The sequence below is a fragment of the Vidua macroura genome, unplaced genomic scaffold, assembly GCF_024509145.1.
Source record: "Vidua macroura isolate BioBank_ID:100142 unplaced genomic scaffold, ASM2450914v1 whyUn_scaffold_191, whole genome shotgun sequence".
Lineage (NCBI taxonomy): Eukaryota > Metazoa > Chordata > Aves > Passeriformes > Viduidae > Vidua > Vidua macroura.
Genome location: NW_026530575.1, coordinates 1 through 67213, shown reverse-complemented (window position 1 = coordinate 67213; position 67213 = coordinate 1). Strand labels below are relative to the sequence as shown.

General features: G+C 57.5%; 7 protein-coding genes and 1 long non-coding RNA gene across 12 annotated transcripts in view; 6 read left to right on the top strand and 2 right to left on the bottom strand.

The window, feature by feature from the left end:
• LOC128802824 (kallikrein-14-like) overlaps nucleotides 1–843 on the top strand; it is a 4875-nt gene extending 4032 nt beyond the window's left edge. The window contains exon 5 of the mRNA XM_053969396.1: nucleotides 612–843. Coding sequence (XP_053825371.1) covers nucleotides 612–764 — 153 coding nt within the window. The 3' untranslated portion in view covers nucleotides 765–843. The remainder of the gene's footprint in view (nucleotides 1–611) is intronic.
• Nucleotides 844–2591: 1748 nt separating this feature from the next.
• LOC128802823 (trypsin-like) lies at nucleotides 2592–9474 on the top strand. Its single transcript, XM_053969395.1, has 5 exons — nucleotides 2592–2634; nucleotides 3812–3965; nucleotides 5423–5748; nucleotides 6529–6713; nucleotides 9289–9474. Exons 1-5 carry the CDS (start codon nucleotides 2592–2594, stop codon nucleotides 9472–9474), a joined length of 894 nt encoding a protein of 297 aa, XP_053825370.1.
• Nucleotides 9475–13193: 3719 nt separating this feature from the next.
• On the bottom strand, nucleotides 13194–20235 carry LOC128802820 (trypsin-like). The gene is made up of 5 exons (XM_053969394.1): nucleotides 20054–20235; nucleotides 17617–17782; nucleotides 14962–15215; nucleotides 14034–14173; nucleotides 13194–13584 (listed from the first exon to the last, which is right to left on the bottom strand). The coding sequence occupies exons 1-5, from the start codon at nucleotides 20088–20090 to the stop codon at nucleotides 13423–13425; spliced, it is 759 nt and encodes a 252-aa protein (XP_053825369.1). The 5' UTR covers nucleotides 20091–20235; the 3' UTR covers nucleotides 13194–13422.
• A 12154-nt stretch (nucleotides 20236–32389) lies between these two features.
• Nucleotides 32390–40273, top strand: LOC128802817 (kielin/chordin-like protein). Of its 4 annotated transcripts, XM_053969390.1 has the most exons (9): nucleotides 32397–33388; nucleotides 33470–34036; nucleotides 34118–34198; nucleotides 34280–34706; nucleotides 35250–35457; nucleotides 36313–36599; nucleotides 38003–38324; nucleotides 39133–39192; nucleotides 40066–40273. In XM_053969390.1, exons 1-9 carry the CDS (start codon nucleotides 32397–32399, stop codon nucleotides 40242–40244), a joined length of 3123 nt encoding a protein of 1040 aa, XP_053825365.1. In that variant the 3' UTR covers nucleotides 40245–40273. The 4 variants fall into 4 exon arrangements, with proteins under 4 accessions (XP_053825363.1, XP_053825365.1, XP_053825364.1 ...); XM_053969388.1 differs by having other exon boundaries at nucleotides 32390–32416; nucleotides 32498–33388; nucleotides 33470–34706; XM_053969389.1 differs by having other exon boundaries at nucleotides 34118–34706.
• A 759-nt stretch (nucleotides 40274–41032) lies between these two features.
• On the bottom strand, nucleotides 41033–46574 carry LOC128802819 (cytochrome c oxidase subunit 6B1). Its single transcript, XM_053969393.1, has 5 exons — nucleotides 46509–46574; nucleotides 46175–46290; nucleotides 44223–44330; nucleotides 42532–42632; nucleotides 41033–41270 (listed from the first exon to the last, which is right to left on the bottom strand). The coding sequence occupies exons 3-5, from the start codon at nucleotides 44326–44328 to the stop codon at nucleotides 41217–41219; spliced, it is 261 nt and encodes an 86-aa protein (XP_053825368.1). The 5' UTR covers nucleotides 44329–44330; nucleotides 46175–46290; nucleotides 46509–46574; the 3' UTR covers nucleotides 41033–41216.
• Nucleotides 46575–46623: 49 nt separating this feature from the next.
• On the top strand, nucleotides 46624–56957 carry FBL (fibrillarin). 2 transcript variants are annotated; one of them, XM_053969391.1, is made up of 9 exons: nucleotides 46632–46687; nucleotides 47383–47424; nucleotides 47902–48102; nucleotides 49467–49561; nucleotides 50612–50782; nucleotides 52262–52394; nucleotides 53991–54103; nucleotides 55506–55651; nucleotides 56762–56957. In XM_053969391.1, exons 1-9 carry the CDS (start codon nucleotides 46678–46680, stop codon nucleotides 56781–56783), a joined length of 933 nt encoding a protein of 310 aa, XP_053825366.1. In that variant the 5' UTR covers nucleotides 46632–46677; the 3' UTR covers nucleotides 56784–56957. The 2 variants fall into 2 exon arrangements, with proteins under 2 accessions (XP_053825367.1, XP_053825366.1); XM_053969392.1 differs by lacking the exons at nucleotides 53991–54103; nucleotides 55506–55651; nucleotides 56762–56957 and adding an exon at nucleotides 53631–53753 and having other exon boundaries at nucleotides 46624–46687.
• A 3479-nt stretch (nucleotides 56958–60436) lies between these two features.
• LOC128802821 (uncharacterized) lies at nucleotides 60437–63868 on the top strand. Its single transcript, XR_008435580.1, has 3 exons — nucleotides 60437–60467; nucleotides 63047–63100; nucleotides 63815–63868. It is a non-coding gene; the product is annotated as an uncharacterized LOC128802821 (long non-coding RNA).
• Nucleotides 63869–63890: 22 nt separating this feature from the next.
• LOC128802816 (kallikrein-14-like) lies at nucleotides 63891–66277 on the top strand (the record flags this gene model as incomplete). The annotated part of the gene is made up of 3 exons (XM_053969385.1): nucleotides 63891–64033; nucleotides 64836–65170; nucleotides 66141–66277. Coding segments are annotated over 3 exons (615 nt in total), but the record flags the coding sequence as incomplete, so codon positions are not given.
• Between the last annotated feature and the right edge of the window lie 936 nt (nucleotides 66278–67213).

Here is a 67213-nt window from a genome sequence, read left to right as displayed (position 1 = left end):
CCAGCCCAAGAGTTTGGCCAACTCAAGGGATCACCAAACCCAATGAGATCCACCAAGAGTTTGGCCAAGCCAAGAGTTTGGCCAACCCAAGAGTTTGGCCAACTCAAGGGATCACCAAACCCAATGGGTTCCATCTCACCAAACCCGATGAGATCCACCATGAGTTCGGCCAACCCAAGAGTTCGGCCAACCCAAGAGTTTGACCAACCCTAGAGTTTGGCCAAGCCAAGAGTTTGGCCAACCCAAGAGTTTGGCCAACTCAAGGGATCACCAAAACCAATGGGTTCCATCTCGCCAAACCCAATGAGATCCACCATGAGTTCGGCCAACCCAAGAGTTTGGCCAAGCCAAGAGTTTGGCCAACTCAAGGGATCACCAAACCCAATGGGTTCCATCTCACCAAACCCAATGAGATCCACCATGAGTTTTGGCCAAGCCAAGAGTTTGGCCAAGCCAAGAGTTTTGACCAACCCAAGAGTTTGACCAACCCAAGAGTTCGGCCAACCCAAGAGTTCAGCCAACCCAAGAGTTCGGCCAACCCAAGGAGGTCTCGGCAGACCCCCAAGTCCTGCCCCGGCCCGGCGGTGACGGCGCGCGCGCTGTCCCCTCAGGGCGACTCCGGCGGCCCCCTGGTGTGCGAGGGCACCTTGCAGGGCATCGTCTCGTGGGGGATGGAGCGCTGCGGGCAGCCGCGGCGCCCCGGCGTCTACACCAAGGTGTGCCGCTACGCCCGCTGGATCCACGAGACCATGGAGGACACCTGAGGCGGCGCCGGCCGCGGCGCCGCGCTCCCAGGGGACATTAAAGACGTGCCGGGAACGCCGGGCTCCGCGTGGCTTCCTACGCGCCGGGGTTTGGGTGGGATTTTTGGGTGGAATTTTGGGGGGATTTCGGGAGATTTTGGGTGGAATTTTGGGGGGATTTCGGGAGATTTTGGGTGGAATTTTGGGTGGAATTTTTGGGGGGATTTCGGGAGATTATGGGTGGAATTTTGGGTGGAATTTTTGGGGGGATTTCGGGAGATTATGGGTGGGATTTTGGGTGGAATTTTTGGGGGGATTTCGGGAGATTATGGGTGGGATTTTGGGTGGAATTTTGGGGGGATTTCGGGAGATTATGGGTGGGATTTTGGGTGGAATTTTGGGGGGATTTCGGGAGATTATGGGTGGAATTTTGGGTGGAATTTTGGGGAGATTTCCGGAGATTATGGGTGGAATTTTGGGTGGAATTTTGGGGGGATTTCGGGAGATTTTGGGTGGAATTTTGGGTGGAATTTTTGGGGGGATTTCGGGAGATTATGGGTGGAATTTTGGGTGGAATTTTGGGGGGATTTCCGGAGATTATGGGTGGGATTTTGGGTGGAATTTTGGGGGGATTTCCGGAGATTATGGGTGGGATTTTGGGTGGAATTTTTGGGGGATTTCGGGAGATTATGGGTGGAATTTTGGGTGGAATTTTGGGGGGATTTCGGGAGATTATGGGTGGAATTTTGGGTGGAATTTTGGGGGGATTTCCGGAGATTATGGGTGGAATTTTGGGTGGAATTTTGGGGGGATTTCGGGAGATTATGGGTGGAATTTTGGGTGGAATTTTGGGGAGATTTCCGGAGATTATGGGTGGGATTTTGGGTGGAATTTTGGGGGGATTTCCCGAGATTATGGGTGGAATTTTGGGTGGAATTTTGGGGGGATTTCGGGAGATTATGGGTGGAATTTTGGGTGGAATTTTTGGGGGGATTTCGGGAGATTATGGGTGGAATTTTGGGGGGATTTCGGGAGATTATGGGTGGAATTTTGGGTGGAATTTTGGGGGGATTTCGGGAGATTATGGGTGGGATTTTGGGTGGAATTTTTGGGGAGATTTCGAGGGGGTTTTTGGGGAAATTCGGGGGGAATTTGAGGGGATTGAGAGGGAATTTTGGGGAAATTCGGGGGGAATTTGAGGGTATTTTGGGGAGATTTTGAGGGAATTTTTGGGGAGATTCCGAGGGAATTTTTGGGGAAATTCGGGGGGAATTTGAGGGGATTTTGGGGAGATTCCGAGGGAATTTCGGGGAAATTTGGAGGGAATTTGAGGGTGTTTTGGGGAGATTTTGATGGAATTTTGGGCGGATTTTTGGGGGGAATTTGAGGAGATTGAGAGGGGATTTTGGGGAGATTTCGAGGGAATTTTGGGGAAATTTGGGGGGAATTTGAGGGGATTTGGGGGGGAATTTGAGGGAATTTTGGGGAGACCCCAAGGGAATTTTGAGAGGGATTTTTGGGGGGAATTTGAGGGGATTTTTGGGGGGAATTTGAGGGGATTTTGAGGAGGTTCTGAAGGAATCTGGGGGGGATTTTGGTGGCAATTTGAGGGGATCCCCCAAAAATCCCCTCAAAATACCCCAAAATGCCCCAAACCCCCCCCAAAATTCCTCCCGAATCCTCTTTTCCCGGGGTGGGGGAGGGGTGGGAAGGCTCCACCTGCGCCGGCACCGCCCGCGGGGGGTGGGGGAGGGGCCGATTAATTAATTAATCATTAACGAGGCCCCCTTTAATAATGGGGGTCACGCGGCGCCCCCCAAAAAGCCCCAGCTGCGCCCCTCCCCCACCATGGAGCCCCTCGTCCTCCTCCTCCTCCTCCTGCTGCCCCCCGGTGAGGGGCACCCGGATTTGGGGGGAAATCGGGGATTTTCGGGAAATTTGGGGGTTTTGGGGAAATCTGAGGGGAAATTTGAGGGATTTGGGGGGGAATTTGGGGGGATAATCTGAGGGATTTGGGGGTTTTGGGGGAAATTTTGGCGGGGTTTTAAGGAAAATTTGGGGGATTTTAAGGAAAATTTGGGGGATTTTAAGGAAAATTTGAGGGATTGGGGGGGTTTTAGGGAAAATTTGGGGGATTTTAGGGGAAATTTTGAGCGGTTTTAAGGAAAATTCGGGTGGTTTGGGGGAATTTGAGGGATTTAGGGAAAATTTGGGGGATTTGGGAGGAAAACGGAAGGATTTGGGGGGAATTTGGGGGGGTTTGGGGGGGGGTTTAAGGATTTTAGGGGACATTTTGAGGGGGTTTGGAGCAAATTTGGGAGGTTTTGGGAAAATCTGGGTGATTTGGGGGATTTTAGGGAGACTTCTGAGGGGTTCTGCAGGAAATTTGGGAGGTTTTGGGGAAACTTCGGGGGATTTGAGGGAAAATTGGGAGATTTTGGGGGATTTGAGGGAGTCTGGGGGGAAAAGTGAGGGATATGGGGGGAAATTTGGGGCATTTTCGGGAAAATTTGGGGCATTTTAGGGAAAATTTGAGGGATTTAGGAGGATTTGGGGAGGTTTAGGGGGGATTTGGGCGATTCTGGGGGGGAAATTTGGGGGAACTTCGGGAGATACGGGGGAAAATTGGGGGTCTTATGGAAAATTGGAGGGATTTTGAGGAAAATTTGGGGGATTAAAATTCCGTCATGGATGTTTCGGGAATTTGGGGAATTTGGGGAATTCTGACCCCCCCCCCCCCCCCCCGTCCCCCAGCCCGGGCGGATTTTGGGGGGCTCCGAGAGGGATTTTTGGGGGGGAGTCCGGGGGATTTTGGGGTGGAATTTTTGAAATTTTGGGGTGGAATTTTTGGGGAATTTCGGGAATTTTTGGAATTCTGGGAATTCTGAACCCCCCCCCGTCCCCCAGCCCGGCCCCACCCCGGGCGGATTTTGGGGGGCTCCGAGAGGGATTTTTGGGGGGGTCCCGCGCGGGATTTTTCGGGGGAATTTGGGGGATTTTGGGGTGGAATTTTTGGGGAATTTCGGGCATTTTTGGAATTTTGGGAATTCTGACCCCCCGTCCCCCAGCCCGGCCCCACCCCGGGCGGATTTTGGGGGGCTCCGAGTGCCCCCCGGGGGCGCACGCGGGGCTCGTGCGGCTCTTCCAGTTTGACCAGTTCGTGTGCGGGGGGGCGCTGCTGAGCCCCCAGTGGGTGCTGAGCGCCGCCCACTGCCGGGCCAGGTCCGTACTGGGCAAACTGGGAGCGCTGGGAGCCACTGGGACGGGATCTGGGGGGACTGGGAGGGACTGGGAGCGACTGGGAGGGAACTGGGAGGGACTGGGAGGGACTGGGAGCGACTGGGAGGGAACTGGGAGGGGTAAAAAGGGAATTTGGAGTTACTGGTTTGTACTGGTTTGGGGTTTGGGGTTACTGGGAGGGAACTGGGAGGGGACTGGGAAGGATAAAAAGGGGGTTTGGGGTTACTGGTTTATACTGGGAGGGACTGGGAGGATCTGGGAGGGACTGGGAGGGGATTGGGAGGGCACTGGGAGGGACTGGGAAGGGTAAAAAGGGGGTTTGGTGTTACTGGTTTGTACTGGTTTGGGGTTTGGGGTTACTGGGAGGGAACTGGGATGAACTGGGAGGGAACTGGGAGGGGATTGGGAGGGGTAAAAAGGGGATTTGAGGTTACTGGTTTATACTGGTTTGGGGTTACTGGGAGGGGACTGGGGGGGGACTGGTCTGGACTGGGAACAGCCACCTGCAGGTGCGCGCAGGTGAGCACAGGTGAGCACAGGTGAGCTCAGGTGAGCTCAGGTGAGCTCAGGTGAGCGGCCACGAGCAGGGATGGGGGTTGATGGGAGTGCTGGCGTTACTGGTTTGAACTGGGATTTACTGGGATGAACTGGTGTGAACTGGTCTGGACTGGGAACAGCCACCTGCAGGTGCGCGCAGGTGAGCACAGGTGAGCACAGGTGGGCACAGGTGAGCACAGGTGAGCACAGGTGGGCACAGGTGAGCTCAGGTGAGCACAGGTGAGCACAGCCTGGCGCAGGTGAGCGGCCACGAGCAGTGACAGGGGTTGATGGGAGTGCTGGGGTTGCTGGTTTGAACTGGGATGGACTGGTCCGGACTGGTGTGAACTGGTGTGGACTGGGAACAGCCACCTGCAGGTGAGCACAGGTGAGCACAGGTGAGCACAGGTGAGCTCAGGTGAGCACAGGTGAGCACAGGTGAGCTCAGGTGAGCACAGGTGAGCTCAGGTGAGCACAGGTGAGCGGCCACGAGCAGCGACGGGGGTTGATGGGAGTGCTGGGGTTACTGGTTTGAACTGGGATTTACTGGGATGAACTGGTGTGAACTGGTGTGGACTGGGAACAGCCACCTGCAGGTGCGCGCAGGTGAGCACAGGTGAGCACAGGTGAGCACAGGTGAGCACAGGTGAGCGGCCACGAGCAGCGATGGGGGTTGATGGGAGTGCTGGGGTTACTGGTTTGAACTGGGATTTACTGGGATGAACTGGTCTGAACTGGTGTGGACTGGGAACAGCCACCTGCAGGTGCGCGCAGGTGAGCACAGCCTGGCGCAGGTGAGCGGCCACGAGCAGGGACGGGGATTGATGGGAGTGCTGGGGTTACTGGTTTGAACTGGGATTTACTGGGATGAACTGGTGTGAACTGGTGTGGACTGGGAACAGCCACCTGCAGGTGCGCGCAGGTGAGCACAGCCTGGCGCAGGTGAGCGGCCACGAGCAGTTCGCCGCCGCCGTGGAGCTCGTGGTGCACCCGGACTTCGGCAAGGCCGCGGAAAACTCCCGAAATCCCCAAAATCCCGGGAATTCTTCCGGGGATCCCCCCGGGGATCCCCGCGACTCCGGCCGCTCCCACGACCTGATGCTGCTCAGGGTGGAGCCGCCCTTCACCTGCGGGCCGCAGGTGAGGCCCCTCCCCCTGCCCCAGGCCACGCCCACCCCCGGCTCCACCTGCACCGTGATGGGCTGGGGGAGCACCAGCAGCCCCGAGGGTACGGACTGGTTCGGACTGGTTTATACTGGGAGGGGCTGGGAGGGGATTGGGGGGGACTGGGAGGGGATTGGGGGGGACTGGGAGGGACTGGGAGGGACTGGGAGGGACTGGGAGGGACTGGGAAGGGATTGGGGGGGACTGGGAGTTACTGGTTTATACTGGTTTGGGGGTTTGGAGGGACTGGGAGGGCCCCAGGTGTGTCCCTGTCCCGGTGCCACCTGTCCCAGGTGTCCCCAGGTGTGTCCCAGGTGTGTCCCAGGTGTGTCCCAGGCAGTGCCACCTGTCCCAGGTGTGTCCCAGGTGTCCCCAGGTGTGTCCCAGGTGTGTCCCAGGCAGTGCCACCTGTGTCAGGTGTGTCCCAGGTGTGTCCCAGGTGTGTCCCAGGCAGTGCCACCTGTCCCAGGTATCCCCAGGTGTCCCCAGGTGTGTCCCAGGTGTGTCCCAGGTGTGTCCCCAGGTAGTGCCACCTGCGCCAGGTGTGTCCCCAGGTATGTTCCCAGGTATGTCCCAGGCAGTGCCACCTGCGCCAGGTGCGTCCCGGGCGGTGCCACCTGCGCCAGGTGTGTCCCAGGTGTGTCCCCAGGTGTGTCCCAGGTAGTGCCACCTGTGCCAGGTGCGTCCCGGGCGGTGCCACCTGTGCCAGGTGTGTCCCAGGTGTGTCCCCAGGTAGTGCCACCTGTGCCAGGTGCGTCCCGGGCGGTGCCACCTGTGCCAGGTGTGTCCCCAGATGTCCCCAGGTATGTCCCAGGCAGTGCCACCTGTGCCAGGTGTGTCCCAGGTGCGTCCCGGGCGGTGCCACCTGTGCCAGGTGCGTGCGTGTCCCCAGAGTCGTACCCGGCCGTGCCGCAGTGCCTCAACGTCACCGTGCTCGGGGACAGCGCCTGCGGCGACGCCTACGGCGCGCAGGTGACGCCGGACATGCTGTGCGCAGGTGTGCCCGAGGGCGGCAAGGACTCCTGCCAGGTGCGGCGCTGGCACCACGGTCACCTGGGTCACCTGTGTCACCTGTGTCACCTGTGTGTCACCTGTGTGTCACCTGTGTCACCTTGTTACCTGTGTGTCACCTGTGTCACCTGTGTGTCACCTGTGTGTCACCTGTGTGTTACCTGTGTCACCTTGTTACCTGTGTGTCACCTGTGTGTTACCTGTGTGTCATCTGTCACCTGTGTCACCTGTGTGTCACCTGTGTCACCTGGGTCACCTTGTTACCTGTGTGTCACCTGTGTGTTACCTGTGTGTCATCTGTCACCTGTGTCACCTGTGTGTCACCTGTGTCACCTGGGTCACCTTGTTACCTGTGTGTCACCTGTGTGTTACCTGTGTGTCATCTGTCACCTGTGTCACCTGTGTGTCACCTGTGTCACCTGGGTCACCTTGTTACCTGTGTGTCACCTGTGTCACCTGTGTCACCTGTGTCACCTGTGTGTCACCTGTGTCACCTTGTTACCTGTGTGTCACCTGTGTCACCTGGGTCACCTGTGTCACCTGTGTGTCACCTGTGTCACCTGTGTCACCTTGTTACCTGTGTGTCACCTGTGTCACCTGTGTGTCACCTGTGTCACCTGTGTCACCTGGGTCACCTGTGTCACCTGTGTGTCACCTGTGTCACCTGTGTCACCTGTGTGGCACCTGTGTCACCTTGTTACCTGTGTGTCACCTGTGTCACCTGGGTCACCTTGTTACCTGTGTGTCACCTGTGTGTTACCTGTGTGTCATCTGTCACCTGTGTCACCTGTGTGTCACCTGTGTCACCTGTGTCACCTTGTTACCTGTGTGTCACCTGTGTCACCTGTGTCACCTGTGTCACCTGTGTGTCACCTGTGTCACCTTGTTACCTGTGTGTCACCTGTGTCACCTGGGTCACCTGTGTCACCTGTGTCACCTTGTTACCTGTGTGTCACCTGTGTCACCTGGGTCACCTGTGTCACCTGTGTGTCACCTGTGTCACCTGTGTCACCTGGGTCACCTGTGTCACCTGTGTGTCACCTGTGTCACCTGTGTCACCTGTGTGGCACCTGTGTCACCTTGTTACCTGTGTGTCACCTTGTTACCTCTGTGTCACCTGTGTCACCTTGTTACCTGTGTGTCACCTTGTCACCTGTGTCACCTGTGTCACCTGTGTCACCTGTGTCACCTGTGTCACCTGTGTGTCACCTGTGTCACCTTGTTACCTGTGTGTCACCTTGTTACTTCTGTGTCACCTGTGTCACCTGTGTCACCTTGTTACCTGTGTGTCACCTTGTTACCTCTGTGTCACCTGTGTGTCACCTGGGTCACCTGTGTCACCTTGTTACACGTGTGTCACCTGTGTCACCTGTGTGTCACCTGTGTCACCTGAGTCACCTTGTTACCTGTGTGTCACCTGTGTGTTACCTGTGAGTCATCTGTCACCTGTGTCACCTGTGTGTCACCTGTGTCACCTGGGTCACCTTGTTACCTGTGTGTCACCTGTGTGTCACCTTGTTACCTGTGTGTCACCTGTGTCACCTGTGTCACCTGGGTCACCTGTGTGTCACCTGGGTCACCTTGTTACCTGTGTGTCACCTGTGTCACCTGTGTGTCACCTTTGTTACCTGTGTTACCTGTGTCACCTGTGTCACCTGTGTCACCTGTGTGTCACCTGTGTCACCTGTGTCACCTGTGTCACCTGAGTCACCTTGTTACCTGTGTGTCACCTGTGTCACCTGTGTGTCACCTGTGTCACCTGTGTCACCTGGGTCACCTGGGTCACCAGGGTCACCTGGGTCACCTTGTTACCTGTGTGTCACCTGTGTCACCTGGGTCACCTGGGTCAGCTGGCATCTGTGTTACATTTGTGTCACCTTTGCTACCTGTGTCACCTGTGTGTCACCTGTGTGTCCTCTGAGTGTCCCCTGTGTCCGCAGGGCGACTCCGGGGGTCCCCGATGTCCCCAATGTCCCCTCAATGTCCCCAGTGTCCCCTGATCTCCCCAATGTCCCTAATGTCCCCAGTGTCCCCTCACTGTCCCCAATGTCCCCTGAGTGTCCCCGATGTCCCCAATGTCCCCTCACTGTCCCCAATGTCCCCTCTGTCCCCTGATGTCCCCAATGTCCCCTCAATGTCCCCAATGTCCCCTGAGTGTCCCCAATGTCCCCAGATGTCCCCTCACTGTCCCCAATGTCCCCTCTGTCCCCACTGTCCCCTCACTGTCCCCAATGTCCCCAGTGTCCCCTCTGTCCCCTGATGTCCCCGATGTCCCCAATATCCCCAATGTCCCCTCTGTCCCCTCTGTCCCCAATATCCCCAATGTCCCCAATGTCCCCTCAATGTCCCCAATGTCCCCTCACTGTCCCCTCTGTCCCCTGATGTCCCCAATGTCCCCAATGTCCCCTCAATGTCCCCAATGTCCCCTCAGTGTCCCCAATGTCCCCAGATGTCCCCTCACTGTCCCCTCTGTCCCCTCTGTCCCCAATGTCCCCTGATGTCCCCTCTGTCCCCTGATGTCCCCTCTGTCCCCTCTGTCCCCTCACTGTCCCCTCACTGTCCCCTGATGTCCCCCGTGTCCCCGTGTCCGCAGGGCGACTCCGGGGGTCCCCTGCTGTGCCAGGGCCAGCTCCAGGCCGTGGTGTCCTGGGGCGAGCACCCCTGCGGTCAGCCCGGCCGCCCGGGCGTCTACGCCCGCGTCCGGCCCGCGCTGGCCTGGATCCGGGCGGTCATCGGCGCCTCCGCGGTGACCGCTGACCCCTCCTGCGGCCCGGAGTGACCGCTGGTAGCCGGAGTGACCGCTGATAGCCGGAGTGACCGCCGACCCCCCCCGAGTGACCACTGACCCTTTGTGTGACCCCTGACTCCCCCAAGTGACCACTGACCCCCCTAAGTGACCACTGACCCCTCGTGTGACCCCTGACCCCCCCCGAGTGACCACTGACCCCCCCAAGTGACCGCTGACCCCTCCTGCGGCCCAGAGTGACCGCTGATAGCCGGAGTGACCGCTGACCCCCCCCGAGTGACCACTGAACCCTCCTGTGACCCAGAGTGACCGCTGACAGCCCTGAGTGACCACCAACCTCCCCGAGTGACCACTGAACCCTCCTGTGACGACTGACCCCCCCAAATGACCACTGACCCCCTGAGTGACCACTGACCCCTCGTGTGACCACTGACCCCCCCAAATGACCACTCACCCCTCCTGTGACCCAGAGTGACCACTGACAGCCCTCAGTGACCGCTAACCCCTCGTGTGACCCCTGAGTCCCCCGAGTGACCCCTGACCCCCTAGACTGACCACTCACCCCTCGTGTGACCCCTGACCCCCCCGAGTGACCACTGACCCCCCCAAGTGACCACTGACCCCTTGTGTGACCCCTGACCCCCCTGAGTGACCACTGACCCCCTGACTGACCCCTGACCCCCCAGTCCCTCCTGTGAGCCCCAACCCCCCCCGCTCACCTGTGGTCACTCGGAGCTGGGCCTGGACCCCAGCGGTCACCGGGGCGGCCGGAGCGGCCGCTGACCCCTCCCTTTGCAATAAAGACCAATCAGAGCTCAGAGCGCATCTGGCTCCGCCCCCTTCACGTTGTCTGATTGGCTGGAGAGGGGGGTGAGGTCATTGGTGGCACTGGGGGGGGGGGGGCAGAGCTGCACTGGGAGCACTGGGAGCACTGGGAGCCAACCGGGAACCAACTGGGAGCACTGGGAACCAACTGGGAGCACTGGGAGCCAGCTGGGAACCAACTGGGAGCACTGGGAGCCAGCTGGGAACCAACTGGGAGCCAACTGGGAGCACTGGGAGCCAACTGGGAGCACTGGGAGCCAGCTGGGAACCAACTGGGAACCAACTGGGAGCACTGGGAACCAACTGGGAGCACTGGGAGCCAGCTGGGAACCAACTGGGAGCACTGGGAGCCAGCTGGGAACCAACTGGGAACCAACTGGGAACTAACTGGGAGCACTGGGAACCAACTGGGAACCAACTGGGAATCAACTGGGAGCACTGGGAGCCAACTGGGAACCAACTGGGAACCAACTGGGAGCACTGGGAGCACTGGGAACCAACGGAACCAACTGGGAACCAACTGGGAACCAACTGGGAACTAACTGGGAGCACTGGGAACCAACTGGGAACCAACTGGGAATCAACTGGGAGCACTGGGAGCCAACTGGGAACCAACTGGGAACCAACGGAACCAACTGAGAGCACTGGGAACACTGGGAGCCAGCTGGGAGCCAACTGGGAACCAACTGGGAGCATTGGGAGCCAACTGGGAGCCTTTTCCCCTCAGGTTTCGACCTTTTTTGTCCCCAAATTTCCCACCCTTTTCCCCTCAGATTCCCTCCTGTTTCCCCTTCACATTTCCCTCGTTTTCCCCCTCATTTCCCTCGTTTCCCCCTCATTTCTTCACAATTCCTTCCATTTCCTCCCTCACATTTGTCTCCATTTTCCCCTCACGTTTCCCTCCATTTCCCCCCTCACGTTTCTTTCATTTCCCCCTCATGTTTTCCTCACATTTCCCTCCATTTCCTCCTCGCATTTTCCCCTCGAGTTTGCCTCCATTTTCCTCCTCACATTTCCCTCCATTTTCCCCTCATGTTTCTCTCATTTTCCCCCTCATGTTTTCCTCACGTTTCCCTCCATTTTCTCCTCACATTTTCCCATCACATTTCCCTCCATTTTCCCCTCACGTTTCCCTCCGTTTTCCCCTCACGTTTCCTGCCCATTTTATCCTCAAATTTTCTGCTCTTTCCCCCTCACATTTCCCTCATGTTTCCCATCCTTTCCCCCTCACGTTTTCCTCACGTTTCCCTCCATTTTCCCCTCACGTTTCCCTCACGTTTCCCTCCATTTTCCCCTCACATTTCCCTCCATTTTCTCTTCACATTTCCCTCCATTTTCCCCTCACGTTTCCCTCCATTTTCCCCTCACGTTTTCCTCCATTTTCCCCTCACATTTCCCTCCATTTTCCCCTCATGTTTCCCTCCATTTTCTCTTCACATTTCCCTCCATTTTCCCCTCATGTTTCCCTCCATTTTCCCCTCACATTTCCCTCCATTTTCCCCTCACGTTTCCCTCCATTTTCCCCTCACAATTCCCATCCCTTGTCCCTTCACATCTTCCACCTTTTCCCCTCACATTTCCTGCCCATTTCATCCTCAAATTTTCCCCTCTTTCCCCCTCAAATTTCCCTCGTTTCCCCCCTCACATTTCCCTCATTTTTCCCATCCTTTCCCCCTCACGTTTTCCTCACGTTTCCCTCCATTTTCCCCTCACAATTCCCAACCCTTTTCCCTTCATATTTCCTGCCTTTTCTCCCCTCATTTTTTCCCCACCACTTTCCCCTCACGTTTCCCACCTTTCCCCCTTCACATTTCCCTCACTTTTCCCCTCCAAATTCCCATTTTCCCCCTCATGTTTCCCACTTTTCCCCCCTCACATTTCCTGCCCTTTTTATCCTCAAATTTTCCGCTCTTTTCCCCTCAAATTTCCCTCATTCCCTCTTCACATTTCCCTAGTTTTTCCCCTCATGTTTGTCTTCCTTTCCCCCTCATATTTCCCTCAAGTTTCCCATCCTTTCCTCCTCACGTTTTCCTCACGTTTCCCTCCAATTCCCCCCTCACGTTTCCCTCCATTTTCCCCTCACGTTTCCCTCCATTTTCCCCTCACAATTCCCACCATTTTTCCATCAAAATTCCCATTTTCCCCTCACATTTCCCACCCTTTCCCTTCAAAATTCCCATTTTCCCCTCACGTTTCCCACCATTTTCGCCTCAAAATTCCCATTTTCCCCTCACGTTTCCCCCTCAGAATTCCCATTTTCCCCTCATGTTTCCCACCATTTTCCCCTCAAAATTCCCATTTTCCCCTCACATTTCCCACCCTTTCCCCTCAAAATTCCCATTTTCCCCTCACGTTTCCCGCCATTTTTCCCTCAGAATTCCCATTTTCCCCTCGCATTTCCCACCCTTTCCCCTCAAATTCCCATTTTCCCCTCACGTTTCCCACCATTTTCCCCTCAAAATTCTCATTTTCCCCTCACGTTTCCCACCATTTTCCCCTCAAAATTCTCATTTTCCCCTCATGTTTCCCACCATTTTTCCCTCAAAATTCCCATTTTCCCCTCACGTTTCCCCCTCGAAATTCCCATTTCCCCTCACGTTTCCCGCCCTTTCCCCTCAAAATTCTCATTTTCCCCTCACGTTTCCTGCCATTTTTCTCTCAAAATTCCCATTTTCCCCTCATGTTTCCCACTGTTTTTCCCTCAAAATTCCCATTTCCTGCCTTTTTCCCTCACTTTTCCTCGCGGGGGAGGATTTGGGGGCTTTCACGTGACATCCAGCCCCAACCCAGGCGCACTCCAGGTGTGCTCAGGTGTGCCAGGTGATCCCCAGGTGCCCCCCAGGTGCTTCAGGTGACATCCAGGTGCCCCCAGGTGTTACAAGGAGCCCCCCAGGTGTTGCAGGTAAAGTCAAGAAACCACTCAGGTGTTAAAAGGAGCCATTCAGGTGTTACAGGTGAGGTCAGGGAGCCCCTCAGGTACCCCCCAGGTGCTCCAGGTGAGCCCCAGGTGTCACAAGGAGCCTCCCAGGTGTCACAGGTGAGGCCAAGCAGCCTCCCAGGTGTTACAGGACAGGTCAAGGAGCCCCCCAGGTGCATCCAGGTGCCCCCCAGGTGCCCCCCAGGTGCGCCCAGGTGTCTCAGGTGCGCCCAGGTGTCTCAGTCTCCGCCGTTGGCGCGGATGGTGCGGCGGATCCAGGTGGTGAAGGCGCACACCCGGCTGTACACACCTGGCTTGCCCTGCTGGCCGCACACCTGCAGCCCCCAGGAGACCACGCCCTGCAGGTACCCCTCGCACACCAGCGGGCCCCCGGAGTCACCCTAGGACAGGTGAGACAGGTGGGACAGGTAAGAGACAGGTGGGACAGGTGAGGCAGGTGGGACAGGTGAGGCAGGTGGGACAGGTAAGAGACAGGTGGGACAGGTGAGGCAGGTGGGACAGGTAAGAGACAGGTGGGACAGGTGAGGCAGGTGGGACAGGTAAGAGACAGGTGAGTTCCCCCAGGTGTTTCTCACCCATTACCCCCCATACAGGTGAGTCCCACCCCCTCCCTCCTTCCCCACACAGGTGAGTCCCCCCAGGTGTCCCCAATACAGGTGAGTCCCCCCAGGTGTTCCCCAGGTGCGTCCCACCTCCATTCCCCCCCCACACAGGTGAGTCCCCCCCTAGATGTTCCCATCTTTCCCCCCCCACACACACAGGTGAGTCCCCCCCACACCTGCCCCCTCCCCCACCCTCTCAGGTGTGCCTCCCCCACACCTGGCCGCACCTGGCAGGAGTCGGTGCTGTCACCGGCGCGGCCGCCGGCGCAAAGCATGTTGGGAGTGATGGCACCTGGGTACAGGTGAGCGCAGTCGGCGTTGGACCAGGTGAACACCTCCCCACACTGCAGCACGTCCGGGAACGCACCTGGCGCAGGTGAGAGCAGCCGGGGACAGGTGAGGACAGGTGGGGGTGGATGGGACAGGTGAGGACAGGTAGGGATGAAGGGGACAGGTGGGACAGGTGAGGGACAGGTGAGGCACAGGTGAGGGACAGGTAGGGATGAAGGGGACAGGTGCAGCACAGGTGTCACCTGCCCCCTCCCCTGTTCCTCATTTGTCCCTCCCCGTCGCCCCTCACCTGTCCCCACCCAGGTCTCACCTGTCGCTCACCTGTCCCCTCCCAACCCCTCCATACCTCACCTGTCCCCACCCATCCCCTCACCTGTCGCCCCCCAGGTGTCCCCTCCCCCACCTGTCCCGCTTTTCTGACCCTTCCAGGTGTCCCCTGACCCCCCACCCCCCTCACCTGTCCCCCAGGTGTGCCCCCACCCCCTCACCTGTCCCTCCCACACCCTCACCTGTCCCCCAGGTGTGCCCCCACCCCCCTCACCTGTCCCTCCCACACCCTCACCTGTCCCCCAGGTGTGTCCCCACCCCCCTCACCTGTCCCCCAGGTGTGCCCCCAGCCCCTCACCTGTCCCTCCCACCCCCTCACCTGTCCCCCAGGTGTGTCCCCACACCCTCACCTGTCCCCCAGGTGTGCCCCCACCCCCCTCACCTGTCCGGCCCACCCCTCACCTGTCCCCCAGGTGTGTCCCCACCCCCTCACCTGTCCCCCAGGTGTGCCCCCACCCCCCTCACCTGTCCCTCCCACCCCTCACCTGTCCCCCAGGTGTGCCCCCACCCCCCTCACCTGTCCCCCAGGTGTCTCACCTTGCGGGCTGCGGGTGCTGCCCCACCCGGACACCACGCACCTGTCCCCTACCTGGGGACACCTGCGGGGCAGCGCCACGGGCCGCACGCTGGGGCTCAGGTGGGCGGGGCTGCGCAGGCGCAGCAGCATGACGTCACTGTCATGGCGGCCGGGCTGGTACCGCGGGTGCACGAAGGCGCGCGCCCAGGTGAGGCATTGCTCCGCCCCCTCGCGCTCCTTCAGGTTGTGCTCGCCCAGCAGGACCCGCAGGGGGCTGGACAGGTAAAGGTGAGCACAGGTGAGCACAGGTGAGCACAGGTGAGCTCACCTGGGACAGGTAAATACACCTGAGGCAGGTAAATACACCTGGGACAGGTAAATGGGGGTTTATAGCGGGACAGGTGAGCACAGGTGAGCACAGGTGAGCTCACCTGGGACAGGTAAATACACCTGGGACAGGTAAATGGGGGTTTATAGTGGGACAGGTGAGCACAGGTGAGCTCACCTGGCACAGGTAAATGGGGGTTTATAGCGGGACAGGTGAGACTTGGTGTGCCCAGGTGTGCGCCCAGGTGTGTGCCCAGCTGTACCCAGGTGTGCCCAGGTGTCCCCAGGTGTGCCCAGCTGTACCTAGGTGTGCCCAGGTGTGTTCCCAGCTGTCCCTAGCTGTCCCCAGCTGTACCCAGGTGTGCCCAGGTGTGTGCACAGGTGTACCCAGGTGTACCCAGGTGTGCCCAGGTGTGTGCACAGGTGTACCCAGGTGTACCCAGGTGTGCCCAGGTGTGTTCCCAGCTGTCCCTAGCTGTCCCCAGCTGTCCCTATGTGTACCCAGCTGTGCCCAGGTGTGCCCAGGTGTACCCAGGTGTGTTCCCAGCTGTGCCCAGGTGTGCCCAGGTGTGTTCCCAGCTGTCCCTATGTGTACCCAGCTGTACCCAGGTGTGCCCAGGTGTGTGCCCAGGTGTGCCCAGGTGTGTGCCCAGGTGTGCCTCACCTGTCGCTGTGGCAGTGTGCCGCTGTCAGGACCCAGTTCCGGCCGATCAGGACCCCCCCGCAGTGGATAGCGCCCCCCAGGTGTGTGCCCAGGTGTACCCAGGTGTACCCAGGTGTGCCCAGGTGTGCCCAGCTGTACCCAGGTGTGCCCAGGTGTGTGCCCAGGTGTGCCCAGGTGTGCCCAGGTGTACCCAGGTGTGCCCAGGTGTGTTCCCAGCTGTCCCCAGGTGTGCCCAGGTGTGCCCAGGTGTGCCCAGGTGTGCCTCACCTGTCGCTGTGGCAGTGTGCCGCTGTCAGGACCCAGCTGCGGCCGATCAGGACCCCCCCGCAGTGGATGGCGCCCCCCAGGTGTGTGCCCAGGTGTGCCCAGGTGTACCCAGGTGTGCCCAGGTGTGCCCAGGTGTGTGCCCAGGTGTTCCCAGGTGTACCCAGGTGTGCCCAGGTGTGCCCAGGTGTGTGCCCAGGTGTGCCCAGGTGTGCCCAGGTGTACCCAGGTGTGCCCAGGTGTGTTCCCAGCTGTCCCCAGGTGTGCCCAGGTGTGCCCAGGTGTGCCCAGGTGTGCCTCACCTGTCGCTGTGGCAGTGTGCCGCTGTCAGGACCCAGTTCCGGCCGATCAGGACCCCCCCGCAGTGGATGGCGCCCCCCAGGTGTGTGCCCAGGTGTGCCCAGGTGTTCCCAGGTGTGTGCCCAGGTGTCCCCAGGTGTGCCCAGGTGTGTTCCCAGCTGTCCCCAGGTGTGCCCAGGTGTGCCCAGGTGTACCCAGCTGTACCCAGGTGTGCCCAGGTGTACCCAGGTGTGCCCAGGTGTGCCCAGGTGTGTGCCCAGGTGTGCCTCACCTGTCGCTGTGGCAGTGTGCCGCTGTCAGGACCCCCCTGCAGTGGATGGCGCCCCCCAGGTGTGCCCAGGTGTGTTCCCAGCTGTCCCTAGCTGTCCCCAGCTGTCCCCAGGTGTGTGCCCAGGTGTGCCCAGGTGTGCCCAGGTGTGCCTCACCTGTCGCTGTGGCAGTGTGCCGCTGTCAGGACCCAGTTCCGGCCGATCAGGACCCCCCCGCAGTGGATGGCGCCCCCCAGGTGTGTGCCCAGGTGTACCCAGGTGTGCCCAGGTGTGTTCCCAGCTGTCCCCAGCTGTGCCCAGGTGTGCCCAGGTGTGCCTCACCTGTCGCTGTGGCAGTGTGCCGCTGTCAGGACCCAGCTGCGGCCGATCAGGACCCCCCCGCAGTGGATGGCGCCCCCCAGGTGTGTGCCCAGGTGTACCCAGGTGTGCCCAGGTGTGTTCCCAGCTGTCCCCAGGTGTGCCCAGGTGTGTGCCCAGGTGTGCCCAGGTGTGCCTCACCTGTCGCTGTGGCAGTGTGCCGCTGTCAGGACCCAGTTCCGGCCGATCAGGACCCCCCCGCAGTGGATGGCGCCCCCCAGGTGTGTGCCCAGGTGTGTTCCCAGCTGTCCCTAGCTGTACCCAGGTGTGCCCAGGTGTGCCCAGGTGTGTGCCCAGGTGTGCCTCACCTGTCGCTGTGGCAGTGTGCCGCTGTCAGGACCCCCCTGCAGTGGATGGCGCCCCCCAGGTGTGTGTCCAGGTGTGCCCAGGTGTACCCAGGTGTGCCCAGGTTTGTTCCCAGCTATACCCAGGTGTGCCCAGGTGTACCCAGGTGTGCCCAGGTGTGTGCCCAGGTGTGCCCAGGTGTGCCTCACCTGTCGCTGTGGCAGTGTGCCGCTGTCAGGACCCAGTTCCGGCCGATCAGGACCCCCCCGCAGTGGATGGCGCCCCCCGGCTGCAGCAGCAGCACCTGGTACGGGTGGCGCCGCCGCTCGCACCTGGCCCCGCCCACGATGCGGTTCTCGTCCGCCCCCGCGGCCGCTGCGGACCAGTTAAAACCAGTACGGACCAGTTAGAACCAGTACGGACCAGTTAGAACCAGTAGAAACCAGTAGAAACCAATCTGGACCAGTATAAACCAGTACACACCAGTTTGGACTGGTGCTCTCCCAGTACCCCAAAGTGGTTCCCCAGTTCTCGTCCGCCCCCGCGGCCGCTGCGGACCAGTAGAAACCAGTATGGACCAGTTAGAACCAGTACGGACCAGTTAGAACCGGTACGGACCAGTTAGAACCAGTAGAAACCAATCTGGACCAGTATAAACCAGTACACACCAGTTTGGACTGGTGCTCTCCCAGTACCCCAAAGTGCCTCCCCAGTTCTCGTCCGCCCCCGCGGCTGCTGTGGACCAGTTAAAACCAGTATGGACCAGTTAGAACCAGTATGGACCAGTTAGAACCAGTACGGACCAGTTAGAACCAGTAGAAACCAGTATGGACTAATCTGGACCAGTATAAACCAGTACACACCAGTTTGGACTGGTGCTCTAAGTGTCTCCCCGGTTCTCGGCCGCCCCCGCGGCCGCTGCGGACCAGTTAAAACCAGTATGGACCAGTTAGAACCAGTACGGACCAGTTAGAACCAGTAGAAACCAGTATGGACTAATCTAGACCAGTATAAACCAGTACACACCAGTTTGGACTGGTGCTCTAAGTGTCTCCCCGGTTCTCGTCCGCCCCCGCGGCCGCTGCGGACCAGTTAAAACCAGTATGGACCAGTTAGAACCGGTACGGACCAGTTAGAACCAGTAGAAACCAATCTGGACCAGTAGAAACCAATCTGGACCAGTATAAACCAGTACACACCAGTTTGGACTGGTGCTCTCCCAGTACCCCAAAGTGCCTCCCCAGTTCTCGTCCGCCCCCGCGGCCGCTGCGGACCAGTTAAGACCAGTATGGACCAGTATGGACCAGTTAAAACCAGTACGGGCCAGTTAGAACCAGTAGAAACCAGTACAGACCTGTGACCTCCCAATGACCTCCCAGTTCCCTCCCAGTTCATCCCAGTAACCTCCCAGTCCCTCCCAGTTCATCCCAGTAACCTCCCAGACCCCTCCCAGTGCTCCCAGTTCAAACCAGTGTCCCCAGTTCCCTCCCAGTCCCTCCCAGTGCCCCCAGTTCACCCTCCCAGTACAAACCAGTTCACCCTCCCAGTACGAACCAGTTCACCCTGTCCATTGCCTCCCACTCACCCCAGTCCCTCCCAGTCCCTCCCAGTTCAAACCAGTTCACTCCCAGTGTCCCCAGTTCACCTCTGGCTCCATCCCAGTATGGCCCAGTGTCCTCCCAGTGCTCCCAGTTCACTCCCAGTGTCCTCCCAGTGCTCCCAGTTCACTCCCAGTTCGCTCCCAGTGTCCTCCCAGTGCTCCCAGTTCACTCCCAGTGCTCCCAGTTTGTTCCCAGTGCTCCCAGTGTCCTCCCAGTGCTCCCAGTTCACTCCCAGTTCACTCCCAGTGCTCCCAGTTTGTTCCCAGTGCTCCCAGTGTCCTCCCAGTGCTCCCAGTTCACCTCTGGCTCCATCCCAGTATGGCCCAGTGTCCTCCCAGTCCCTCCCAGTTCACCCCAGTTCAATTCCACTTCCCTCCCAGTGCTCCCAGTTCATTCCCAGTTTGTTCCCACTTCCCTCCCAGCGCCCTCCAGTCTCTCCCAGTACAAACCAGCAGCTCCCAGTGCCCCCCCCAGTTTGCTCCCAGTTTGCTCCCAGTGCCCCCAGTCCAAACCAGTCCAAACCAGTACACACCAGTCCACACCAGTACACACCAGTACACACCAGTACACACCAGTACACACCAGTCCACACCAGTGGCCGGCAGCAGCCCCCCAGTGCCCCCCAGTACAAACCAGTCCCTCCCAGCGCCCCCCAGTTTGCTCCCAGTGGCCTCCCAGTTCCTTCCCAGTTCAAACTAGTACAAACCAGTACACACCAGTATAAACCAGTACAAACCAGTGGCCAGCAGCGGCAGCCTCCCAGTGCCCCCCCAGCCCAAACCAGTACAAACCAGTATAAACCAGTACAAACCAGTGGCCAGCAGCAGCAGCCTCCCAGCGCCCCCCCAGCCCAAACCAGTACAAACCAGTATAAACCAGTACACACCAGTGGCCAGCAGCAGCAGCAGCAGCAGCCTCCCAGTGCCCCCCCAGCCCAAACCAGTACAAACCAGTATAAACCAGTACAAACCAGTGGCCAGCAGCAGCAGCCTCCCAGTGCCCCCCCAGCCCAAACCAGTACAAACCAGTATAAACCAGTACAAACCAGTGGCCAGCAGCAGCAGCGGCAGCAGCCGCTCCATCGGGAGGAGGAGGAGGGGGAGGAAGGAGCCGCGGCCTTTAAATCCCAGTTCAGACCAGTTCAGCCCAGTTCAGCCCAGTGCCTTTCCCAGTCCCTCCCAGTTAATTCCAGTCCCTCCCAGTTCAGCCCAGTCCCTCCCAGTTCCCCCTGCAGGGCCTCCCAGTTCAGCCCAGTTCCTCCCAGTTCAGCCCAGTTCCCCTTCCAGGGCCTCCCAGTCCCTCCCAGTCCCTCCCAGTTCATCCCAGTTCATCCCAGTTCCGCCCAGTGCCCCAAAGTGCCCTTTCCAGTTTAGCCCAGTTCCGCCCAGTGCCCTTCCCAGTTCCTCCCAGTTCCGCCCAGTTCAGCCCAGTTCATCCCAGCGCCCCTAAGCGCCCTTCCCAGCACAGCCCAGTGCCTCCCAGTGCCTCCCAGTTCATCCCAGTACCCTCCCAGTGCCTCCCAGTACCCTCCCAGGGCCTCCCAGTTCACCCCACTGTGGTCCCCGTGCCTCCCAGTTCATCCCAGTGTGGTCCCAGTTCATCCCAGTGCCTCCCAGTTCATCCCAGTACCCTCCCAGTTCATCCCACTGTGGTCCCAGTTCATCCCAGTGACCTCCCAGTTCATCCCAGTGCCTCCCAGTTCATCCCAGTATCTTCCCTGTGCCTCCCAGTTCATCCCAGTGTGGTCCCAGTTCACCCCAGTACCCTCCCAGTTCATCCCAGTACCCTCCCAGTGCCTCCCAGTTCATCCCAGTTCAAACCAGTGCCCTGAATGTAGGGTCAGGGCGAGAGGGGGCGCTGAGCAGCCACTTCCGGGACTACAACTCCCATCGTGCCCCACGACCCACAGAGACGTGTTGATTCCTGGACTACAACTCCCATCGTGCCCCACGACCCACAGAGACGTGTTGATTCCTGGACTACAACTCCCATCGTGCCCCGCGGCGGCTTTCCCGCGCTCCTTAAAATGACCCCAGTCCCTCCCAGTTCCCTCCCAGTGCTCCCAGTTTGACTCCAGCTCTGATCCCAGTGCTCCCAGTAACACCCAGTCCATCCCAGTTCAATCCCAGTCCATCCCAGTTCAATCCCAGTTCCCTCCCAGTGCTCCCAGTTTGACTCCAGCTCTGATCCCAGTAACCCCCAGTCTGTCCCAGTCCATCCCAGTCCATCCCAGTCCATCCCAGTTCAATCCCAGTTCAATCCCAGTTCAATCCCAGTGCTCCCAGTCCATCCCAGTCCACCCCAGTCCATCCCAGTTCAATCCCAGTTCCCTCCCAGTGCTCCCAGTTTGACTCCAGCTGTGATCCCAGTAACCCCCAGTCCATCCCAGTCCATCCCAGTCCATCCCAGTTCAATCCCAGTAACCCCCAGTCCATCCCAGTCCATCCCAGTCCATCCCAGTTCAATCCCAGTAACCCCCAGTCCATCCCAGTCCATCCCAGTCCATCCCAGTTCAATCCCAGTTCAATCCCAGTCCATCCCAGTTCAATCCCAGTCCATCCCAGTTCATCCCAGTTCATCCCAGTTCAATCCCAGTTCAATCCCAGTTCAATCCCAGTTCAATCCCAGTGCTCCCAGTCCAGCTCTGCCCCGAATTTGGGATTTTGGGAGGGAATTTTTGGGAATTTCGGGGGATTTTGGGGGGGGATTTTTGGGGTCCCAGGAATTTGGGGGATCCCCAATTTTTTGGGGTGCGCCCAGGTGATTTGGGAGCCTCCGGGTGCCCCAAATTTGGGGTTTTTTTTGAGGGAATTTTCCAGGATTTGGGGGGATTTTTTGGGGGATTTTGGGGGAAAATTTGGGATTTTGGGGGAATTTTCCAGGATTTTGGGGGGATTTTTTTGGGGGAATCTGAGGGGGGGGATTTTTTGGGGTCCCAGGAATTCGGGGGATCCCATTTTTTGGGGGAGGGGGGTCCCAGATTTTTTTGGGGCGCTCCAGGTGATTTAGGAACCTCCAGGTGCCCCAAATTTGGGATTTTGGGGGAATTTTCCAGGATTTTGGGGGATTTTTTTTGGTTTTTTTTTTGGGGGGGGGGAGCCCGGAATTTTCCGGGATTTTTGCGGTCCCAGGAATTTGGGGGATCCCATTTTTTTGGGGGGGGGTCCCAGATTTTTTTGGGGTGCTCCAGGTGCGCCCAGGTGAGGCCGCCCCGGCCCCGCCCATTCTTTGCTCAGCAATTACCGGGGGGGGGAACCGGAACCGGAACCGGAACCGGAACCGGAACCGGAACCGCCGCGGGGGGGGGGGGGGGGGCCCAAATCCGGGGGGGGGTCCCCAAAATTTCCAGGGGGGTCCCCAAAATTCCGGCAGTGACGGGGGGGAGGGGCCCGGCCTCATTTTTGGGGCTTTTTGGACGCCTCCCCCCCCCCCCCCGATTTTTTTGGTCCACTCCCCCCAAAATTTTGGGTTCCCCCCCCCCCAAATTTTGGGTCCCCACCCCAATTTTTTCCCCCTCTCCCCAATTTTTTGGGTTCCCCCCCCCGATTTTTTGGTCCCCCCCCCCCAGTTTTTTTTGGTCTCACCCACAATTTTGGGTGCCCCCCCCTAATTTTTTTGGGTCCCCCCCCCATTTTTGGGTACCCCCCCCCCATTTTTGGGTGCCCCCCCCCCAAATTTTGGGTCCCTACCCCAATTTTTTGGGTCCCCCCCCCAAATTTTTGGGTGCCCCCCCCTTCGATTTTTGGGTCCTCTGGGTGCCCCCCCCCCCCCAAATTTTGGGGTTCCCGAGCGCCCCCCCCCCAAATTTTTGGGTGTCCCCGCCCAATTTTGGGTCCCCCCCCCCCCAATTTTTGGGTTTCTCTCCCCATTTTTGGGCGCCCCCCGCTCCCAATTTTAAATTCCCCCCCCCCCCCCAAATTTTTGGGTGCCCCTCCCCCATTTTGGGTGCCCCTCCCCCCCCCCATTGTTCCCAGCGCGGGCGGGAGGGGGGGGGGGGGGGGAGGCGAAATTGGGGAGAAAAATGGGAAAATTGGGTTAAAAATGGGAAAATTGGGATAAAAATGGGAAAATTGGGATAAAAATGGGAATATTGGGATAAAAAATGGGGGGAAATGGGGAAAATTGGGATAAAAAATTGGAAAATTGGGATAAAAATGGGGGGAAATGGGGAAATTTGGGATAAAAAATTGGAAAATTGGGATAAAAATGGGAAAATTGGGATAAAAATTGGAATATTGGGATAAAAAATGGAAAAAAATGGAAAATTGGGATTAAAATGGGGGGAAATGGGGTAATTTGGGATAAAAAATTGGAAAATTGGGATAAAAATGGGGGGAAATGGGGAAATTGGGATAAAAATGGGAAAATTGGGATAAAAATGGGGGGAAATGGGGAAATTTGGGATAAAAAATTGGAAAATTGGGATAAAAATGGGGGGAAATGGGGAAATTTGGGATAAAAAATTGGAAAATTGGGATAAAAATGGGAAAATTGGGATAAAAATTGGAATATTGGGATAAAAAATGGAAAAAATGGAAAATTGGGATAAAAATGGGGGGAAATGGGGAAATTGGGATAAAAAATTGGGGAGATTGGGATAAAAATGGGAAAATTGGGATAAAAATGGGGGGAAATGGGGAAATTGGGGATAAAAAATTGGAAAATTGGATTAAAATTGGGAAATTTGGGATGAAAAATGGAAAAATTGGGGTAAAAATGGGAAAATTGGAATAAAAATGGGAAAATTGAGATAAAAATTGGAAAAAATTGAAAATTTGGATTAAAATGGGGGGAAATGGGGAAAATTGGGATAAAAAATTGGGGAGATTGGGACAAAAATGGGAAAATTGGGATAAAAATGGGGGGAAATGGGGAAATTTGGGGATAAAAAATTGGAAAATTGGGATAAAAAAGGGAAAATTGGGGGGAGAAATTGGGGGGAAAATGGGAAAAATGGGGAGAAAAATTCGGGGGGGAAATGGGGGGGATGGATGAGGATGAAGATGACGAAGATGAAGATGAAGATGAAGATGAAGACGAAGACGAAGATGAAGATGAAGATGAAGATGAAGGAAGGGCTGCACTGAGGATGAGGATGAAGATGAGGACAAGGATGAGGATGAGGATGGAGGTGAGGAAGGGCTGGGTGTGGGGTGGGGGCGGGGAAGGATCCCAGCTCCAACCAGTCCAATCCCAGTTCAAACCAGTTCAAACTGGTTCAATCCCAGTTCAAACCAGTCCAATCCCAGCTCATCCCAGTTCAAACCAGTCCAATCCCAGTCCAATCCCAGTTCAATCCCAGTCCAATCCCAGTCCAGTCCCAGTCCAATCCCAGTTCAAACCAAACCAATCCCAGTTCAAACCGGTTCAATCCCAGTCCAATCCCAGTCCAATCCCAGTTCAAACCAGTCCAATCCCAGCTCAAACCAGTCCAATCCCAGCTCAAACCAGTCCAATCCCAGTCCAATCCCAGTTCAATCCCAGTCCAATCCCAGTCCAATCCCAGTCCAATCCCAGTTCAAACCAGTCCAATCCCAGTTCAAACCAGTCCAATCCCAGTCCAATCCCAGCTCAAACCGGTTCAATCCCAGTCCAATCCCAGTTCAATCCCAGTTCAAACCAGTTCAAACCAGTCCCTCCCAGTCCCCCCATTGGCGCCCCTCCCCCTCCCCGATCTTATCTCTCTCCCCGGCCCCTCCCCCCCAGATCTTATCTCTGATATCCTGGAGGGGGCGTGGCCATGGGGGCGTGGCCACGGGGGCGTGGCCGGGAGGGGGCGTGGCCGAGATCCCATAAAAACCCGGGAACTGCGGAGCAGCCGGAGCGGAGCCGGGAAGGTGAGGCCGGGATTGGGGACCCCAAATTTGGGCATTTTTGGGGTTCCCTTGGATTTGGGAGGGATTTTGGGGGGATTTGGGAGGGATTTTGGGGGGATTTGGGGGGATTTGGGGGTTTTCCCCAGAATTTTTAGGGGTATTTTTTGGATTTTCACCCAAATTTTGGGGGGATTTTTGGGGTCCCCTTGGGTTTAGTGAGGATTTTTGGGGTTCCCCTTGGATTTTGGGGGGATTTTGGGGGTTTCCACCCAAATTTTGGGGGGATTTTTGGGGTTTCCTTTAGATTTGGGGGGATTTTTGGGGTCCCCTTGGGTTTAGGGAGGATTTTTGGGGTTCCCCTTGGATTTTGGGGTGATTTTGGGGGTTTCCACTCAAATTTTGGGGGGATTTTTGGGGTTCCCTTGGGTTTGGGGGGGGAGTTTTGGGGTTCCCTTGGGTTTAGGGAGGATTTTTGGGGTTCCCCTTGGATTTTGGGGGGATTTTGGGGGTTTCCACCCAAAATTTGGGGGGATTTTTGGGGTTTCCTTGAATTTTGGGGAGGGAATTTCTGGGGGTCTCCTTGAATCTGGGGGGGGGATTTTTGGGGGGGTTCCCCTTGAATTTGGGGTGGTTTATGGGATCCTCCCTGATTTGGGGGATTTTTGGGGGTCGGGAGGGTCCCAAATCCCGGGGTCCCCCCTTTTCTCACGCCCCTCCCCCCGCGGGCAGATGGGGCCCCCCCGGATTTTGCTGCTCTGGGCCTGGGTCCTGCTCGGCTGCCGTGAGTCCCAAACCCCAAATTTTCCCACCCCAAATCCCAAAATTCCCACTCCAATCCCAAATTTTCCCACTCGAGTCCCAATTTTTCCTCCCAACCCCCAGATTTTCCCACCCAAATCCCAAAATTCCCACCCCAAACCCCAATTTTCTCACCCCAAATCCCAAATCTCCTACCCCAAATCCCCAATTTCCCACCCCAATCCCAAATTTCCAACCCCAAATCCCAAAATTCCCACCCCAAATCCAGAATTTCCCACCCCAATCCCAAATTTCCCACACCGATCCCAATTTTCCAACCCCAAATCCCAAATTCCCCTCCCAAATCCCCAATTTTCCACTCAAATCCCAATTTTCCGACCCCAAATCCCAGTTTTAAGACCCCAAATCCCAATTTTCCCACTCAAATCCCAATTTTTCCCCCCCAAACCCCAAATTTCCCACCCCAATCCCAGATTTCCCTCCCAATCCCAATTTTCCCACTCAGCGCCCAAATTTTCCCTCCCAAACCCCAAATTTCCCCCCCAAATCCCGAATTTCCGTCCCAAATTCCCATTTCCAACCCCAAATCCCCCCAAATTCCCCCATTTTTCCCATTTCCCCTATTTCCAGACCCCTTTTCCACATTTTCCACCCCAAAATTCCCCATTTTCCCCCAAATTCCCCAATTTCCCCCCAATTTCCCCCCATTTCCTCCAAATTCCACCATTTTGAATCATTTCCCCCCATTATTTTTGCCGATTTCCCCATTTTTTTCCCATTTCCCCCATTATAATTTCCCAATTTTCCCAATTTCCCCCCATTATTTCCCCCATTATTTCCCCCATTTCCCCATTCTTTTCCCCCATTATTTCCACCATTATTTTGGCCTTTATTTCCTCATTATTTCCCCATTATTTCCCCCATTATTTCTCCCATTTCCCCCATTATTTCCCCATTATTTTCCCCATTTTCCCCCCATTATTTCCCATTTTCCTGCATCATTTCCCCAATTTTCCCATTTCCCCCCATTATTTTCCATTTCCCCATTATTTTTTCCCATTTTCCCCCCATTTTCCCATTTCCCCCATTTCCCCCATTTTCCCCATTTTCCCCATTTCCCCCATTTTTCCCATTTCCCCCATTTTTCCCATTTCCCCCCATTTTCCCATTCCCCCCATTTTCCCCATTTTTCTCCCCATTTTCCCCATTTCCCCCCATTTCCCATTTCCCCCATTTCCCCATTTCCCCATTTTCCCCATTTTCCCCATTTCCCCCCATTTTCCCATTTTTCCCATTTTCCCCCATTTTCCCCATTTTCCCCATTTCCCCATTTTCCCATTTTCCCCATTTTTCCCCATTTTCCCCCCCGTTTTTCCCCAGGTGCCCTCCCCCGTTCCCAGCCCGGCTGCTCCGGCGTCACCTGCGGCCCTGGTGGCACCTGCCAGGTGACAGACCTGGGACCCAAATGTGTCCCCGTCCCTTCGTGTGACAACGTCCGGTGCCGGGAGGGGACGCGGTGCCAGGTGGCCCAAGGGTGGCCCAAATGTGTCCCCAACCCTTCGTGTGACAACGTCCGGTGTGGGGAGGGGACGCGGTGTGAGGTGGCCCAAGGGTGGCCCCGCTGTGTCCCCGTCCCCTCGTGTGACAACGTCCGATGTGGGGAGGGGACACGGTGCGAGGTGGCCCAAGGGTGGCCCAAATGTGTCCCCAACCCTTCGTGTGACAACGTCCGGTGCCGGGAGGGGACGCGGTGCGAGGTGGCCCAAGGGTGGCCCAAATGTGTCCCCAACCCTTCGTGTGACAACGTCCGGTGTGGGGAGGGGACACGGTGCGAGGTGGCCCAAGGGTGGCCCAAATGTGTCCCCAACCCCTCGTGTGACAATGTCCGGTGTGGGGAGGGGACGCGGTGTGAGGTGGCCCAAGGGTGGCCCAAATGTGTCCCCAACCCCTCATGTGACAACGTCCGGTGTGGGGAGGGGACACGGTGCGAGGTGGCCCAAGGGTGGCCCAAATGTGTCCCCAACCCTTCGTGTGACAATGTCCGGTGTGGGGAGGGGACACGGTGTGAGGTGGCCCAAGGGTGGCCCAAATGTGTCCCCGTCCCCTCATGTCCCCTGGCCGGCTGTCCCCGGTGCGAGATGGCCGACGGGTGGCCCGTCTGCGTCCGGCGTCACGGCCGGAGCGTTCCGTGTCCCCGATGTCCCCGAGGCACCGCGTGCGACGTCAGCCAGGGGTGGCCCCGCTGCGTCCCCACCAAGGTGTCCCCAAGGCCACCGGCCTGCGGCGACCTCCGCTGTCCCCAGGGCACCTCGTGCCAGGTGGTGGACGGTGACCCCCGGTGCGTCCACCAGCCACCGTCGTGTGACAGCGTCCGGTGTCCCCAGGGCTCCTCGTGCCACCTGCTCCGAGGGTGGCCGCGCTGTGTCCACACCAAGGTGTCCATCAAGAGTCCATCTTGTGCTGACCTCCACTGCCCCAAGGACACCTCGTGCCAGATGACCGATGGTCACCCTGAGTGTGTCCACACCAAGGTGTCCATCAAGAGTCCATCTTGTGCTGACCTCCACTGCCCCAAGGACACCTCGTGCCAGATGACCAATGGTCACCCTCAGTGTGTCCATGACCGGCCGTCGTGTGACAGCGTCCGGTGCCAGAAGGGCACCTCGTGCCAGATGACCGATGGGTGGCCGCGCTGTGTCCACACCAAGGTGTCCCCAAGGCCACTGTCCTGCAGTGACCTCCACTGCCCCAAGGACACCTCGTGCCAGATGACCAATGGTCAGCCCCGCTGTGTCCACACCAAGGTGTCCATCAAGAGTCCATCTTGTGCTGACCTCCACTGCCCCAAGGACACCTCGTGCCAGATGACCGATGGTCAGCCCCGCTGTGTCCATCACCCGCCGTCCTGCCACGACGTCCATTGTCCCAAGGACACCTCGTGCCGGATGACCGATGGTCACCCTGAGTGTGTCCACACCAAGGTGTCCATCAAGAGTCCATCTTGTGCTGACCTCCACTGTCCCAAGGACACCTCGTGCCAGATGACCGATGGTCACCCTCAGTGTGTCCATGACCGGCCATCGTGTGACAACGTCCGGTGCCAGAAGGGCACCTCGTGCCAGATGACCGATGGGTGGCCACGCTGTGTCCACACCAAGGTGTCCCCAAGGCCACTGTCCTGCAGTGACCTCCACTGCCCCAAGGACACCTCGTGCCAGATGACCGATGGTCAGCCCCGCTGTGTCCACACCAAGGTGTCCATCAAGAGTCCATCTTGTGCTGACCTCCACTGCCCCAAGGACACCTCATGCCGGATGACCGATGGTCAGCCCCGCTGTGTCCATCACCCGCCGACCTGCCAGGATGTCCAGTGTCCCAAGGACACCTCGTGCCACATGGTGGATGACCAACCCCGCTGTGTCCATCACCCGCCGTCCTGCCAGGACATCCGGTGTCCCAAGGGCTCCTCGTGTCACACGGTCAGTGGTCACCCTCAATGTGTCCACGACCGGCCATCCTGCCGTGATGTCCACTGCCAGAAGGACACCTCGTGTCACATGATCAACGGGTGGCCACGGTGCGTCCAGGCCAAGACGTCCATCAGGAGAGCGTCCTGCAGTGATGTCCAGTGTCCCAAGGACACCTCGTGTCACATGGTCAGTGGTCACCCTCAGTGTGTCCAGGCCAAGACGTCCATCAGGAGAGCGTCCTGCAGTGATGTCCAGTGTCCCAAGGACACCTCGTGCCACATGGTCAGTGGTCATCCCCAGTGTGTCCAGGCCAAGACGTCCATCAGGAGAGTGTCCTGCAGTGACCTCCACTGTCCCCAAGGAACCCAATGCAAGATGACCGCTGGGTGGCCGCAGTGTGTCCATCACCCACCATCGTGTCAGGATGTCCAGTGCTCCAAGGACACCTCGTGCCAGATGGTCAGAGGGTGGCCACGGTGTGTCCAGACCAAAATGACCATCAGGAGACCGTCCTGCAGTGACCTCCACTGTCCCCAGGACACCTCGTGTCACATGGTCAGTGGTCATCCCCAGTGTGTCCAGACCAAGACGTCCATCAGGAGACCGTCCTGCAGTGACCTCCACTGTCCCCAGGACACCACGTGTAAGATGACCGCTGGGTGGCCGCAGTGTGTCCACCACTCTCCCTCCTGCCGGGATGTCCAGTGCCAGATGGACAGCAGGTGTCTCATGATTGACGGGTGGCCTCGGTGTGTCCCAACGCAGACGTCCATCAGGAGAGCGTCCTGCCGTGACGTCCACTGTCCCCAAGGAACCAGGTGTAAATTGAGCCGCGGTCACCCTCAGTGTGTCCATCCCCCCCCGTCCTGTCAGGATGTCCAGTGCTCCAAGGACACCTCGTGTCACATGGTCAGTGGGTGGCCACGGTGTGTCCAGGCCAAGACGTCCATCAGGAGAGCGTCCTGCAGTGATGTCCAGTGCTCCAAGGGCACCACCTGTAAGATGACCGCTGGGTGGCCGCAGTGTGTCCATCAGCAACCATCTTGTAGTGATGTCCAGTGCCAGAAGGGCTCCCTGTGCCAGATGGTCAGTGGGTGGCCACGGTGTGTCCAGACCACGATGACCATCAGGAGACCGTCCTGCAGTGACCTCCACTGTCTACAGGGAATGACGTGTAAAATGACCAATGGGTGGCCGCAGTGTGTCCACCACTCTCCATCCTGCCGGGATGTCCAGTGCCAGAAGGGCTCCACGTGTCACATGGTCAGCGGGTGGCCACAGTGTGTCCCCACCCAGACGTCCATCAGGAGACCGTCCTGCAGTGACCTCCACTGTCCCCAAGGAACCCAATGCAAGATGACCGCTGGGTGGCCGCAGTGTGTCCATCACCCACCATCGTGTCAGGATGTCCAGTGCTCCAAGGACACCTCGTGTCACATGGTCAGTGGGTGGCCACGGTGTGTCCAGACCAAACTGACCGCAAGGACACTGACCTGCAGTGACCTCCACTGTCCCCAGGACACCTCGTGTCACATGGTCAGTGGTCACCCTCAGTGTGTCCAGACCAAGACGTCCATCAGGAGACCGTCCTGCAGTGACCTCCACTGTCCACAGGGAATGACGTGCAAAATGACCAATGGGTGGCCGCAGTGTGTCCATCAGCGACCATCTTGTCGCGATGTCCAGTGCCAGAAGGGCTCCACGTGTCACATGGTCAGTGGGTGGCCACGGTGTGTCCCCACCCAGACGTCCATCAGGAGACCGTCCTGCAGTGACCTCCACTGTCCCCAAGGAACCCAATGCAAGATGACCGCTGGGTGGCCGCAGTGTGTCCATCGGCGACCATCTTGTAGTGATGTCCAGTGCCAGAAGGGCTCCACGTGCCAGATGGTCAGTGGGTGGCCACGGTGCGTCCAGACCACGATGACCATCAGGAGACCGTCCTGCAGTGACCTCCACTGTCCCCAGGGCACCCGGTGTAAGATGACCGCTGGGTGGCCGCAGTGTGTCCATCAGCGACCATCTTGTCGCGATGTCCAGTGCCATAAGGGCTCCACATGTCACATGGTCAGTGGGTGGCCACGGTGTGTCCCCACCCAGACGTCCATCAGGAGACCGTCCTGCAGTGACCTCCACTGTCCCCAAGGAACCCAATGCAAGATGACCGCTGGGTGGCCGCAGTGTGTCCATCACCCACCATCGTGTCTCGATGTCCAGTGCCAGAAGGGCTCCACATGTCACATGGTCAGAGGGTGGCCACGGTGCGTCCAGACCACGATGACCATCAGGAGACCGTCCTGCAGTGATGTCCAGTGTCCCCAGGACACCTGGTGTCACATGGTCAGTGGTCATCCCCAGTGTGTCCAGACCCAGACGTCCATCAGGAGACCGTCCTGCCGTGATGTCCAGTGCTCCAAGGACACCTCCTGCAAGATGACCGCTGGGTGGCCGCAGTGTGTCCATGACCCCCCCTCCTGTCACGATGTCCAGTGCTCCAAGGACACCTCGTGCCAGATGGTCAGAGGGTGGCCACGGTGTGTCCAGACCAAACTGACCGCAAGGACACTGACCTGCAGTGACCTCCACTGTCCCCAGGACACCTCGTGTCACATGGTCAGTGGTCACCCTCAGTGTGTCCAGGCCAAGACGTCCATCAGGAGACCGTCCTGCAGTGACCTCCACTGTCCCCAAGGAACCCAATGCAAGATGACCGCTGGGTGGCCGCAGTGTGTCCATCACCCACCATCGTGTCAGGATGTCCAGTGCTCCAAGGACACCTCGTGCCAGATGGTCAGTGGGTGGCCACGGTGTGTCCAGACCACGATGACCATCAGGAGACCGTCCTGCAGTGACCTCCACTGTCCCCAGGGCACCCGGTGTAAGATGACCGCTGGGTGGCCGCAGTGTGTCCATCGGCGACCATCTTGTCACGATGTCCAGTGCCAGAAGGGCTCCCTGTGCCAGATGGTCAGAGGGTGGCCACGGTGCGTCCAGACCACGATGACCATCAGGAGACCGTCCTGCCGGGATGTCCAGTGTCCCAAGGACACCTGGTGTCACATGGTCAGTGGTCACCCCCAGTGTGTCCGGACCACGACGTCCATGGTGGGTCCCTCGTGCCGCGATGTCCGGTGCCCCAAGGCCGGCCGGTGCCAGGTGACCGCCGGGTGGCCGCAGTGCGTCCATCCCCTGCGGAGCGTCCGCGCTGTCCCCCGCCCTGTCCTGCGCCGACGTCACCTGCGAGCCCGGCGCCACCTGCCAGGTGCTGCAGGGCTGGCCCAGGTGTGTCCCCAAGGCGGCCTCGTGTGACGGCGTCCCATGTCCACCTGGGTCCACCTGTCAGATGGACGGAGCCACGCCCAGGTGTGTTCCCATCAAATTGACCTGCCAGGACCTCACCTGCCCACCTGGAACTACCTGTCAGATGGAGAAATCAACCCCCAGGTGTGTCCCCAAAGCTCCATCCTGCCAGGACCTCACCTGTCCACCTGGATCCACCTGTCAGATGGACGGAGCCACGCCCAGGTGTGTCCCCTTGGCACTGACCTGCCAGGACCTCACCTGCCCACCCGGATCCACCTGTAGAATGGACGGAGCCACGCCCAGGTGTGTCCCCATCAAATTGACCTGCCAGGACCTCACCTGTCCACCTGGGTCCACCTGCAGAATGGACGGAGCCACGCCCAGGTGTGTCCCCAGAGCTCCATCCTGCCAGGACCTCACCTGCCCACCTGGAGCTACCTGTCAGATGGACGGAACCACGCCCAGGTGTGTCCCCATCAAATTGACCTGCCAGGACCTCACCTGTCCACCTGGGTCCACCTGTAGAATGGACGGAGCCACGCCCAGGTGTGTCCCCATCAAATTGACCTGCCAGGACCTCACCTGCCCACCCGGACCCGCCTGTCAGATGGACGGAGCCACGCCCAGGTGTGTCCCCTTGGCACTGACCTGCCAGGACCTCACCTGCCCACCCGGATCCACCTGCAGAATGGACGGAGCCACGCCCAGGTGTGTCCCCAAAGCTCCATCCTGCCAGGACCTCACCTGCCCACCTGGGTCCACCTGTCAGATGGATGGAGCCACGCCCAGGTGTGTTCCTATCAAATTGACCTGCCAGGACCTCACCTGCCCACCTGGAACTACCTGTCAGATGGATGGAGCCATCCCCAGGTGTGTCCCCAAAGCTCCATCCTGCCAGGACCTCACCTGCCCACCTGGAGCTACCTGTAGAATGGACGGAGCCACGCCCAGGTGTGTCCCCAAAGCTCCATCCTGCCAGGACCTCACCTGCCCACCTGGGTCCACCTGTCAGATGGACGGAGCCACGCCCAGGTGTGTCCCCATCAAATTGGCCTGCCAGGACCTCACCTGCCCACCTGGAACTACCTGTCAGATGGAGAAATCAATCCCCAGGTGTGTCCCCAGAGCTCCATCCTGCCAGGACCTCACCTGCCCACCTGGAGCTACCTGTAGAATGGAGAAATCAACCCCCAGGTGTGTGCCCATCAAATTGACCTGCCAGGACCTCACCTGCCCACCTGGATCCACCTGTCAGATGGACGGAGCCACACCCAGGTGTGTCCCCTTGGCACTGACCTGCCAGGACCTCACCTGCCCACCCGGATCCACCTGTAGAATGGACGGAGCCACGCCCAGGTGTGTCCCCAAAGCTCCGTCCTGCCAGGACCTCACCTGTCCACCTGGGTCCACCTGTCAGATGGATGGAGCCACGCCCAGGTGTGTTCCTATCAAATTGACCTGCCAGGACCTCACCTGCCCACCTGGAACTACCTGTCAGATGGATGGAGCCATCCCCAGGTGTGTCCCCAAAGCTCCATCCTGCCAGGACCTCACCTGCCTACCTGGGTCCACCTGCAGAATGGATGGAGCCACGCCCAGGTGTGTCCCTGTGGCACTGACCTGCCAGGACCTCACCTGCCCACCTGGAACTACCTGTCAGATGGAGAAATCAACCCCCAGGTGTGTCCCCAAAGCTCCATCCTGCCAGGACCTCACCTGCCCACCTGGATCCACCTGTCAGATGGACGGAACCACGCCCAGGTGTGTCCCCATCAAATTGACCTGCCAGGACCTCACCTGTCCACCTGGGTCCACCTGCAGAATGGACGGAGCCACGCCCAGGTGTGTCCCCATCAAATTGACCTGCCAGGACCTCACCTGCCCACCTGGAGCTACCTGTCAGATGGAGAAATCAATCCCCAGGTGTGTCCCCAAAGCTCCATCCTGCCAGGACCTCACCTGTCCACCTGGATCCACCTGTAGAATGGACGGAGCAACACCCAGGTGTGTCCCCGTGGCACTGACCTGCCAGGACCTCACCTGCCCACCCGGATCCACCTGCCAGGCCCCGCCCTGCCCACCTGGCCTCACCTGCCTCCCCACCTGCGCGCCGGCCCCGCCCCTCGTGTGCCACGTCCTGAGCCGGCGCCGCTTCCGCGCCTTCGACGGCCGCACCTGGCGGCTGCCGCTCACCTGTCCCCTGGTGGCCACCTGCGCGGGCTCACCTGCGCTGCAGGTGTGGCTCTCCGGCCAGGTGGGCTCCGGCCCCGGGGCCACCTTCGGGCGAGTGACGGTGGCCGCAGACGGGTTCCAGGTGGAGCTGCGGCACGGCGAGGGGACCGCGGCCAGGGTGAGTGCGGCACCTGGCCCAGGTGTGACACCTGCCCACAGGTGTGTGCCTGTCCCCGTCCCTGCTGTGTCCCTGTCCCAGGTGTGACACCTGCCCACAGGTGTGTGCCTGTCCCCGTCCCAGATGTCTCACCTGTCCCAGGAGTGTCCCAGGTGTGTCTCACCTGTCCGAGGTGTGTTTCACCTGTCCCAGGTGTGTCTCACCTATCCTAGTTGTGTCCCAGGTGTGTCTCACCTGTCTCAGGTTTCTCACCTGTCCCAGGTGTGTCTCACCTGTCCTAGATGTGTCTCACCTGTCCTAGGTGTGTCCCATGTGTGTCTCACCTGTCCCAGGTGTGTCTCACCTGTCCTAGTTGTGTCTCAGGTGTGTCTCACCTGTCTCAGGTTTCTCACCAGTCCCAGGTGTGTCTCACCTGTCCCAGGTGTGTCTCACCTGTCCTAGGTGTGTCTCAGGTGTGTCTCACCTGTCCCAGGTGTGTCTCAGGCGTGTCTCACCTGTCCCAGGTGTGTCTCACCTGACCAGGCGTGTCTCACCTGTCCGCAGGTGTCCGGCCGCCGCGTGCGCCTCCCGGTGTCGCTGGCCGGGGGCCGGGTGCAGGTGCGGCGCCGGGGGGGGCAGCGCCAGGTGCTGCTCACCTGGGCGGGGCTGCAGGTGAGCCTGGCAGGTGACGGCGCCGTCAGCGTGACGGGAACGGCGGCGGCCGCCGGGGGGCTCTGCGGGGCCTGCGCCGGGCAGCGCACCTGTGCCGCAGGTGAGGGGCTGGGGGGGGACAGGTGAGGGGCTGGGGGCACCTGTGCCGCAGGTGAGGGGCTGGGGGGGGACAGGTGAGGGGCTGGGGGCACCTGTGCCGCAGGTGAGGGGCTGGGGGGGGACAGGTGAGGGGCTGGGGGCACCTGTGCCGCAGGTGAGGGAATGGGGGAGGCAGCTGGGAAGGCTCAGGTGTGTCCCAGGTGTGGGTAGGAGGGTCCAGGTGTCCCCAGGTGTGTCCCGGGTGTATCCCCAGGTGTGTCCCACATGTCCCCAGGTGCCCCCAGGTGTGCCCAGGTGTGTCCCACATGTCCCCAGGTGTGTCCCAGGTGTGCCCAGGTGTGTCCCACATGTCCCCAAGTGTCCCCAGGTGTGTCACGAGTGTCCCCAGGTGTGTCCCACGTGTCCCCAGGTGCCCCCAGGTGTGCGCAGGTGTGTCACAGGTGTGCCCAGGTGTGTCCCACATGTCCCCAGGTGTGTCACAGGTGTGTCCAGGTGTGTCCCACATGTCCCCAGGTGTCCCCAGGTGCCCCCAGGTGTCCCCAGGTGCCCCCAGGTGTGTCACAGGTGTGCCCAGGTGTGTCCCAGGTGTCCCCAGGTGTGTCCCGAGTGTCCCCAGGTGTGTCCCACGTGTCCCCAGGTGTGCCCAGGTGTGCCCAGGTGTGTCCCACATGTCCCCAGGTGCCCCCAGGTGTTCCCAGGTGTGTCCCACATGTCCCCAAGTGTCCCCAGGTGTGTCACAGGTGTGCCCAGGTGTGCCCCCCCACCTGTGGGGGAGGGTCCCGGACACTCCCCTCCCCCCCCATATCCGTGTCCGGGCCCCTCCCCCAACCCCTCCCCCCTCTCTCTCTCTCCTCAGCCCCTCCCCCCTCGGCCCCTCCCCCTCCGCCCCGCCCCTCCCCCGCTACCTGCCGGCTCCAGGTGAGGCCGCGGCGCTTCCGGACCTTCGACGGCGCGCGGGGGGCGTGGGGGAGGGGCTGCCCCGCCCCCCTCCTGCTGGCCCGCACCTGCGCCCCGCCCCCTGCCCGCGGAGCCCCGCCCCCGGCCCGCGAGGCCCCGCCCCCGCTGGAGGTGGCGCTGGGGGGCGGGGCCGTGACGGTGACGCTGGCGGGCAGCAGGTGGCACCTGGAGAGGGGGCGTGTCCAGGTGAGCCCGGGGGAGGGGCCGGGAGGGGAGGGGGGCAGGAGGAGGAGGAGGAGGAGGAGGGGATGAAGGAGATGGAGATGAGGATGATGAGGATGATGAGGATGATGAGGATGGTGGATGAAGGATGGATGAAGGATGGATGGCAAAGGTTGGGTGAAGGATGATGATGACGATGATGATGGCGGACATGATGATGATGGATGGAGAAGGCTGGATGATGGATGATGAGGATGATGATGAAGAATGGCAATGATGATGGATGAAGGATGGATGAAGATTGGATGAAGGATGATGATGATGGATGGAGAAGATTGGATAAACGACGATGATGATGATGATGATGATGATGATGATGATGAAGAATGGCAATGACGATGGATGAAGGATGGATGGAGAAGGTTGGATGAAGGACGATGATGACGTTGGATGAACGATGGAGATGATGGATGGAGAAGGTTGGATGAAGGATGATGAGGATGGAGATGATGATGATGGATGAAGGATAGATGAAGAAGGTTGGATGAAGGACAGTGTTGATGATGGAGCTGATGATGATGATGGAGCTGATGATGATGATGGATGGAGAAGGTTGGATGAAGGACAATGATGATGACGATGATGAACGATGGTGACGATGGATGGAGAAGATTGGATAAAGGATGATGATGATGGAGATGATGACGATGGATGAAGGATGGATGAAGAAGGTTGGATGAAGGATGATGATGATGATGATGATGATAATGGCAATGATGATGGATGAAGGTTGGATGGAGAAGGTTGGATGATGATGATGTTGGAGATGATGATGGATGAAGGATGATGATGATGATGGACACGATGACAATGGATGAAGGATGGATGAAGAAGGTTGGATGAAGGACGGTGATGATGACGATGGATGAACGATGGAGATGATGGATGAAGGATGGATGAAGAAGGTTGGATGAAGGATGATGATGATGGAGATGATGGATGAAGGATGGATGAAGAAGGTTGGATGAAGGACGATGATGGTGGTGATGGATGAAGGATGGATGGAGAAGGTTGGATGAAGGATGATGATGATGGACACGATGACAATGGATGAAGGATGGATGAAGAAGGTTGGATGAAGGACGGTGATGATGACGATGGATGAAGGATGGATGAAGAAGGTTGGATGAAGGACAGTGTTGATGATGGAGCTGATGATGATGATGGATGAAGAAGGTTGGATGAAGGACGATGATGGTGGTGATGGTGGTGATGGATGAAGGATGGATGGAGAAGGCTGGATGAACGATGATGATGGTGGTGATGGATGAAGGATGGATGAAGAAGGTTGGACGATGATGATGATGATGATGATGATGATGATGGAGATGACGATGACGACGACGATGCCGCCGCCCCTCCCCCAGCTGGACGGCGCCGCGCTCCCGCTGCCCTTCTGCCTCCCGGACGGCTCCGTCTGCGTCGGCCCCGCCCCCGGCCACGCCCTGCTCCTGCTGACCCCCGACCTGCGCGTGGCCACCGGCCCCGGCGACGTCCTGGAGGTCACCGTGTCCCCCCGGCTCCGCAACCGCACCTGCGGCCTCTGCGGCGACTTCGACGGCGACGCCGGCAACGACCTCGGGAGTGACCACGAGGACCTCGGGAGTGACCGCGAGGACACCGGGAGTGACCACGAGGACACCGGGAGTGACCACGGGGACATCGGGAGGTGTCCCCAGGGCCGCTGCCGTGAGTGGGACACGGGACAGGGACGTGGGGTGGGGGCGGCGGGGCCTTCACGGGTCCTTGCAGGACCTCGACGTGTCCCTCGTGACCTTCTCGTGTCCACCCCTGACCTCTGTGTCCATCCAGTGTCCACCCCTGACCTCTGCGTCCATCCAGTGTCCACCCCTGACCTCTGCGTCCATCCGTGACCTCTCCACGTGTCCGTGACCTTCTCCATGACCATTATGGGTCCATCCAGAGCTTCTCCATCCTTGACCTCCGCGTCCACCCCAGTGTCCAGCCATGACCTTCTCGTGTCCATCCTTGTGTCCATCCATGACCTTCTCGTGTCCATCCTCGTGTCCATCCATGACCTTCTCGTGTCCATCCTTGTGTCCACCCATGACCTGCTTGTGTCCATCCTTGTGTCCACCCCTGGTCCATTTGTGACCTTCTCATGTCCACCCATGACCTGTGTCCACCCCAGTGTCCATCCTTGACCTCTGCGTCCACCCCAGTGTCCATCCATGACCTTCTCATGTCCATCCTCGTGTCCATCCATGACCTTCTCGTGTCCATCCTTGTGTCCACCCATGACCTGTGTCCATCCCAGTGTCCATCCTTGACCTTTGTGTCCATCCCTGTGTCCACCCTTGTGTCCACCCCGACCTTTGTGTCCACCCCTGATCTTTGTGTCCATCCATGACCTGTGTCCATCCCCATGCCCACCCTCGACCTTGTGTCCACCCCTGACCTTTGTGTCCATCCCCGTGTCCACCCCTGACCGGTGACCCTGCGGTGACCCCGCGGTGACGCCGGTGTCCCCCCGCAGCGTCCAGGTGTGCCCCGGCCGCCGGTGCCGCCCCCCGGCCCCGCCGCGACCTGCACACAGGTGAGGGGACGCGGGAGGAAGGTGATGATGATGATGGTGGCAGTGGTGGGATGAAGATGGTGATGATGATGGTGGTGGGATGAAGATGGTGATGATGGTGGTGGGATGATGATGATGGTGGTGGGGTGATGATGATGATGGTGGGATGATGATGATGGTGGTGGGATGAAGATGGTGGTGGTGGTGGGATGAAGATGACGATGATGATGGTGGCAGTGGTAGGACAATAACAAAGATGATGATGACGTTGGTGGTGGGATGAAGATGACGATGATGACGGTGTTGGTGGTGGGATGACGATGACGAAGAAGATGGTGGTGGTGGTGTGTGGGATGAAGATGACGATGACAACGATGATGATGGTGGTGGTGGGATGAAGATGATGGTGGTGGTGGGATGAAGATGACGTTGACGATGACAATGGTGTTGGTGACGGGATGAAGATGACGATGACAATGGTGTTGGTGATGGGACGAAGATGATGGTGGTGATGGGACGAAGATGACGATGACGATGATGATGGTGGTGGTGATGGGACGAAGATGATGGTGGTGGTGGGATGAAGATGATGATGGTGGTGACGGGATGAAGATGACGATGGTGGTGGTGGGACGACGATGGTGGGATGAAGATGAAGATGATGATGGCGGTGGTGGTGGGACGAAGACGACGACGATGATGATGATGGTGGTGGTGATGGGATGAAGATGATGGTGGTGGTGGGATGAAGATGATGATGGCGGTGGTGGGACAAAGATGATGATGGTGGTGGTGGGATGACGATGACGATGGCGTTGGTGGTGGGACGAAGACGACGACGACCGCGACGATGGCGGCCACAGAGTGACCCCCCCCGTGTCCCCCCCCCCACAGGTCGCCTGCTGCAACCACTGGGAGCACTGGGAGGAGCCCTGGGAGCCCCACTGGGAGCACTGGGAGGAGCCCTGGGGGGGCCACTGGGAGCACTGGGGGGGCCACTGGGAGCACTGGGAGCCCCGGTGGCCCCCGGGGCCATCCTGGGGCCGCTGCCGGGGCTGCCCTTGGGGCCATAAACTGGGCCGGGCCGGGCTGGGGACAATAAAGCCACTGGTGTCACCTGGGGGGTCACTGGTGTCACCTGGGGGGTCACTGGTGTCACCTGGGGGGTCACTGGGAGGGACTGGGAGGGACTGGGAGGGACTGGGAGGGAACTGGGATGGACTGGGATGGACTGGGAGGGACTGGGAGGGAACTGGGAGGGACTGGGATGGAACTGGGATGAACTGGGAGGGAACTGGGAGGGACTGGGAGGGAACTGGGAGGGACTGGGAGGGACTGGGAGGGGATTGGGAGGGACTGGGAGGGAACTGGGAGGGGTCCCAGGTGTGGGACGGACACCAGGTGTGCCCATAGACCCCCACAGGGGGGATTTTCGGGGGTCCCAGGTGACACTGGGGGGTCCCAGGTGACATTTGGGGGGTCCCAGGTGACATTTGGGGGGTCCCGAATAACCCTAGGGGGTCCCAAATGTGGCAAATTCCGCTGTCCCCAACCCTCCCCCAATGTCCCCAAATGTCCCCAAACCTCCCCAAATGTCCCCAAACCTCCCCAAATGTCCCCAGACCTCCCCAAATGTCCCCAAACCTCCCCCAATGTCCCCAAATGTCCCCAAACCTCCCCCGACGTCCCCAAATGTCCCCAAATGTCCCCAACCCTCCCCCGACGTCCCCAAATGTCCCCAGACCTCCCCCAATGTCCCCAAATGTCCCCAAATGTCCCCAACCCTCCCCAAATGTCCCCAAATGTCCCCAACCCTCCCCCGACGTCCCCAAATGTCCCCAGACGTGCCCAAGCGCCAGGCCCAGTTTTTAACCCTTTATTGGCGGTGCCACCGCGTGTCCCCTCCCCAGCAGGTGACAGCCGTGTCCCCTCCCGGGGGGGGGGGTGACAGCCGTGTCCCCTCCCGGGGGGGGTGACAGCCGTGTCCCCTCCCCGGGGGTGGCAGTGTCCCCTCCCCCCGCGGTGTCACCGGCGTTGGGGACAGCTCAGATCTTGCCGGGGAAGGTCCCCTCCTCACGGGCCTCGTCCCACGAGGTCACCTGGGCACAGCGGGGACACGGGGACATTTGGGGACACGGGGACATTTGGGGACATTGGGGGGGCTGGGGACATTGGGGACATTGGGGGGGCTGGGGACATTGGGGACATTGGGGGATTTGGGACGTTCGGGGTTGGGGACACTGGGACATTGGGGACACTGGGACATTGGGGACACTGGGGGACATTTGGGGACACTGGGGGCATTTGGGGACACTGGGGGACATTGGGGACACTGCAGGGGTTAGGGACAGTTGGGGCATTGGGGACATTGAGGGGACACTGAGGGCGTTGGGGACATGGGGACAGTGGGGATGTTGGGGGGGTTGGGGACATTTGGGGACATCGGGGGATAGAGAAGAGATTGGGGACATTTGGGGACATTTGGGGACATTTGGGGACATTTGGGGACATTTGGGGACATCTGGGGACATTTGGGGACACCCTGGGGCCAGCACTCACCCACGAGGTGGGGCACAGGGGACATTTGGGGACATTTGGGGACATTTGGGGACATTTGGGGACACTTGGGGACATTTGGGGCGGGCACTCACCCACGAGGTGGGGCACAGGGGACATTTGGGGACACTTGGGGACACTTGGGGACATTTGGGGACATTTGGGGACACGGGGCCAGCACTCACCCACGAGGTGGGGCACAGGGACACTTGGGGACACTTGGGGACACTTGGGGACACTTGGGGACATTTGGGGCCGGCACTCACCCACGAGGTGGGGCACAGGGGACACTTGGGGACACCTGGGGACACTTGGGGACACTTGGGGACACTTGGGGACATTTGGGGCTGGCACTCACCCACGAGGTGGGGCACAGGGGACATTTGGGGACACTTGGGGACACTTGGGGACATTTGGGGACACGGGGCTGGCACTCACCCACGAGGTGGGGCACAGGGGACATTTGGGGACACTTGGGGACATTTGGGGACATTTGGGGCTGGCACTCACCCACGAGGTGGGGCACAGGGGACACTTGGGGACACTTGGGGACATTTGGGGACATTTGGGGCTGGCACTCACCCACGAGGTGGGGCACAGGGACACTTGGGGACACTTGGGGACATTTGGGGACACTTGGGGACACGGGGCTGGCACTCACCCACGAGGTGGGGCACAGGGACACTTGGGGACATTTGGGGCCAGCACTCACCCACGAGGTGGGGCACAGGGGACATTTGGGGACATTTGGGGACACTTGGGGATATTTGGGGACACTTGGGGACATTTGGGGCTGGCACTCACCCACGAGGTGGGGCACAGGGACGTGTACACGCGGAAGTACCACTGGCACGGGGCGGCGTCGGCGCCGCGGGCGTCCATGGCGCGCTGGCACCGCTGGAAGTCTGGGGACAGCGAGGGGACATTGGGGACAGTGGGGACAGCGGGGACAGTGGGGACATTGGGGACATCGGGGACAATTGGGGACATTGGGGACAGCGGGGACACTGAGGGGACATTGGGGACATTGAGGGGACATTGGGGACAGCGGGGACACTGAGGACAGCAGGGACATTGGGGACATCGGGGACAGTGGGGACAATTGGGGACATTGGGGACAGCAGGGACATTGAGGGGACATTGGGGACACTGAGGACAGCAGGGACATTGGGGACACTGGGGACATTGAGGGGACATTGGGGACACTGAGGGGACACTGGGGACATTGGGGACATCGGGGACAGTGGGGACAATTGGGGACATTGGGGACAGCAGGGACATTGAGGGGACATTGGGGTCAGTGGGGACATTGAGGTGACATTGAGGACAGTGGGACATTGAGGGGACAATTGGGGGATTGGGGGACATCAGGGGACAGCGGGGACAGTGAGGGGACATTGAGGGGACATTGGGGACATTGAGGGGACATTGGGGGATTGGGGGACATTGGGGCATTGGAGACATCGGGGACATTGAGGGGACACTGGGGACAGCGGGGACATTGGGGACACTGAGGACAGCAGGGACATTGGGGACAGCGAGGGGATATTGAGGGGACAATTGGGGACATTGAGGGGACATTGGGGGGACAGCAGGGACATTGAGGTGACATTGAGGACAGTGGGACATTGAGGGGACAATTGGGGGATTGGGGGACATTGGGGACAGCGGGGACACTGAGGGGACATTGGGAACATTGAGGGGACATTGAGGACAGTGGGGACAGCAGGAACATTGGGGACATTGGGGACATTGGGGACATTGAGGGGACATTGGGGACATTGAGGGGACATTGGGGACATTGAGGGGACATTTGGGGACAGAGGGGACACTGGGGACAATTGGGGACATCGGGGACACTGAGGACAGCAGGGACATTGGGGACAGCGAGGGGACATTGAGGGGACATTGGGGACATCGGGGACACTGGGGGACAATTGGGGGATTGGGGGACATTGGGGACAATGTGGTGACAGTGAGGGTGGGGACATTGAGGTGACAATGTCACCAGACCCCAAAATGGTGGCATCAGGGACAACTGGGGACAACTGGGGACACCGAGGGGACATTGGGGACAATTGGGGACATTGGGGACAATTGGGGACATTGGGGGCGGGGCCAAAGGCAGCCCAGCCCCGCCCAGCCACGCTCAGACACAAAAAAAAACCCCAAATTTGAGGATTTTTGGGGGATTTTTTTTGGGGAATTCCGGGAATTTTGGTGTTTTTTTAGGGGGGGTTTCGGGGATTTTGGGGTTCCCAGACATTTCGGGGATGTTTTTGGGGTGAATTTTGGGGTTTTTGGGCCCCACCCAGGTAGTTCTGCCAGCAGTTCCGGGTCTGGTTCTGGTTGGGGAAGCGGCGAGGACAAACCCCGAATTTGGGGATTCTGGGGGGATTTCTGTGGGGTTTTTTTTGGGGGGTTTGGGTTTTTTTGGGGTTCCTAGACATTTCAGGGATATTTTTGGGGTGAATTTTGGGGTTTTTGGGCCCCACCCAGGTAGTTCTGCCAGCAGTTCCGGGTCTGGTTCTGGTTGGGGAAGCGGCTGTCGAACGGCGCCGTCTTGTACCGGCCCAGCTTGGCCCCGATGTTCTCTGCCATGCCTAATTAGCGTAATTAGGCCCCTTCATTAGCACCTCCGCTCCCCGAGGGCCCTCCCGGGAGCGCTAATTAGCGGCCCCAGGGGGTTAATTAGGCGCCGGGGGCGTTAATTGCCGAGGGAGCCGATTAAAACTCAATTAAGGGTTTGGGATTTGGGGGTTTGCGAGGGGGGGGGTCGTTAATTGGGCTAATTAGCAGCTGGTTAATTAGCTAAACAACTGATTAGCCAATGGATTAATTAGTGGGTTGACTAATAAGTAGCTCCTGAGCTAACCCAGCGGATTAATTGCTATTCCAAGCTGTTAATTAGCTCGTTAAATATTAATTAGTCACACGGTCCAACGATAAATAAGAAAATAAAAAACAGCAAAAGGACTGAAAAGTCGTTAATGAGGCTAATTAGCAGCGAATTAATTAGCTAGCAAACTGGTTAACACTCAGCTAATTAATTATCAATCTAGGTAATTAATCAGCTCGTTGACTGTTAATTAATCCCGTCCCTAATGAACAACAACAAAACCAGCAGGAAGGGAAATTAAAAATGGAAATTAATTTGCATTAGTTATGCAAATCAGCAGCTAATTAATCAGCTAAATAACCAGTTAGTGGCTAGTTAATGAATTATCAGCCTGGCCTGTTAATTAGCTCGTTAATCATTAATTAATCCCACCCTGCAACGGCAAAGAAAGGAACAGGAACAGATTGACAGCTCATTGATTATGCAAATGAGCAGCTAATTAATTACCTCGCAGGCTGATTACCGCCTGCACAGCTAATCATCAGCCCAGCCTGTTAATTGGCTCAGTAATTAATAATTAATCTCACCCAACAGCGACAAATAAGAGAATAAAACACAAACGGGAACAGCAACGACTGAAAGCTCATTAATTATGCAAATTGGCTGCTGGCCATTTAGCAAACAAGCTGGCTAACACCTGGTTTGTTAGTTATCATTCTAGCTTGTTAATTAGCTCGTTAATTACTAATTAATTGCTCCTAACAACCACAAATAAGGCGCTAAAGCAGGAGTGGGAACAGCACGCACCCAAGGCTCGTTAATTATGCAAATTGGCAGCTGATTAATTAGCAATCAGGCTGATTACCACCTGCTCAGTTAACGACCAGCCCAGTCTGTTAATCAGCTCATTAATTACTAATTAAGCTCCCCCGGCAGCAAGAGAAGGAGGAAACGCAAATGAGCTGGCAGCTCATTGACTATGCAAATTAGCAGCGGCTTAATTAGCATAACGCATTCCGGCCCTCCCAGTCCAAACCAGTTCAAACCAGTCCAAACCAGTGACCCCAAACCCTCTCCCAGTCCCTCCCAGTTCAAACCAGTCCGTCCCAGTTACCCCCATGCCCCTCCCAGTTCAAACCAGTTCAAACCAGTTCAAACCAGTTCAAACCAGTGACGCCCCAGAGCCCTCCCAGTTCAAACCAGTTCAAACCAGTGACCCCAAACCCTCTCCCAGTGTCCTCCCAGTGCTCCCAGTAACCCCCAGACCCCTCCCAGTTCATCCCAGTCCATCCCAGTATCCCCCCCAGTGCTCCCAGTTCACTCCCAGTTCACCCCCAGTGCTCCCAGTTCACCTCTGGCTCCATCCCAGTATGGCCCAGTGTCCTCCCAGTTCATCCCAGTTCGTTCCCAGTCGCTCCCAGTTCATCCCAGTTTCCCCCAGTCCCTCCCAGTGCGGCCCACCCGCCCCCCTCACGACCCTCCAAACCCTCCCAGTCCATCCCAGTCCATCCCAGTTCCCTCCCAGTCCCTCCCAGTCCATCCCAGTCCATCCCAGTTCCCTCCCAGTCCATCCCAGTTCTCCCAGTACGTCCCAGCTCTCAAAGTCACTTTCACCGCCGCTCGCCGCTCGCCGGAACCAACGAGTCACGCCGGAAGCGACAGCGCCGCCGGAAGTGACGTCACCAAAGGCCACAGAGCGCCGGTTCCAGGCCGGAGCGTCTCCACTGGAGGAAAAATGGCGGCGAGGAGTCCGCAGGAAGTGCCGCGTTAGAGCCCCAAAATCTCGGTTTTTTACCCCAAAATCCCGGATTTGCCCCAAAATCCCCGGGTTTTACCCCTAAATCCACGGGTTTTTTCTCCAAAATCCCCGGGTTTTACCCCAAAATCCCGATTTTTTTTCCCCCCAGATCCCCACTTTTGCCCCAAATCCCCATTTTTTTACCCCAAACTCCCCTCGGGGCTGCTCTGAGGGCACTTCCGCCCGGAAGTGGGCGGGGCTTGAGCGTCGGGCAGGGTCTGCGCGTGCGCAGGTTCCCGATGGGAACCGCTATTTTGTGACGTCACTTCCCGTTCCGGCAGAGGCGCGCGAGCCCCGCGTGGAGAAAGCGGCGATGAGGCCGGGTGGGAACTGGGACAAACTGGGACAAACTGGGAGGGACTGGGAGGGACTGGGAGGGAACTGGGACAAACTGGGACAAACTGGGACAAACTGGGAGGAACTGGGAGGGAACTGGGACAAACTGGGACAAACTGGGAGGGAACTGGGATGGACTGGGACAAACTGGGGCAGACTGGGACAGACTGGGAGGCACTGGGAGGGAACTGGGAGGGAACTGGGACAAACTGGGAGGGAACTGGGACAAACTGGGACAAACTGGGATGGACTGGGAGGGACTGGGAGGGACTGGGAGGGAACTGGGACAAACTGGGACAAACTGGGAGGGACTGGGAGGGAACTGGGGGGGGATTGGGACAAACTGGGATGAACTGGGACAAGCTGGGACAGACTGGGACAAACTGGGAGGCACTGGGAGGGAACTGGGACAAACTGGGACAGACTGGGATGAACTGGGAGGGACTGGGACAGACTGGGACAAAGTGGGATAAACTGGGAGGGACTGGGAGGGACTGGGATGAACTGGGCGGGTTTTGGGGTTACTGGGATGCACTGGGAGGGACTGGGGGAGGCGTTGGAGCCAAACTGGGAGCACTGGGAGCCTCCCAGTCCCTCCCAGTTCCCTCCCAGTTCATCCCAGTTCCCTCCCAGTCCATCCCAGTCCCTCCCAGTCCCTCCCAGTCTGACCAGTTCCCCGCAGGTTTCAGCCCCCGGGGGGGACGCGGCGGCTTCCGAGGCAGAGGTGAGTCCCAGTATGAACCAGTGTGAACCAGTATGAACCGGTATGAACCAGTATGAACCAGTATGAACCGGTATAACCCCGTCACCGCAGGGCTGCCCGTACTGGGAGCCCCAGTGGCCTCCCAGTATAAACCAGTCCCCTCCCCGCCCCACCAATCCTCTCCCAGTCCCTCCCAGTACATCCCAGTATAACCCAGTGCCCTCCCAGTATATCCCAGTTCCCCTCCCAGTCCCCCCAGTTCCCTTCCCAGCCCCTCCCAGTCCCTCCCAGTACATCCCAGTATCCCCAGTTCCCCTCCCAGTACATCCCAGTATGCCGATTTCCCCTCCCAGTACATCCCAGTATCCCCAGTTCCCCTCCCAGCCCCTCCCAGTCCCTCCCAGTACATCCCAGTATGCCGATTTCCCCTCCCAGTACATCCCAGTATCCCCAGTTCCCCTCCCAGTCCCTCCCAGTATAACCCAGTTCCCCCCACAGGTTCCGGTTTCCCGCCCCGCGGAGGGGGCGTGGCCCGCGGAGGAGGCGTGGCCCGCGGAGGAGGCGGAGCCAGAGGCGGGGGCGGAGCCCGCGGAGCGCCGCGGGGGCGGGGCCGAGGCCGAGGGGGCGGGGCCAGGGGCGGGGCCCGCGGCGGCTTCAAAGGCGGGAAAAAAGTGACGGTGGAGCCGCACCGGCATGAGGGTAACTGGGCATACTGGGAGGGACTGGGAGGGACTGGGAGGGGAACTGGGGGGACTGGGAGGGACTGGGAGGGACTGGGAGGGGAACTGGGCATACTGGGAGGGACTGGGAGGGGAACTGGGGGGACTGGGAGGGACTGGGAGGGGAACTGGGGGGACTGGTTTGTACTGGGAGGGACTGGGAGGGACTGGGAGGGGAACTGGGGGGACTGGGAGGGGAACTGGGAGGGACTGGTTTGTACTGGGAGGGACTGGGAGGGACTGGTCAGACTGGGAGGGGTTGTTCGGGTTACTGGTTTGTACTGGTTTGTACTGGGAGGGACTGGGAGGGACTGGTCAGACTGGGAGGGGTTGTTTGGGTTACTGGTTTGTACTGGTTTGTACTGGGAGGGACTGGGACGGGGCTGTGGAGCCGCTGGGGGTCCCAGGTGTGTCCCCAGGTGTGTCTGAGGTGTTCCCAGGTGTCCCTCACCTGTGCCAGGTGTAGCCCAGGTGTGACCCAGGTGTATCCCAGGTGTAACTCAGGTGTAACTCACTCAGATGTAACTCAGGCGTATCTCAGGTGTATCCCAGGTGTAACTCACTTAGGTGTATCTCAGGTGTATCCCAGGTGTGACCCAGGTACACTCAGGTATACCTCAGGTGTGACCCGGGCGTGTCCCACTTGGCTAGGTGTATCCCAGGTGTATCTCAGGCACACTCAGGTGTATCCCAGGTGTAACCCACGTGTGACCCAGGTGTATCCCAGGTGTACTTCAGGTACTCTCAGGTACACTCAGGTGTGATGCGGGCGTGTCCCCCCTGGCCAGGTGTAACTCAGGTGTATCCCAGGTGTAGCTCAGGTACTCTCAGGTACGCTCAGATATGACCTGGGCGTGTCCCACCTGGCCAGGTGTAACCCAGGTGTGACCCAGGTGTACCTCAGGTGTATCCCAGGTGTACCTCAGGTATTCTCAGGTGTATCCCAGGTGTATCCCAGGTGTACCTCAGGTGTACCTCAGGTGTGTCCCAGGTACTCTCAGGTACACTCAGGTGTGACGCAGGTGTGTCCCACCTGGCCAGGTGTAACTCAGGTGTATCCCAGGTGTACCTCAGGTATTGTCAGGTGTACCTCAGGTGTATCCCAGGTATTCTCAGGCACAGTCAGGTGTACCCCAGGTGTGACGCGGGCGTGTCCCCCTGGCCAGGTGTAATCCAGGTGTATCCCAGGTGTACCTCAGGTGTATCCCAGGTATTCTCAGGCACACTCAGGTGTGACCCGGGCGTGTCCCACCTGGCCAGGTGTATCTCAGGTGTATCCCAGGTATTCTCAGGCACGCTCAGGTGTACCCCAGGTGTGACGCAGGTGTGCTCCCCCCCGGCCAGGTGTGTTCATCTGCCGGGGCCGCGAGGACGCGCTGGTCACGCGGAACCTGGTGCCGGGGGAGTCGGTGTACGGCGAGAAACGCATCAGCGTGGAGGTACTGGGGATACTGGGGATACTGGGATGGACTGGGAATGGATACTGGGGATACTGGGAGGGACTGGGAATGGATACTGGGGCAACTGGGGGGACTGGGAGGGACTGGGAATGGATACTGGGGATACTGGGGATACTGGGAATGGATACTGGGGATACTGGGAGGGACTGGGAATGGATACTGGGGGGACTGGGGATACTGGGAATGGATACTGGGGATACTGGGAGGGACTGGGAATGGATACTGGGGGGACTGGGGATACTGGGAATGGATACTGGGGATACTGGGAGGGACTGGGAATGGATACTGGGGATACTGGGGATACTGGGAATGGATACTGGGGGGACTGGGGGGACTGGGAATGGATACTGGGAATGGATACTGGGGGGACTGGGAATGGATACTGGGAGGGACTGGGAATGGATACTGGGGATACTGGGAATGGATACTGGGGGGACTGGGAGGGACTGAGACAGACTGGGATGGACTGGGGGGAACTGGGAGGGACTGGGGGGGAACTGAGAGGGACTGGGAGGGACTGCTGGTTTCTAGTAGTGTGCACTGGTTTATACTGGTTTGTACCGGTTTATACTAGTCCAGAGTACTCTGTACTGGTCTATACTGGTCCATACTGGTCCATGCTGGTTTATACTGGTATGTACCAGTCCGTACCGGTCCTCACTGGTCCTCACTGGTCCTCACTGGTCCTCACTGGTCCTCACTGGTCCGTACTGGTCCTCACTGGTCCGTACTGGTCTGTACCAGTCTGTACTGGTCCTTACTGGTCCGTACTGGTCCGTGCTGGTCTGTACTGGTCCATACTGGTCTGTATGGGTCCTTACTGGTCCGTACTGGTTTATACTGGTCCGTACTGGTCCGTACTGGTCTCTAACTGGTCCATGCTGGTCCATACTGGTCCATACTGGTCCGTACTGGTCTCTAACTGGTCTGTACGGGTTTATACTGGTCCGTGCTGGTCCATACTGGTCCGTGCTGGTCCGTACTGGTCCATACTGGTCCTTACTGGTCCATACTGGTCCGTGCTGGCAGGAGGGCGAGGCCCCGGTCGAGTACCGCGCCTGGAACCCGTTCCGCTCCAAACTGGCGGCCGCCATCTTGGGGGGCATCGACCGCATCCACATCCGGCCAGGTGCCAAGGTGCTGTACCTGGGCGCCGCCTCGGGCACCACCGTCAGCCACGTCTCCGACATCGTGGGGCAGGTGAGGGCACACCTGGGCACACCTGGGCACACCTGGGCACACCTGGGATACACCTGGGACAGGCACAGACACACCCGGGACAAGTACAGACATACCTGGGACACACCTGGGCACACCTGGGACAGGTACAGGCACACCTGGGACAGGTACAGACACACCTGGGACACACCTGGGACAGGTACAGACACACCTGGGACAGGTACAGACACACCTGGGCACGCCTGGGACAGGTACAGGCACACCTGGGACAGGCACGGGCACACCTGGGACAGGTACAGGCACACCTGGGACAGGCACAGGCACACCTGGGACAGGTACAGGCACACCTGGGCACAGGTGCCACAGGGGACACATCTTTAGGTCACCTTTTGTGTCCCCTGGTGACCTTTGGTGGCCCCTGCTGACCCTTTGGTGGCCCTGGTGGCCGCGGTGACCTCTGGTGGCCCCGGTGACCTCTGGTGGCCCCTGGTGACCCTCTGGTGGCCCCGGTGACCCTTTGGTGGCCCCGGTGACCTCTGGTGGCCCCAGTGACCCTTTGGTGGCCCCTGCTGACCCTCTGGTGGCCCTGCTGACCCTCTGGTGGCCCCAGCTGACCTCTGGTGGCCGTGGTGACCCTCTGGTGGCCCCAGTGACCTCTGGTGGCCCTGCTGACCCTCTGGTGGCCCCAGTGACCTCTGGTGGCCCTGGGTGTCCCCTGGTGGCCCCGGTGACCTCTGGTGGCCCTGGGTGTCCCCTGGTGGCCCTGCTGACCCTCCGGTGGCCCCGGTGACCTCTGGTGGCCCCGGTGACCTCTGGTGGCCCCTGCTAACCCTCTGGTGACCCTGGTGACCTCTGGTGGCCGCAGTGACCTCTGGTGGCCCCTGCTGACCCTCTGGTGGCCCTGGGTGTCCCCTGGTGGCTCCGGTGACCTCTGGTGGCCCCTGCTGACCCTCTGGTGGCCCCCGGTGACCCTTTGGTGTCCCCTGGTGGCCCCGGTGACCTCTGGTGGCCCTGGGTGTCCCCTGGTGGCCCCAGTGACCTCTGGTGGCCCTGGGTGTCCCCTGGTGGCCCCGGTGACCTCTGGTGGCCCCTGCTGACCCTCTGGTGGCCCCCGGTGACCTCTGGTGGCCCTGCTGACCCTCTGGTGGCCCCGGTGGCCCTGCTGACCCTCCGGTGGCCCCTGGTGACCTCTGGTGGCCCTGCTGACCCTCTGGTGGCCCTGGTGACCCTCCGGTGGCCCCGGTGACCCTTTGGTGGCCCTGCTGACCCTCCGGTGGCCCCGGTGACCCTCTGGTGGCCCCGGTGACCTCTGGTGGCCCCGGTGACCCTTTGGTGTCCCCTGCTGACCCTCCGGTGGCCCCGGTGACCTCTGGTGGCCCCAGTGACCCTCTGGTGGCCCCTGGTGGCCCCGGTGACCTCTGGTGGCCCCGGTGACCCTCCGGTGGCCCCGGTGGCCCTCCGGTGGCCGCGGTGACCCTTTGGTGGCCGCGGTGTCCGCAGGAGGGCGTGGTGTACGCCGTGGAGTTCTCGCACCGCTCGGGCCGGGACCTGCTCAACGTGGCCAAGAAGAGAACGAACGTGGTGCCGGTGATCGAGGACGCGCGGCACCCCCACAAGTACCGCATGCTGGTCGGTGCGTGCCGCGGCGGCCGAGAACGTTCCGGAACGGGCTGGAACGGGCTGGAGAGGGGCTGGAGAACGTTCCGGAACGGGCCGGAGAGGGGTGGAGAGGGGTGGAGAGGGGCCTGAGAACATTCTGGAACGGGCTGGAAGGGGCTGGAGAGGGGCTGGAGAACGTTCTGGAACGGGCTGGAGAGGGGCTGGAGAACGTTCCGGAACGGGCTGGAGAGGGGTGGGAGAGGGGCCAGAGAACGTTCTGGAACGGGCTGGAGAGGGGCCGGAGAACGTTCTGGAACGTGCTGGAGAGGGGCTGGAGAATGTTCCGGAACGGGCTGGAGAGGGCTGCAGAGGGGCCAGAGAACGTTCTGGAACGGGCTGGAGAGGGGCGGGAGAATGTTCTGGAGAGGGGCCAGGAGAACGTTCTGGAGAGGGGCAGGAGAATGTTCTGGAACGTGCTGGAGACGGGCAGGAGAACGTTCTGGAATGTGCTGGAACATGCTGGAGAGGGGCGGGAGAACGTTCTGGAACGTGCTGGAGATGGGCAGGAGAACGTTCTGGAGAGGGGCAGGAGAACGTTCTGGAACGTGCTGGAGAGGGGCTGGAGAATGTTCTGGAGAGGGGCAGGAGAACGTGCTGGAGAGGGGCTGGGGAACGTTCTGGAATGTGCTGGAGAGGGGCGGGAGAGACGGCTGGAGAAACTTCTGGAGAAGGTTCTGGAGAGGGTTTGGGAGAAGTTCTGGAGAGGGTTCTGGAGAACCAAGGATCTGGAGAGGGTTCAGGAGAAGGTTCTGGAAAACCTTTGGGAGAAACTTCTGGAGAAGGTTCTGGAGAGGGTTTCAGATAAGTTCTGGAGAGGGTTCTGGAGAACCTTTGGGAAATCCTTTGGGAGAAACTTCTGGAGAAGGTTCTGGAGAGGGTTCTGGAGAGGATTCTGAGGAAGGGCTGGAGAAGGTTCTGGAGAACATTCTGGACAGGGGTCTGGAGAAGGTTCTGGAGAACATTCTGGACAGGGTTGTGGAGAAGGTTCTGGAGAAGTTTTTTGTCTGGAATTCCAGGATAATTTGGGATAATTCAGGACGGTCCCGTTCCCCCCGCCAGGCACGGTGGGCGTGATCTCCGCGGACGCGGAATTTTGTGGGAATTTTGGGTTCCTGGCTGGAATTTCGTGGGAATTTTTGCCCAGAATCCCGGGATAATTCGGGATAATTTTGGGATAATTCCAGCCAATCCCGTTTTTCCCCCTCCCCAGGCATGGTGGACGCGATCTTCGTGGACGTGGAATTTTGTGGGAATTTCACGTTCCTGGCTGGAATTTTGTGGGAATTTCGATGTTTTTGCCCAGAATCCCGGGATAATTCGGGATAATTTTGGGATAATTTTGGATAATTTTGGATAATTTTGGATAATTCCAGCCAGTCCCGTTTTTCCCCCCTCCCCAGGCATGGTGGACGTGATCTTCGCGGACGCGGAATTTTGTGGGAATTTCGATGTTTTTGCCCAGAATCCCGGGATAATTCGGGATAATTTTGGGATAATTTGGGATAATTTTGGGATATTTTGGGATAATTTTGGGATAATTCCAGCCAATCCCGTTTCCCCCCCTCCCCAGGCATGGTGGACGTGATCTTCGCGGACGTGGCGCAGCCGGACCAGACGCGCATCGTGGCGCTGAACGCGCATCACTTCCTGCGCTGCGGGGGGCACTTCCTCATCTCCATCAAGGTGCGCCACAGCCGGCCAGTACAGACCAGTATAGACCAGTATGGACCAGTATAAACCAGTGTAAACCAGTACGGACCAGTATAGACCAGTATGGACCAGTGTAAACCAGTATGAACCAGTATAAACCAGTACGGACCAGTATAGACCAGTATAAACCAGTACGGACCAGTATAGACCAGTATAAACCATTATAAACCAGTATGGACCAGTATGAACCAGTATAGACCAGTATGAACCAGTATGGACCAGTATAAACCAGTATGGACCAGTACAGACCATATAAACCAGTATAAACCAGTATAAACCAGTATAAACCAGTACGGACCAGTATGGCCCAAACCGGCTCTAACCGGCTCTGGTGGAGCTGGCTCAAACTGGTTCTAACTGGGATCTAACTGGTATTTAAGTGGTTCTAAGTGGCTCAAACCGGTTCTGATTGGCTCTGACCGGTTCTGATCGATGTCGAACTGGCTCAGACTGGTTCTAACTGGGATCTGATGGGTCCTAACTGGGATCTGACTGGGATTTAAATGGTTCTAAGTGGCTCAAACTGGTTCTAACTGGTTCTGATCAATTTGGAACTGGCTCAAACCAGTTCTGATCAACGTGGAACTGGCTCTAACTGGTTCTAACCAGTTCTGATTGATGTGGAGCTGGCTCAAACTGGTTTTAACTGGGATCTAACTGGGATTTCACTGGTTCTAAGTGCCTCAAACCGGTTCTAACTGGTTCTGGTCAATGTTGAACTGGCTCAAAGTGCCTCAAACCGGTTCTGATTGGCTCAAACCGGTTCTGGTCAATGTTGAACTGGCTCAAAGTGGCTCAAACCAGTTTTGATTGATGTGGAGCTGGCTCGAACTGGTTCTAACTGGGATCATACTGGGATTGAAATGGTTCTAAGTGCCTCAAACCAGTTCTGATTGGCTCTGACCGGTTCTGGTCAATGTTGAACTGGCTCAAAGTGGCTCAAACCAGTTCTGATTGATGTGGAGCTGGCTCAAACTGGTTCTAACTGGTATTTAAGTGGTTCTAAGTGGCTCAAACCGGTTCTGATTGGCTCAAACCGGTTCTGATCGATGTCAAACTGGCTCAAACTGGTTTTAACTGGGATCTAACTGGGATTTCACTGGTTCTAAGTGCCTCAAACCGGTTCTGATTGGCTCTAACCGGTTCTGGTCGATGTGGAACTGGCTCAAACTGGTTCTAACCGGTTCTGGTCAATGTTGAACTGGCTCAAAGTGGCTCAAACCAGTTTTGATTGATGTGGAGCTGGCTCGAACTGGTTCTAACTGGTATTTAAGTGGTTCTAAGTGGCTCAAACCGGTTCTGATTGATGTGGAACCGGTTCTGAGCGGTTGAGATCGATGCAGAACCGGTTCTGAGCGGCTCTAACCGGCTCCAGGCCAACTGCATCGACTCGACGGCGCCGGCCGAGGCCGTGTTCGCGGGCGAGGTGAGGAAGATGACGGCCGAGAGGATGAAGCCGCAGGAGCAGCTGACCCTGGAGCCCTACGAGAGGGACCACGCCGTGGTGGTCGGCGTCTACCGGTGACTGGGAGGGACTGGGAGGGACTGGGAAGGGACTGGGAAGGGACTGGGTTATACTGGGAGGGGATTGGGAGGGGAAAAATGGGAGGTTTAGGCACAAAAATGGCGATTTTAGGGTGAAAAAAGGGGATTTTGGGGGAAAAAATGGGAATTTTTGGGGTGAAAAAGGGGACTGGGAGGGGACTGGGTTATACTGGGACAGACTGGGATGGACTGGGTTATACTGGGAGGGGACTGGGTTATACTGGGAGGGACTGGGAGGGGAAAAATGAGAGGTTTAGGCACAAAAACGGCGATTTTAGGGTGAAAAATGGGGATTTTGGGGGTAAAAATGGGATTTTTTGGGGTGAAAAAGGGAACTGGGATGGACTGGGTTATACTGGGATGGACTGGGATGGACTGGGTTATACTGGGAGGGGACTGGGTTATACTGGGAGGGGACTGGGAGGGGAAAAATGGGAGGTTTAGGCACAAAAACGGCGATTTTACGGTGAAAAAAGGGGATTTTTTGGGGGAAAAATGGGATTTTTGGGGTGAAAAAGGGAACTGGGAGGGACTGGGTTATACTGGGACAGACTGGGTTATACTGGGAGGGACTGGGTTATACTGGGACAGACTGGGTTATACTGGGAGGGGACTGGGTTATACTGGGAGGGGACTGGGAGAGAAAAAATGAGAGGTTTAGGCACAAAAACGGCGATTTTAGGGTGAAAAATGGGGATTTTTGGGGTAAAAATGGGAATTTTTGGGGTGAAAAAGGGGACTGGGAGGGACTGGGTTATACTGGGAGGGACTGGGTTATACTGGGAGGGAACAAACTGGGAGATTTTTTTTTTATACTGGTCCATACCGGTCCGTACTGGTCCGTACCGGTCCTTACTGGTTTTTACTGGTTTCTATCAATCCATCCTGGTCCTTACTGGTCCTTACTGGTCCTTACTGGTTTTCACTGGTCCTTACTGGTCCTTACTGGTTTTTACTGGTCCGTACTGGTCCTTACTGGTCCTTACTGGTCCTTACTGGTTTTCACCGGTCCTTACTGGTCCTTACTGGTCCTTACTGGTCCTTACTGGTTTTCACTGGTTCTCACCGTCCCCCTCTCCCCCCCAGGCCCCCCCCGAAGGAGAAATGACGTCATCGCGCCTCCGGCCCGCCAGGGGGCGCCAGCGGCGGGGGCGTGGCCTAACCAGGAAGTTCTCGGCGCTGATCCGGAAATGGGCGTGGCCTAACCCGGAAGCGGCTCCGGTGTTTGGGGTGGGGGAGGGGCCCGGGGGGGGTTTTGTTAAATAAAGGAAAATTGATTAATTAGCGTCGTTAATTGATTAATTGGGGGTTAATGGGTGCGCCGGGGGTGGTTCGTGGGCCAATGAAAGGGGCTCGGGGTGATTGACGGAGTTGTTAATTAGTGGCTCATTAATTAACGGTCATTAGCGGCAGGTTATTAATTGCACTTCATTAATTAATTGCTGCAAGGGTTAATTGATTCCTGGGCGTGCTAATGACCGCAGTGGTTAATTGGGGGGGGGTTATTAATTAATTGGGATTGTGCAATTAGTGGGGGTGGCTAATTACGGGTGTTAATTGGGGCTAATTGGTTTAATTAATTAATTAAGGGGGGTTAATTAGCTATGGGTGTAATTGGGTGTTTAATTAATTACCGGGGCTCGGTTACTGAGTGGGAGATGTTAATTGGGGTCGTTAATTAACGGAAGCAGTTAATTACCCATGGGACTCGTTAATGGGCACGTTGATTAATGGGGTTAATTAACAGGATTAATTAATGCTGGGGTTGATTAATGGGGTTAATGAACAGGATTAATTAATGCTGGGGTTAATTAATGGGGTTAATTAATATGATTAATTAATGCTGGGGTTGGTTAATGGGGTTAATGAATAGGATTAATTAATGCTGGGGTTAATTAATGGGGTTAATTAATAGGATTAATTAATGCTGGGATTGATTAATGGGGTTAATGAATAGGATTAATTAATGCTGGGGTTGATTAATGGGTTAATGAATAGGATTAATTAATGCTGGGGTTGGTTAATGGGGTTAATTAATATGATTAATTAATGCTGGGGTTGGTTAATGGGGTTAATGAATAGGATTAATTAATGCTGGGGTTGATTAATGGGGTCAATAGAATTAATTAATGCCGGCTTAATGGGGTAATTAATTATGGTTAATTACTGGGGTTCATTAATGGGGTTAATTAATGGGGTTCATTAATGGGGTTAATTGGGGTTAATTAATGGGGTTAATAGGGGTAATTAGTGCTGAGGTTAATTAGCGAGGGTTCATTAATGGGGGTCCATTAATGGCGTTAATTAATGCTGGGGTTAACTCATGGGGTAATTAATTATCGGGGTTAATGGGGCGATTAATGGGGGTTCGTTAATGACAGTTAATTAATGGGGTTAATGCTGGGCTTAATTAGTGGGGTAATTAATGGGGTCACTAATGGGGCTGGGTAATGGGGTCATGCTGGCATTAATTAATGGGGTTAATTAATGGGGTTAATTGGTGGGGTTCACTAATGCGGGGGTTAATTAATGCTGGGGTTAATTAATGGGGTAATTAATGGGGTTAATTAATGGGGTTAATTAATGGGGTTAATTAATGGGGTTAATTAGTGGGGTTCATTAATGCTGGGGTTAATTAATGGGGTTCATTAATGGGGTTAATTACTGGGGTTAATTAATGGGGTTAATTAATGCTGGGGTTAATTAATGGTGTAATTAATGGGGCTAATGGGGTTAATTAATGGTGTTAATTAGTGCTGGGGTTCATTACTGGGCTAATTAGTGCTGGGGTTAATTGCTCCCACATTTGGGGCATTTCCCGTCCATTTTGGGGATTTTGGGGAATTTCTCCCAATTTTGGGATTTTCTCTCAATTTTCGGGAATTTCTCACAAATTTTGGGGAATTTCTCCCAATTTTGGGAATCTCTCCCAATTTTTGGTTTTTTTTTTCCCAATTTTGGGGAATTTCACCCAAATTTTGGGATTTTCTCTCAATTTTTGGGGAATTTCTCTCAATTTTTGGTTTTTTTTCTCCCAATTTTGGGGAATTTCTCCCAATTCGGGGAATTTCTCTCAAATTTTGGGACTTTCACCCAATTTTTGTTTTTTTTTTCCCAATTTTTGGGAATTTCTCCCAATTTTGGGGGTTTTCTCCCAGTTTTGGGAATTTCTCCCAATTTTTGGGGAATTTCTATCAAATTTTGGGGATTTCTCTCAATTTTTTTGGGATTTTCTCTCAATTTTTGGGATTTTCTCCCAGTTTGGGGATTTCTCCTCAATTTTGGGATTTTTTTTCCCAATTTTTGGGAATTTTTCCCAATTTTTGGGGGTTTTTCCCAATTTTGGGGAATTTCTCCAAATTTCGGGAATTTCTCCCAAATTTTGGGATTTTCTCTCAATTTTTGGGAATTTCTCCAATTTTGGGAATTTTTCCCAATTTTGGGAATTTCCCCCAATTTCCGGAATTTCTCCCATTTTTTGGGATTTAGCCCAAAATTTTGGGGAATTTATCGCAACTTTTGGGATTTGACCCAATTTTTGGGGAATTTCTCCCCCATTTTGGATTTTTCCCCCCATTTTTGGGGATTTAGCCCAAAATTTTGGGGAATTTCTCCCAAATTTGGGGGAATTTCTCGGATTTTTGGGGATTTCTCTCCAATTTTGGGGGAACTTACCCCAAATTTTGGGGATTTTTTCCCCATTTTGGGATTTTCCCTCCAATTTTTCAGATTTAACCCAAATTTTTGGGGGATTTCTCCCAATTTTTTGGGATCTCTCCCATTTTTCCAGGCTCTCCCCCCATTTCCTGGGATTTTTGGGGGATTTCCCCCCCATTTGGGGGTATTTTTTGGAGGATTTCTTCCCCATTTTTGGGATTTCTTTCCCATTTTTTGGGGATTCTTTGGGATTTCCCCCTCCCATATTTGGCATTTTTTTGGAATTTCTCCCCCATTTTTGGGATTTCTTTCCCTTTTTTGGGGATTCTTTGGGATTTCCCCCCATTTTTATGATTCCCTCCCATTTTTTTGGGGATTTTTCGGGGGGGATTTCCCCCCAATTTTCGGGATTTTGGGGGAATTTCCCCCCCATTTTTGGGATTTCCCCCCCATTTTTGGGATTTCTCCCCCATTTTTGGGATTTCCCCCCAATTTTCGGGATTTTTGGGGGGATTTCCCCCCATTTTTGGGATTTCTCCCCAATTTTTTGGGATTTTTTTTTTATTTCCCCCCAATTTTGGGGGATTTTTGGGGGATTCCCCCCTATTTTTGGGATTTCTTTCCCTTTTTGGGGATTCTTTGGGATTTCCCCCCATTATTGGGTTTCCCTCCCATTTTTTGGGGGATTTTTTTGGGGGATTTCCCCCCAATTTTCGGGATTTTGGGGGGATTTCCCCCCCATTTTTGGGATTTCCTCCCCATTTTTGGGATTTCCTCCCCATTTTTGGGATTTCCCCCCCATTTTTGGGATTTTCCCCCCCCATTTTTTGGATTTTTTTCCCTTTTTGAGGAATTCTTTGGCATTTCCCCCGATTTTTGGGATCCCCTCCCATTTTTTTTTATTTTTTGGGGGATTTCCCCCCAATTTTCGGGATTTTGGGGGGATTTCCCCCCCACTTTTGGGATTTTCGGGCTCTCTGCCACTTTTCCGGGCCGCTCCCGGGAATTCCCGCTCCGCTCCCGGAAGGGAATTTTGGGATTAGAGAGGCGCTTCCTCCTCCTCCTCCTCCTCCTCCTCCTCGTCCCGGGGATCGGGATCGGGATCGGGATCGGGATCGGGATCGGGATCGCACAGGTGGGGATTCAGTTCCTCCACCGGGAATTCCGGGGGAATTTTTGGCTTTTCCCGGGGGAATTTTTGGCTTTTCCCGGGGGAATTTTTGGGTTTTCCCCGGGGGAATTTCGGGGGATCCCGAGGGAACTTTGGGCTTCCCAAAAGAATTCGGGGATTTTTCCGGAGGAATTTTTTGGGGATTTTCCAGTGAATTTCTGGGGGGGTTTCCAAGGGATTTTGGGGTTTTCCCAAGGGATTTTGGGGTTTTTTTCCCAAGGGATTTTGGGTTTTTTTTCCCAAGGGATTTTGGGTTTTTTTCCCAAGGGATTTTGGGATTTTCCGGGAGAATTTCGGGAGTTCCCGAATGAATTTTGGGGTTCCCATTGGGAATTTTGGGTTTTTTTCCCAAGGGAATTCGGGGTTTTCCAGGGGGGACCTCGGGTTTCCCGAGGGAATTTCGGGAGATCCGGGGGGAATTCGGGGTTTTCCAGGGGATTTTTTGGGGTTTTCCGAGGGAATTTCGGGGTTCCCGAAGGACTTTTGGGGTTTTCCAGGAAGATCCTGGGAATTTTAAGGGGCCCAGGGCGAATTTTTGGGGTTTTCCAAAGGGTTTTGGGGGTTTCCCGAAGGAATTTTTGGGTTTTTCCAGGGGATTTTGGGATTTTCCAGGGAATTTTGGGGTTTTCCGAGGGAATGTTTGGGTTTTCCAAAGGGATTTTGGGGTTTTTTTCCGGGGGAATTTTGGGATTTCCCGGGGAGATTTTTGGATTTCCAGGAAGATCCCGGAAATTTTAAGGGGCTCAGAGGGGATTTTGGGATTTTCCGAGGGAATTTTGGGGTTTGCGGGGGGATTTTGGGGGCCCCAGGGGGAATTTTGGGGGAATCCAGAGGAGATTTTGGGGTTCCCAAAGGAATTTTTGGGGGCCCCAGGGGGATTTTGGGGATTTCCAAGTGAATTTTGGGGTTCATATGGGGAATTTTGGGGTTTCCGGGTGGAATTTTGGGGATTTCCAAGTGAATTTTGGGGTTCTCATTGGGAATTTTGGGGTTTCCAGGAGGAATTTTGGAGTTCCCATTGGGAATTTGGGGTTTCCGGGTGGAATTTTGGGGTTTCCGGGTGGAATTTTGGGAACTTTGGGGTTTCCGGGTGGAATTTTGGGGTTTCCGGGTGGAATTTGGGGGTTCCCATTGGGAATTTTGGGGTTTCCGGGTGGAATTTTGGGGATTTCCGTGTGGAATTCTGGGAATTTTGGGGTTTCCGGGTGGAATTTTGGGGTTTCCGGGAGGAATTTTGGGGTTCCCATTGGGAATTTTGGGGTTTCCGGGTGGAATTTTGGGGTTCCCATCGGGAATTTTGGGGTTTCCGGGTGGAATTTTGGGGATTTCCGTGTGGAATTCTGGGAATTTTGGGGTTTCCGGGAGGAATTTTGGGGTTCCCATTGGGAATTTTGGGGTTTCCGGGAGGAATTTTGGGGTTCCCATTGGGAATTTTGGGGTTTCCGGGTGGAATTTTGGGAATTTCGGGGTTCCCGTCGGGAATTTGGGGGTTCCGGGCTTTCCCTTCTCCCACAATTCCGTTCCCGCCCCTCCCCCTTTCCCCTCCCCCACTCCCGCTTTTCCCCTCCCCCCTTTTCCCGACGCTTTTCCCTTTTTCCCTTTTTTTGTTTTTGTTTTTTTTTTTTCCCCCCCATTTTTCCTTCCTTTTTCCCCATTTTCCCTTTTCCTTTCCCCTTTTCCCTTTTCCCCCTCGATTTTCCCTCAATTTTCCCCTTTTCCCCCTTTTTATCCCAAATTTCTCCCCCAAATTCCATTTTTCCCACTTTATTCCCCTTTCCCCCCTTTTTTTTCCCTTTCTTTTCCCTGGAAATTCCATTTCCCACCCCCCAAATTCCCATTTTTCCTCACGTTTACCCCCTCAAAATTCCCACTTTCCCCCAAAATTTCCCATTTCCCCCCCAAAATTCCCAATTTTCCCCAAATTTCCCAATTTTCCCACAAAAATCCTCAGCTTCCCCCCCCAAATTTCCATTTTTCCTCCCAAATTTCCCCCAAATATCCCCTGAATTTCCATTTTCTCTTCCCATTTCCCCCCAATTCCCACTTTTTCCCCCTCAAAATTCCCATTTTCCTCCTAAAAATCCTGATTTTCCCCAGAATTCTCATTTTGCCTCCCAAAATTCAATTTTCCTCCCCAGATTTCCCTTTTTCCCCCCCAGAATTCCCAGTTTTCCCCTCAAAATGTCGATTTTCCCAAAATTCCCACTTTTATTCCCAAATTTGCCATTTTCCCCCCCAAATTCCTGATTTTCCCCAAACTCCCCATTTTCCCAAATTCCCATTTTTCCCCAAATCCCCGTTTTCCCCAAATTCCCTTTTCCCAAATTCCCGATTTTCCCCCCAAATTCCCATTTTCCCAAATTCCCATTTTTCCCCCCAAATTCCCATTTTCCCAAATTCCCGATTTTTCCCCAATTCCCATTTTCCCAAATTCCCATTTTCCCAAATTCCCATTTTCCCAAATTCCCATTTTCCCCAATTCCCATTTTCCCCAAATTCCCATTTTCCCAAATTCCCGATTTTTCCCCAATTCCCGTTCCCAGGACCCCTCGGGATGCGGCTCCTGCTGCTGCTGCTGCTCCTGCCCGCGGCCACAGGTGAGCCCGGAAACACCTGGGGACCCCAAAATTCACCTGGGGAGCCCAAAATTCACCTGGGGACCCCAAAATTCACCTGGGGAACCCCGAAAATCACCTGGGGAACCCCAAAACCCCAAAATTCACCTGGGGAGCCCCGAAATTCACCTGGGGAAATCCAAAATTCACCTGGGGAACCCAAAAATCACCGGGAGAGCCCCAAAATTCACCTTGGGGAGCCCAAAATTCACCTGGGGACCCCAAAATTCACCTGGGGAGCCCCGAAATTCACCTGGGGACCCCAAAATTCACCTGGGGAACCCAAAAATCACCGGGAGAGCCCCAAAATTCACCTGGGGAGCCCAAAATTCACCTGGGGACCCCAAAATTCACCTGGGGAACACCAAAAATCATCTGGGGAACCCAAAATCACCGGGGAGAGCCCAAAATTCACCTGGGAACTCCGAAATTCACCTGAGGGACCCGAAAAATCACCTGGGGGACCCAAAACCCCCAAAACTCACCTGGGAAATCCAAAATTCACCTGGGGAACCCCAAAAACCCAAAAACTCACCTGGGGAACCCCGAAATTCACCTGGGGGACCCAAAACCCCCAAAACTCACCTGGGGAACCCCAAAACTCACCCTGGGGAACCCCAAAAATCACCTGTGCCCCACCCTGGCCCCGCCCTGGCCCCGCCCTGGCCCCGCCCTGGCTCACCTGGTGTCCCACAGGTGCGCGGGTGCCCAGGTGGGTGCTGGAGGGCCACACCTGTGCCCCGCCCTGGCTCACCTGTGTCCCACAGGTGCGCGGGTGCCCAGGTGGGTGCTGGAGGGCCACACCTGTGCCCCGCCCTGGCAGGCCGCGCTGTTCCAGGGCCGGCGCTTCGTCTGCGGCGGGACCCTGGTGGCGCCCAGGTGGGTCCTGACGGCCGCGCACTGCCACGCCCCCGGGTACGGACAGGTAACGGGGACTCACCTGGGCACGGCAACCTGGGCACACCTGGGGGGATCTGGGGGCACCTGGGACACACCCTGGGCACACCTGGGGGGATCTGGGGGCACCTGGGACACACCTGGGCACACCTGGGGGGTTACCTGGGCACACCTGGGCACACCTGGGGGGATCTGGGCACGTCTGGGGGCACATGGGCACACCTGGGGGCACACCTGGGCACACCTGGGGGGATCTGGGCACGTCTGGGGGCACATGGGCACACCTGGGGGCACACCTGGGCACACCTGGGCATGGGAAGGGGTCAGCTGGGCATGGGGAACTCACCTGGGCACACCTGGGCACGTCCTGACCATCCCCCTCTGCCACGCCCCCGGGGTACGGCCAGGTAACGGGGGCACACCTGGGCAGGGGGAGGGGCTCATTGGACAGGTAATGGGCTCGCCTGGGGCTCACCTGTCCCCATCGCTCACCTGTCCCACCTGTTCCTCACCTGTCCCTTACCTGCCTCACCTGTCCAGCCTCACCTGTCCCACCAGTGTCACCTGTCTCACCTGTCCCTTACCTGCCTCACCTGTCTCACCTGTCCAGCCTCACCTGTCCAGTCTCCCATCTCACCTGTCCCTCACCTGTCCCACCTGTCTCACCTGTCTCACCTGTCCAGCCTCACCTGTCTCACCTGTCCAGCCTCACCTGTCCAGTCTCCCATCTCACCTGTCCCTCACCTGTCCCTTACCTGCCTCACCTGTCTCACCTGTCCAGCCTCACCTGTCCAGCCTCACCTGTCCCCTCTCCCCACAGCCCCATCACTGTCCGCCTGGGCCGCCCCGCCCACCGCCAGGTGCGCCCAGGTGAGGCCGCTGCCGGCCCCGCCCCCCCGGGCCGCGCCCCCGCGGGCGAGCCGGCCCCGCCCGGCGAGGCCTCACCTGCGCCAGGTGAGCAGCGGCGCTCGGTGCGCGTCTTCCGCTTCCCGGGCTACAACGAGAGCTCCAAGGACGGCGACCTGATGCTGCTGCGGCTGCAGGTGCCCGCGCACCTGAGCCGCCAGGTGAGCCCCCTGCCGCTGGCGCGCACCTGCGCCGCGCCCGGCACCACCTGCCAGATCTCCGGCTGGGGCTCCACCACCAGCCCCGAAGGTGAGGCGCACCTGCACAGGTGAGGGTGGGGGCACACCTGGGGACGGGTGAGGCACACCTGCACAGGTGAGGGGTGGGGGCACACCTGGGGACAGGTGAGGCACACCTGGGGGACAGGTGAGGCACACCTGCACAGGTGAGGGGTGGGAGCACACCTGGGGACAGGTGAGGCACACCTGCACAGGTGAGGGGTGGGGGCACACCTGGGACAGGTGAGGGGTGGGGGACACCTGGGACAGGTGAGGCACACCTGGGACAGGTGAGGCACACCTGCACAGGTGAGGGGTGGGGGCACACCTGGGGACAGGTGAGGCACACCTGGGGACAGGTGAGGCACACCTGCACAGGTGAGGGGTGGGGGCACACCTGGGACAGGTGAGGGGTGGGGACCTGGGATAGGTGAGACGTACCTGGGACAGGTGAGACTGGACACACCTGGCACAGGTGAGGGGGACTTGGGACAGGTGAAGGGGGGGATGGGGCAGTTACCTGGGCACAGGTGAGGTGGGAATGAAGGGGTTACCTGGGCACAGGTGAGAGATCAGGTGTTACCTGCCCAGGTGTGACCCGCCTAGGTGTGACCCCAGGTGTGACCCCAGGTGTGCCCAGGTGTGACCCCAGGTGTGCCCAGGTGACCCCAGGTGTGCCCAGGTGTGACCCCAGACAGGTGTTACCTGCCCAGGTGTTCCCAGGTGTGCCCAGGTGACCCCAGGTGTTCCCAGGTGACCCCAGGTGTGCCCAGGTGACCCCAGGTGACCCCAGGTGACCCCAGGTGTGCCCAGGTGACCCCAGGTGTGACCCCAGGTGTGCCCAGGTGTTCCCAGGTGACCCCAGGTGTGACCCCAGGTGTGCCCAGGTGTTCCCAGGTGACCCCAGGTGTGCCCAGGTGACCCCAGGTGACCCCAGGTGTTCCCAGGTGACCCCAGGTGACCCCAGGTGACCCCAGGTGACCCCAGGTGTGTCCCCGCAGTGACGTTCCCGCAGGAGCTGCACTGCAGCCAGGTGACGATCGTACCTGAGCTCACCTGCCGCCGCATCTACCCCGACTCCATCACCCCCAACATGGTCTGTGCCGGGGAGCCGCGGAGCCGCGCCGACACCTGCCAGGTGAGTCCGGACAGGTGAGACAGGTGAGACAGGTGAGACTGGTGAGACTGGGACAGGTGAGGCTGGGACAGGTGAGGCTGGGACAGGTGAGACTGGGACAGGTGGGACAGGTGAGACTGGGACAGGTGAGACAGGTGAGACTGGGACAGGTGAGGCTGGGACAGGTGAGACAGGTGGGACAGGTGAGACTGGGACAGGTGAGACTGGGACAGGTGAGGCTGGGACAGGTGAGGCTGGGACAGGTGAGACAGGCTAGACAGGTGAGGCTGGGACAGGTGAGGCTGGGACAGGTGAGACTGGGACAGGTGGGACAGGTGGGACAGGTGAGGCTGGGACAGGTGAGGCTGGGACAGGTGAGGCTGGGACATGTGGGACAGGTAAGACAGGTGAGACAGGTGAGACTGGGACAGGTGAGGCTGGGACAGGTGAGACTGGGACAGGTGGGACAGGTGAGGCTGGGACAGGTGAGACAGGTGAGGCTGGGACAGGTGAGGCTGGGACAGGTGAGGCAGGTGAGGCTGGGACAGGTGGGACAGGTGAGGCTGGGACAGGTCTGTGCCACGGAGCCAAGGAGCCGCGCCGACACCTGCCAGGTGAGACAGGTGTGGCACAGGTGAGACAGGTGAGACAGGTGAGATAGGACAGGTGAGGCACAGGTGAGGTGACACCTGCTGGCACAGGTGAGGAGATTTGGGCTCAATCCCAGCTGAGTTTGGGCTGATTTTGGGGGGAATTTGGGGAGATTTGGGCAATTTGGGGATCATTTGGGGCCAGTTTGGGGCAATTCAGGATTTTGGGCCCTTTGGGGCCGTTTTGGGAATTTGGGAAATTTGGGACCATTTTGGGCAATTTTGGGATCATTTGGGGCAATTTGAGGAGATTTTGGGGCCATTTGGGGCCAATTTGGGGCCATTTGGGGCCATTTGGGGCCAATTT

Coding starts and splice junctions, on each gene's coding strand:
- LOC128802823 (XM_053969395.1), top strand. CDS start 2,592: ATGGAGCCCCTCGTCCTCCTCCTCCTCCTCCTGCTGCCCCCCG. Junction 2,635..3,811: donor CCTCCTCCTGCTGCCCCCCG/GTGAGGGGCACC, acceptor CCCGTCCCCCAG/CCCGGCCCCACCCCGGGCGG. Junction 3,966..5,422: donor GCCGCCCACTGCCGGGCCAG/GTCCGTACTGGG, acceptor GACTGGGAACAG/CCACCTGCAGGTGCGCGCAG.
- LOC128802820 (XM_053969394.1), bottom strand. CDS start 20,090: ATGGAGCGGCTGCTGCCGCTGCTGCTGCTGGCCACTG. Junction 15,216..17,616: donor GCACACTGCCACAGCGACAG/GTGAGGCACACC, acceptor TTACCTGTCCAG/CCCCCTGCGGGTCCTGCTGG. Junction 14,174..14,961: donor CAGCACCCGCAGCCCGCAAG/GTGAGACACCTG, acceptor CACCTGCGCCAG/GTGCGTTCCCGGACGTGCTG.
- LOC128802817 (XM_053969387.1), top strand. CDS start 32,397: ATGGACGGAGCCACGCCCAGGTGTGTTCCCATCAAATTGACCTGCCAG. Junction 34,707..35,249: donor GCGAGGGGACCGCGGCCAGG/GTGAGTGCGGCA, acceptor ACCTGTCCGCAG/GTGTCCGGCCGCCGCGTGCG. Junction 39,193..40,065: donor CCGCCGCGACCTGCACACAG/GTGAGGGGACGC, acceptor CCCCCCCCACAG/GTCGCCTGCTGCAACCACTG.
- LOC128802819 (XM_053969393.1), bottom strand. CDS start 44,328: ATGGCAGAGAACATCGGGGCCAAGCTGGGCCGGTACAAGACGGCGCCG. Junction 42,633..44,222: donor CTGCTGGCAGAACTACCTGG/GTGGGGCCCAAA, acceptor CGCTGTCCCCAG/ACTTCCAGCGGTGCCAGCGC. Junction 41,271..42,531: donor CCCTGTGCCCCACCTCGTGG/GTGAGTGCCAGC, acceptor CGCTGTGCCCAG/GTGACCTCGTGGGACGAGGC.
- FBL (XM_053969391.1), top strand. Junction 50,783..52,261: donor TCTCCGACATCGTGGGGCAG/GTGAGGGCACAC, acceptor CGGTGTCCGCAG/GAGGGCGTGGTGTACGCCGT. Junction 54,104..55,505: donor ACTTCCTCATCTCCATCAAG/GTGCGCCACAGC, acceptor AACCGGCTCCAG/GCCAACTGCATCGACTCGAC.